The 70,866-nt window shown below is 43.5% G+C and overlaps 3 protein-coding genes and 1 non-coding gene across 8 annotated transcripts; all 4 read right to left on the reverse strand.

Annotated features, from left to right (window-relative positions):
- Window positions 1-1,425: 1,425 nt before the first annotated feature.
- On the reverse strand, window positions 1,426-11,727 carry ZNF3 (zinc finger protein 3). The gene is given in 8 exon segments (XM_049110793.1): window positions 1,426-4,159; window positions 5,832-5,958; window positions 6,254-6,345; window positions 7,374-7,410; window positions 7,412-7,512; window positions 8,654-8,751; window positions 9,969-10,090; window positions 11,407-11,727. Coding segments are annotated over 5 exon segments (1,344 nt in total). The 5' UTR covers window positions 7,430-7,512; window positions 8,654-8,751; window positions 9,969-10,090; window positions 11,407-11,727; the 3' UTR covers window positions 1,426-3,089.
- A 5,924-nt stretch (window positions 11,728-17,651) lies between these two features.
- On the reverse strand, window positions 17,652-32,430 carry ZSCAN21 (zinc finger and SCAN domain containing 21). 3 transcript variants are annotated; one of them, XM_049110792.1, is made up of 5 exons: window positions 31,724-31,789; window positions 27,092-27,264; window positions 21,131-21,619; window positions 20,317-20,506; window positions 17,652-18,950 (listed from the first exon to the last, which is right to left on the reverse strand). In XM_049110792.1, exons 3-5 carry the CDS (start codon window positions 21,518-21,520, stop codon window positions 18,118-18,120), a joined length of 1,413 nt encoding a protein of 470 aa, XP_048966749.1. In that variant the 5' UTR covers window positions 21,521-21,619; window positions 27,092-27,264; window positions 31,724-31,789; the 3' UTR covers window positions 17,652-18,117. The 3 variants fall into 3 exon arrangements, with proteins under 3 accessions (XP_048966749.1, XP_035573649.1, XP_035573650.1); XM_035717756.2 differs by lacking the exon at window positions 27,092-27,264 and having other exon boundaries at window positions 31,724-32,430; XM_035717757.1 differs by lacking the exons at window positions 27,092-27,264; window positions 31,724-31,789 and adding an exon at window positions 30,966-31,658.
- A 9,288-nt stretch (window positions 32,431-41,718) lies between these two features.
- On the reverse strand, window positions 41,719-64,743 carry ZKSCAN1 (zinc finger with KRAB and SCAN domains 1). 3 transcript variants are annotated; one of them, XM_035717772.2, is made up of 7 exons: window positions 64,582-64,740; window positions 57,229-57,325; window positions 53,759-54,274; window positions 53,355-53,508; window positions 51,285-51,376; window positions 50,900-51,026; window positions 41,719-48,675 (listed from the first exon to the last, which is right to left on the reverse strand). In XM_035717772.2, exons 3-7 carry the CDS (start codon window positions 54,182-54,184, stop codon window positions 47,783-47,785), a joined length of 1,692 nt encoding a protein of 563 aa, XP_035573665.1. In that variant the 5' UTR covers window positions 54,185-54,274; window positions 57,229-57,325; window positions 64,582-64,740; the 3' UTR covers window positions 41,719-47,782. The 3 variants fall into 3 exon arrangements, with proteins under 3 accessions (XP_035573665.1, XP_035573664.1, XP_035573666.1); XM_035717771.2 differs by lacking the exon at window positions 57,229-57,325; XM_035717773.2 differs by lacking the exons at window positions 50,900-51,026; window positions 51,285-51,376; window positions 57,229-57,325 and having other exon boundaries at window positions 64,582-64,743.
- LOC112646403 (U6 spliceosomal RNA) lies at window positions 58,213-58,316 on the reverse strand. The gene has a single exon (XR_003127632.1). It is a non-coding gene; the product is annotated as a U6 spliceosomal RNA (small nuclear RNA).
- Window positions 64,744-70,866: the final 6,123 nt, after the last annotated feature.

Here is a 70,866-nt window from a genome sequence, read left to right on the forward strand (position 1 = left end):
CTTCCATTTCCTGATCTCATTGTCATGTCTCACCTGGCAAGTTTAAGACAGGGTTAATATTAACAACCGCCTCACACACAGGTGGCTGTGAAGATTACATGATTTTAATATCTGAAAACCAGGGGGTGCCTGGGTGGCTCAGTTAAGCGCCTGCCTCAGGTTGGGTCATGATCTTGGGGTCCTGGGATCAAGCTCCACATCAGGCTCCCTGCTCAGCAGAGTCTACCCACCCACTGCTTATGCCCGTTCTCTCAATAAATAAAATCTTTAAAAAAAAAAAAAAAATCCGAAAACCACTTGGAAAAGGGCCAGGTGGAAGATATGTGTCAGCGACTATTATCATCATCGCTTGGAAATCCCACCTCCCCCATGACCTCAACTCTAACAATCTCTTTCCACTCCATGCCTACTGAACCTGCCCATGCCTCGATGGCAGTCAGATATAGAATGAGAATAACCAAAGAAAAACTCCGAAGGTCTGGACCCTGAGTTTACGGAAATTTTGTGAGGGGGCAGTTTATGAGAAAGATGTATCTGGTTTGAAACATGTAACTTGAAACTTTTAAAGGTCCAAGAGTAAGTGTCCTGCAGTCTGACAGAGACCCAACATTGGAACTTAGGAGAGACTAGTACCACAGGTGATTTAAAACTTATTTGCATAGATAATAGTTGACACCATAGGAGTATGTGGTTCCAAGGACAATGGTAAAGAAAGAGACAAACTGGTATCACAGTCCAACATTAAGGAATACTCAGGGACTGAGAAAAGAGGAATCATCATGGGAAACAGAAATAATCAGGAAAATCAGATGAACAAAATGTTACAGTAGCTTCAAAGATATTTAAAAATAAACATAATTTTCATGCAACGATCCAGATCATTCCCAGGTCTCACAGAGATGCTCTGAAGGAGGGAGTTGTGAGGTCTTTGTGGGGTGAGGGGAATTCAGCATGCGGATAGAGAAGTGGTTGATCCTTCATGTGTAGTGACTATTCACCTAATTTTACCTGCTCAGGGGTCTTTTCCAGAGCTCCACAACATGAACTGACACACAAGTGGCCATGTTCAGGCCCACCCCAAGCTATCCTGTCCGAAACCTCTTCTCCTCTAAAACATACAATGCTTTATAAGACCTTGCTCATCTCCCTCCAGAAATTTTCTCTATCCCATTAGTTCTTGCTTTACAGTTTAAATTTTAAGGCTCTATCCTCAGAAATTGATAGGTTCAATTTGAAGTTCAGGAACCTACATTACTAACAAGCACCCTAGTGATTCTAATATGGATAGTTCATGGCCTATGCTTCAAGAAACAAAGTTCTAAAAAAAAAAAAAAAAAAAAAAAAAAAAAAAAAAAAAAAAAAAAAAAAAGAAACAAAGTTCTATTTGTAGGTATGTGGTGAGTGTCAAAGAAGAGCCAAAAAGAACAAGTTTCATTATAGCTTTAAGAAATTAAAAACGTATTAGGTGATCACAATATATGCTCAGAAATTTTTCAAAGGCCAGTTCCAGATACTTCTCTATCTTCTCTGTAAGACTTTCATCTCAGCCTTCTCCATGACTGGAACCTCCTCCCACCAAGAGCCCAAAGAAGAAATCTACATATGCCCATTACAACCCAAAATCCAAGTACATGCTTGTCAGAGGCCCCACACCCAATAGTAACAGTTTTCTAGTTTTGGTTGCTGGTCTTAAGTATCATCCAACGTGTGGGTATGAGGTGGGAGTAACTGTGTACATGACCGAAGAGTCTGTGGCAGTATCTAGAGGAATATGATAGAGTCTTGACAGAGAGAGGTCATGTGTTTATGAAAGAAAAATAGTTGTCTGTAAAAAAATCTTAAAGATTAAAATTTAGATTCCAGTTATAGCCATGGTTTCCTATTTTAATTGAAATAGATTTGGCTCCTGCACAAAAACACAATGAATGTCGCCTTCTAAAAAACTATTCTGTTTAATAGTGCACTTCATTTATGCTACAGGATGAGCAGGATTGGGAAAATATAATGAAAGATCATCCCCTCAGCTGGGAAAACTCAGGAGCTCCATCCTAACCCAGCAAGAAGCCCAACAGCCAGGTCAGGTCAGACTCCCTTCCCTGGGCTTTGCTTTTCTTTGCATTCATACTTGGCGGCTGAAGTCAGAGGTGAGGTCATGAGGGGTCAGGGGCTGGGGCCAGATGTCATTGGTGATAGAGGGCAGGGCAAGCTGGCTGAGTGAGCTCCTTAAAAAGCATTCTATTCTTAGTAACTAGGGGTTTGAATTAGATCACTTTTCAACACAGGAGTGGGGAGGGATGCGGAGAAGGGGAGGATAGGAAATAGGCCAATGCTAAATCTTTCTGATCCTCTCCCTGTTAGACTGATTATCAGATGGATTTCCCAATCAGACCTATAACAATAGGGAAGGACAAGTTCTTCAACAAAACTGCTTTGCTGCTCTTGGAGATGGGCTTGCTGCCACCGTCAAAGTACAGTTATCACAGAAAACCTCGTAGGGTCCCCCCGCCAGTAAAATAACAAATCCCTCAGCACCACATTTCCATAATTAATGAAGTCATGAACAACGACAACAACCACAAACAGCACATTCCTTATCAAAACTTAAAGCTGGATTAGGAACAGCGGCTTTGAAATACAGCCCCCGTGTCCCCTTCTTAGCAAGTAGCAGGACTCAGAACATTCTTTGCACTGCCTTCTGTGCCGGCTATACTGATCCCAACTACAGGAATCCTTGGAATTTTATTCCTACTGTGCTTCCACTCCCCCACCTTGGAAAGAAAGGCTCCTCTGGTGTGAGAGAAATGGTCTAGTGCAAACTCCCTTCCAAAACGGAAGGTGACTGGGCCCAGAGCTTCCCTCTTATTCCCAGCACTCAACCTGCCACTTGCCTCCTGGTTTCACTGCTGGGGAAACTGACAGGTAGCTCATCACCAGGATGTGCCAGGATCCTTTCCCCAACTTGGCCCATTCTCTAAAGTGAAAAGTGTGAGTCGGAAGGGACACATTCTAAGATGTTCATACTTCTATAGAGTAAGGCAGGAGCTCTTCAGACTTGGAGGAAGTGAGGAAAACAGGTGTGTGGCTCTCTCTCAGGTGGACTCTCTGATATTTAATTCAGCAGTGACTCTGAGAGAACTTTTGCTCATTCCCATTACATTCAAAGGCTTTTCTCCAGTGTGAATTCTCTGATGGCGAACAAGAGCTGAGCTATACCTAAAGGCTTTCCCACACTCACTACATTCATAGGGATTCTCCCCCGTGTGGATTCTTTGATGCTGAATAAGGCCTGAGCTATAGGTAAACTTTCCTCCACATTCCATACATTCATAGGGCTTCTCTCCAGTGTGGATTCTCTGGTGCTGGTAGAGGTGTGAGCTCTGGCTAAAGGCTTTCCCACACTCATTACATTCATAGGGCTTCTCTCCAGTGTGGATTCTCTGGTGATGGATAAGAGTGGAGCTTCTGCTGAAGGCCTTCCCACATTCATTACAAGCATATGGTTTCTCTCCAGTGTGGATTCTCTGATGATGAGTAAGGGTAGAGCTCCAGCTAAAGGTTTTCCCACATTCATTACATTCATAGGGCTTCTCCCCGGTGTGGATCCTCCGATGTAGAATGAGGGCAGAGCTACAACTGAAAGTCTTCCCACAATCGTTACATTCGTAAGGTTTCTCTCCAGTGTGGATTCTCTGATGCTGAATAAGATGTGAGCTCTGGCTGAAGGCCTTCCCACATTCACTACATTCATAGGGTTTTTCCCCAGTGTGGATTCTCTGATGTTGAATAAGGTCTGAAGTTCGATTAAAGCTCTTGCTACATTCATCACACTTATGGGGTCTGTCTCCCACAGGAAGTCTCTGATGTGAAATAAGGTTAGAACTCACAGTCAAGCTATTCCCAAAATCACTGTATTTCTCACTTCTCTCTCCCCCGGGGGTTAGCTTTTCCTCATCGGTCATCTGACCAAAATCTTGTATCTTCCTATCCAATCTTTCTCCAGAGGAATTCCCCAGTTGCCTCTTGAGACTGACATCTTGTTCATAGGCTTCTTCAAACTTAAGACCCTGAGAAATATCCTTTTGGAATCTTCCCAACAGCACCCCACGTGATCCTGTATCTTCAGAAATGTCTTGATCATGCTCAGTCCTGGTCTCACCATCTGGCACAATACAAAATACAAACATCACTTGGAAGAAGGAATCAAAACCAGAGGACAGGATAATTACGAGAAGGATGTTCATGGAGCTAAAAGCACATCAGGCTGGAGATAGCTGAGGCAAGCTGAGAGAACTGTGTTGCAGAAATAATGAAAGAGAAGAGCAAGAAGCAAAATCAAAATGAAAAGAGCTGGCAGAGATAGAGAAAGAGAAGGCTGAAGATGGGAAGAGAGGAAGACAGACCGGGTGGAGGTGTAGAACCAAAATCAGAAGAGAAAGGACATGTGTTTAATGAAGTGACAAAGTCCTCACAGAGATCAGAGACTGGAAATACAAGTGGAGAGATTGTGGCTTCTAGAAGATAGAGGAGAACAAATGTAAGCAAGCAAGCAAGCAAGCAAGCAAGCAGATGGGTGACATTAAACAGCCACAGAGCAAGAAGTGACAAGGAGGAGGCTACAGTGACAACAACAGCCGCATGTGAAAAGAACACTCACATCCGTAGGCCACACACGCCAAACCCATGGTAACAAGCAAAAGACAGAGTTCAGTCCACCTCTGGGCCCCAGGCCTTGAAGGCTGGGCCAAGACGTGTGGATACTTAAACCGTCTTCTTGTCCGACTTCCCTATTTTCACTGGTCTGTGGTTTTCGAAGGTAGCTTTGGGCAGAGAGGATGAGTGAAGGGGTCTAGACAGCTGGCATTTTTAGTCTATTGATTATTTTAAAAAGTAAAGACAGGGCAATGAGTGTTAGGGACAGAAACAGCTGTTTCTCCCTCCTCTGAAGAGGTACCTCTCAGGACCTCTCTGTTCTGTTTCCTTCAAACTCAGGACCCTTGGCTTTTCTTCTGATTATAGCCCAAAGATTGTGTCAACGTTCAGAAATGGAAATCCTGCCCATGGGCAAAGACATGGGACAAGGTTTATCCTGCTCATACCAAGTGGTCCCAGAGGTCAACTCTAGACCCAGGATTTGCAGGGGCCAGAAAAGGAAATGTCTGGGGAGGATTCAACAGAAGTGAGGGAGACCCCTTAGCACTACAACGAAAATGTCCTGACAATGAGTGACAGACAAGAGATTAACAGTCCATAGACTAAAGGTTAAAGAAACCAGTTGCTCCCTAAAACAAGCTACAATTTCTACTGGAGCCACAGTTGCACTAGGTCCTGAACAAAGCAACAGGTCTCCAAACTGGTACAACAGAAAAAGGGAGGAGGAGTTCCAGAATGTGCACTCGGGCACAGAGCAGTACCGCACGCATTTAGGGATCCTGGTATGTTCATCTTTTGGAAAAAGCTCTGAATTATACATTTAAGAATCACATAGGAAAAAAAAAGCACCAGATTTGGAGCTGAAAGACCAGGGCTCAAGTCCTGCTATATGACCATACGCAAAGCACTGAACACCTCTGACTTCTCTGTCCTCAGGTAGAACACAAGAATACCAGCGACCTCCATTACTGTGTTGCTGCAAGGTTTCCATGACAGAATATACATGAAAGCTCTTTATGAGCTGCCAATTACTATATAAGCAGGAGTTACTGTCATTGTTGTTAGAATTTTCTGAGACTACCCTCATCTTTAGGTGATCATTTTGTGACTCAAGTGTCACTAGCAAACAAGAAAACAAAGGAATGCCAAAGGAGTTTTATTGAGAAAGTGTAACTCCTTACCCAGCGAGAACACATTCCCATAATTCTCCAGCATCACATCCCTATAGAGGTCCCTCTGAGCAGGCTCCAAACGCTTCCACTCCTTCCGGATGAAGTACACAGCTACATCCTCAAACGTCACCAACTCCTGAAACAATACAGTCTTGCATGCAATTTCAGGGATAAGACTGGCAGCACCAAAAACAAAACAAAACCAAAGAAAAAACAAAAAAAACCCCACACCAACAACCTGGGTTTGAGGATGCATATCTAAGAGGTTGGGAAAGGAGTTTATGGCTGAGAAAGAGAGGGGCCTGTTATTCAGCAGGAAAGGACAATGTTCCTAACAGAGGGAATCATGGTTTGGGGCAATAAATGATGTCATGGCACAAATGTTTACATGAAATGGGAAGGAAAGAAGGAAGAAGGGAACCACAGCTCACCTGGGACTTGGCCTTTAGGAGCGCAGCTGCCAACATCTCATCCCCCAGGCTGTCCTTGTCAGAAAAGGCAGGAACTTTCGAGGAAGGAAGAGCTGAAGGACAACAAAAGGGTCTGTGAGTGAAGCCATCTGCTCTCTGGCCTCCCAATCCACAGAAAACTCATGGTGTCCTAGACCCAACAATCTAGACCCACTGCCTCTTGAGATGAGATGTTCAAAGCTCTGTTGATTCTACTCTCCACCTGCCCAGGTCCCTTCCTTTCTGTCCAGTCATTGCACTCTCTGGGAAACTGGTCCAGTCCTCCCATTAGTGATCAGTACCTTCTCGTTCTTCCTCTCAAGCTTGGCCAGCAATGCAGACATTCCTGCTCACACCCCTTCCATCCCTCTCCACATCTCTGAATGCAAACTCCAGCACGAAGGTCTCTTGGGTCAGAGGAAACCAGCAGCCTCACCCAACCCCAAACGAACAATATAATGCTCATTCTCCTTTCTTCTCATCCCCAAACCAAATCTACACACTACAAATGTTTCCTGTAGTGTAATTCTTCTGTAATTCTTAAGTTAATATATCTGTCCCTTAGAGACTCTAAACCCCTAGGGACAAAAGATTGTGTGCAATCACTGGACAAAGAGATCATTGAGTGTCTTTTTTTCTGATAAGCATGCCCTTTAGGACCGCCATTGGCGCCTAAGTCAGTGGCACAGGTGATGACAGCAAAATACAAATATGATAGTGGCTTCTACTCATTTTATCCTTTTGCCTGTGACCTACAGAGTGCTTGCCCAAGAGCCTAAGTGCATGCCCCTAAAGAACAAACTAGGACTACGAAGGCGGCTGCTACCAAGTGCCTGTAATTCTGTGATCATCACAGTTTTCTTAATCCTGCATGTGGTCCCACTAGCCCTTCACAAACGCCTCAGCTATAAAGCCTACCAAGCTGTACATTCACTATTGGCTTCAGGCAGCTTTCCCACTTAGGCTGTGAGCTACTGAATGGAAAGGACGGTGTCTCAGCCACATCTGGCTTCTAGTAGTTAGCCCAGTTCCTGGTAAGCAAGAGATCCAGCATGACTGCTGAATGCCTGAGTAAAAGAAGAAATGAATCCCTATTTCTTACCACTCTCAAGCAGGGCCTGAGGTTCCTGAGATACTGCAATCAGCCTGAGTTTCCATGGGTAGGGCTAGAAGCTCTGGGTCTCTGGTCTACTATCTGCAGACTCAGCACGAAGCAGGTTTTGAATGAAAATGAGGAAGCACTGCAGAAGCAAAGTTCAAGGTTCAATGGTTTAAAAAAAATACCTCAAGGGAGCCTCCCAGGAGCTAGCTTTTCAGTTAGTACCTAAGATGAACAAAAGGAAATGTAGCAACCAGGATCAGTCTTCCAGATCCTGGTAAATACATCCACTTGCTCCCTGTGATGAGATTCCATGAGCACCACAGAAAGGGCCCCTGTTCCTAGACAATATCCCACCTGTGGCTCCCACAACATACTGATTGATATAACAACAAAAAATATGGAACGCTGGTGCCAAATAATGATACTAACAATGAATACCAAGCAACGATTCAAAGAAAAAAAAACAGAATAAAATGAAAAAAGTATATGCCCATAGATTTGCAAAATGTGTATGTATTGTATCAACTGTATCCATTATCAGCTTGGAATAGTAGATAAAGCTATTTACAGATTTTTATTTTTATTTATCTAGTTATTTTTAAGTAGGCTCCAATGTGGCATGAACTCACGACCTGAGTTGAGATCAGGAGTCAGACACTTCACCAACTGAGCCACCCAGGTGCCCCTGTTTGGACTTTTTTTTTAAAAAAAACCTCATAAACAGGGGAGCCTGGGTGGCTCAGTCAGTTAAGCATCTGCCTTCCACCAGAGGTCATGATCCCGAGTCCCAGGACCAAGCTCCACACTGGGCTCTCTGCTCAGTGAGGAGTCTTCTCCCTCTCCCTCTCTCCCAACTCGTGCAAGCTCTCGCTCTCTCTCAAAAAAAAAAAAAAAATCTATAAAAAATCTTAAAAACCTCACTCGTAAACACTAGAACTAGTAAAAAAAAAAAAAAAATACTTTCATTAGATTTCTAGCGGTCATATTAAATTTAGGTGTTATTCTTTGAAGAAAAGAGAAAACAGCACCCAAACAGCAGAGAGCAAAGGAACTTCCTATGAGTTCTTGGTCTCTCATTAAAAAACTCTGAGGAAATAACACCTGATACCCAGAACTAGAGCAAATAGCTCAGATCTACTAATTAAATAAGATAAATCCTTCCTCCCCTTTCTAAGCTGTCTGCTTCTAGTCTCAGGCAATGGCAGGATGTTCCTGAGGGATGGGGGCCCCTTCTGTGGTCCTCGTACAATGTAAAATTGCAGGGAGGTGTATGCACTCACCAGATCTAGAGGCCTGGCCCCTATGACCGAGAAGGTAGCAGCCAGCCTTCTACCTTCCTTTTCTCCTAATACATTTCCTTGGATCAGAATATAAGACCCTGAAACAGAGACCAACACTTCTTTTTTTAAAAGATAAGATTATGGGGGCACTTGGGTGGCTCTGGTTGAGTATCTGCCTTTGGCTCAGGGTGTAATCCGGGGTCTGGGGATCGAGTCCCACAACAGGCTCCCAGCAGGGAGCCTGCTTCTCTCTCTGCCTGTATCTCTGCCTCTCTCTTCTGTCTCTCATGAATAAACAAATAAATCTTTAAAAAAATATGTAAGATTACCTATTACTTCATTTTTATCCATACTGACAATCCCACTTCCCAGATGCTATGATAATCAAAAGAGGTCTGTTCTCTGCAGCTCTAGTGAATAAAATATATAATATATAAAATAAAATATAATGTCAGTTTCTAGACGGAGGTTTGGATCTCAAGAAGTTTTTACTTCATACTTGAATGCTGTGACAAGAATCAACAGACCAAGAACAGGCATGGCACCCACCAGAGCTTTCCTACCTTTAGGCAAGAGCAAAGACAAAAAACCCTGGATTTTGTCTACCTCCCTCTTCATTTATGTGCTCATATAACAAACAACTGTTGAGTGTCTCTACATTGCAAGGCGCTGCTGGAAAGAATCCGAAAGATATTTGCTTCATCATTATAGACTGCTGCATTCACATAAAGCATAAAAAGGGGAGGGGCCCTGAGAGTTGCTCAGAGTTCACAGAACTCTAGTGTTTGGGCAACAAGGCAGTACAGAATGCCTACCACCAATGCCTTTACACAGAGAAAGGCACTGAATAAGCCATGAGTCAGGTCCCATGGCAATCAAGGTTGCCACCAGCGCCCTCCTTGCTGGGTCCCTTCCACTTTGTCTCAGAGCCAGCCATCTTTTGTTCTTATCAACCAATTGCACAATTTCCAGGACTGTTTATAAGCAGACACCTCCAACAAATCAGCCCTTAGTCCAAACACCCTTTAGAAAGGAAAATCAGAGGCTCTGACTCCAGTGAAAAGAAGCACGCCTCCCTCCTCACAGCTCGGTTAACCCAAGCTAGAACTCAAAGGCATATTGTTGAGAACAAGTCCCCAGTGTCTGGATCAGCACACAATGTTTCTCAGAGAAAGAAAAATCTCCATTATGCCCCCACAACTTCTGGTCCAGGCAGGGCTCTTCCCTGTTCTGCTGCCAACACCTCTCCCTGAAGCTGCTCCCAGGGACTGACAATGATGACCTGGCAGTGAGAACGAGTCACGGAAAGATTTACCTGCTGGAATCTCTCCTTCCTTTTTTTGGAGTTAGGTCCCAGAAGACCAGAGAAGCAATTATTAGGAATTTTGAAGCCTCTGTTCAAGTTCCTGGGAATTCTAAGTTAAGCTAATGCCAGTGCTGTATGATGAAGGAAGTAAAAAAAAAAAAAAAAAAAGAATTAAAAATATTCACGTAAACTTCATCTACTCAGACAGATAAAAGGAAAAAAAAGAGAACATATAATAATCAGCACAATTGGTCTATATATACAATGAAATATTACTCAGCCATTAGAAACGACGAATACCCACCATCTGCTTCAACGTGGATGGAACTGGAGGGTATTATGCTGAGTGAAGTAAGTCAATCGGAGAAGGACAAACAGTGTATGGTTTCACTCATACGGGGAATATATAAAATAGTGAAAGGGATTATAGAGGAAAGGAGAGAAAACGAGTAGGAAAAATCAGAGAGGTTGACAGAACATGAGAGACTCCTAACTCTGGGAAACGAATAAGGGGTAGTGGAAAGGGAGGTGGGCGAGGGGATAAGATGACTGGGTGAGGGGCACTGAGGGGGGCACTTGACCGTATGAGCACTGGGTGTTATGCTATATGTTGGCAAACTGAACTCCAATAAAAATACACACACACACACATAAATAATCAGCACAGTTAAGACACAATTGGTTATCTGTGTTGCACCCCTGGAGACCTGAAAGGCAACTGAACCTCCTCCAGGTCAACTGCCCACCCAGTCTAAGAAATGCCTTCTCGGGTTTCCAATATTCTGATGGTTAACTAGCAAGAGACCCTCAACTTCAGCAGGGAGTCTGGTCCGTTGCTGCAGAGCTTCACCATCAGAGAGGTATTCGGTTGCTGAGGGAAAACCTATCCCCTTGGACCTTCACCTTACAGAGGCCTAGCGCCCTGCCCTACCGACCTTCAAGTACACAATCTTCTCCTTCCACACAGCTGTTCGCCGAACATTTGTAAACCAAACGATGTCCACTCTCCACAGACTCTGCTTGAGGATAAATACTTTTAGCTCCTCTCATTATTCCACAGATTTCGGGTTCATCATCCTGCTTATCCTCTCCTGGAGTTTACAAATGCCATTCAGAGCGTAAACATCCACCTGCAATCAATTCCACTTCAAAAGCGGATCAAATCAGGGATCTAACACAAGTGAAGGCGGGAGCCTGACACAGCTGTGCCACTCTCCGAGCGACTTGATTTACTGAGCGCCCGCGGGATGATTCCCGGATCCAAGTTTGCACGCCGCCACCCCCCGCCCCCGCCTGCCGCCGGGTCCCATTCCGGACCTAGTTCTAACTGCGAACACTTCGTAGAACTCCTCCTCCTCAGAGCCTCAGACTCGGCTAAAAGAGACTTCTGTCGCTGGCGCGAATTACTGTGTTAACACCAAATAAAAGCAGTGTTTGGGAGAATTACCAAGTTCAGGGCGCTGTCACCAGCTGTCCTAAAGAGAGGGACCCGTTTAAAGCCATACTGGAACTTTAGTGCTCGAGCTGGGCTAAGGCACAAGACCAGCACCGGAGCCCCTTGCCTCCCTTCCTGGCGGGGCCTCCCTTTGAAAGAGGGAGGTCCCCGGGGAAGCGGAGTCGGGGACCGGCTGCGGGGGAGGGAGCGGCTCCTCCCAGAGGCACCCTGCTCCGGGCGGGCCTGGGGACCCCGCGGGCCGCAGCGGCGCGGACACCACCCCTTTCCCCGACGGCCACAGCCTCCGTCTCACCGCGAGCCCCGGGGGCGGCCGGACTCACCCTGGGGGCAGGGACGGGAGATTTGAGGGGCCGGACACGGACCAGGCCCCGTTGGACCCTGTCACGGACCCACACACCGGGACAGAACAAAGAACGGAAGTTCTCTCTATTTCGCTTCCGGGTCGGTGCGTTTCACTACCCACCCCATCTCCGTAGCCCCCACGCCCACTTGTTCTCTCTAGGAACACTGGAGGTGTTCGCCTCTCGGTGATTCGCTGACTCCGGGCCTAGGCGGCGCGGCAACCCCGCCAGCCCTGGCGCTCCCGCCCGCCGCCGCGCCCCCTGTTGGCCCGACGGAGCGAAGCGCCGCGTCCCTCGGCTTCAGGGCCACGCACCCGCGCCGCAGACCCCGAGCCGACAGCGGGCGCGGCGGGGGGCCTCGGGCGAGTCTTCGAGGGCGAAGGGGAGCGCACCTTGCCCGAGCGACCCGGGTCTCCAGCCGACCTGCAGCAAAAAGAAAGACTTTTGACAGGTTCATCAATAGAAAAAAATTCACCTTTATTTGAAATTTCCAAATGAATCAAGTTTAAAAACTTGAGCTTCAAAAACCAAGTTTTGTCTGTTTCATGCAAAAATGCTCCCTTCAAATTACTAAAATCCGAAGGAAACAGTCCAGCCCATCGGAGTTCCCGCAAGTACAAAACTTGTACAAGCGATGTAAGCGATGCATCCGAATAAACCGGGTGAAGCCCGCCTCCCCCGCCAGGAGCCAAGAGTGTGAAATGCTTGAGGGGAGGAGGGGGAGGGCTTCGTCGTGGCTCGCTCACTTGTATGGCCTCACAGGAGGAGCCCTGTAGTGTGGAATCCGATCCTTCCAGATCACACAGAGCAGGAAACCTTCCTGAGTGACGAGGGCATTCCCGGCCCCCCTTCCAGTCCTGCCTCCATCGGATTCCAGCTTCCACTGCATCCAGGACGGGTGGCGCCCACAGCCAGCTCTGTCCATGCAATAGGCCTCACTCTCTGGTGACGGCAGTTTAAGGACAGTAATTTAAATAACCAATTCCAGTAAAATATGAAAAGTGCTAGGAAAAGGAGACTTTTCACAAGTGTGGCAGGCTCTGGACGGGAAGGGGATGTTACAGGCAGAACAAAGGCCCGGAGGCAGGACAGAACCAATGCACAACTAACTAAATACAACTTGAGGGTGGCCTGAGCTGGGTGGGTGCCTGACCGGTGTCCAGTCCTTCCAGACCATAGTAAGAATTTGAGCAAACACTTGGCCCAGCCAAGCCACTCAGTAAAGTCAATACCCACCTGCACCACCACCAAAACAAAACACAAAACCCTCAGACTTTTTTTTTTTTTTTTAATCTCCTCCATTCCTTTTTGCTCCAGGACAAGAAAAACAGATGAGGAAGGAGGCAGTGGCAAGGAGAGCAGGACAGGATGGAAATGATCTCCTCAAAACGGGATAGTTTGTTCTGTAAAAGGTCTCCTTAGGACGATCCAAAGGGAACAGCTCTTAAGACTTCCAGCACCTTCAGTGCAATCAACTCTATTACTCTGGGACACAGAAGTCAACTTGTGGCTCAGAGTTGGTGTTTGGCCCAGAACCTAGCCAGCTGGGTAATTCCCAGCAAGTTCTCAAAAGCCATGCTCTTAATGGTTATTCTTGGGAGTCTGTGGTCTCCGTAGTATCATGAGTCACCAAGGGGATGCTCAAGGCAGTCCAAGGTGGGAAAGAAAGTATCTAAACTTTTGTAAAGCTTTTATTTAAAAGGAAACAAATTGAGTATGAAGTAACCCTTATCAAAAGTCAGTAAAAGGGAGGACACTGGTGGCCTCACTGGGGTCTCATATCAGACTATAGTAGTCTTCAGGCAAGATACGAGCGGTGGACCTGGCAAGTAGGGATGAGGGGTGGAGAACACAAATACTCTCAGGGTCTGTGTAGATGGCTAGTTTTGAGAGAATCAATTACCAGAGCCTTAGATTTTCTATCTGCACATCTTTAAAACTGCTCCCTTGTCAAGGGTGCCCTCCTTCATGGCTGTCTTCCCTCCTGATGGAAGACAGGCTACTTACCCCCAAATCTCATAGCAATGTATTGCCCTGGGGTGCCAAAACTTTTGGGGTACCAAACAAAAGAACTCCTTTGAAATATTGCTGACAGTAAGGATTAGGTGAACAAATCCTTTGTGATTCAAGTGGTTTCCTATTACTTACCTCCAGTAAAAGGAGAGGAGGACAAAACTATCTGTTGGTAGATCATAGTGTGACTTTGCTATATAAAATCAACATAGTGGGCGCTTGGGTGGCTCAGGGGCTGATAATCTGCCTTTGGCTCAGGTCATGATCCCGGAGTCCTGGGATGGAGTCCCACATTGGGCTCCCCACAGGAAGCCTGCTTCTCCCTCTGCCTATGTCTCTGCCTCTCTGTGTCTCTCGTGAATAAAGTCTTAAAAATAAAATCAACATGACTATAACTATTCCTTTTCTCACACATCTTCTCATTATGTGAGCAGGATTTCTCAACATTTCTCAACATTTACGTGTTCAGATTTTCTGCTGATAGAATTATGCATGCAGCTCCCACCTGAGGTGATAAGTCTTATGGCATCTACACTTTTTTTCTCCTGCTAATTCTCTGATTTGACAGGATCCTAAGAAATTTAACTTTAGTGATTTTGGGACCTTGAGATATTCCATTATTTCATAGAAGTAAAACCATAAAGCTCTTAAGGAGACTTAAATTTGTATTTGGATATTTTATGCAGCTTTGTCCAACTCAAGGTCAAAACTTAAGTCTTTTTAGTGCTATTTCCTTTGACTCAGAAAATACTTCACCGATGTATTTAAATTATTAATTTCATTCAATATTGTAAAGTAGTCCATAATACCATGTTTGAATAACAAGATGCAATAAAATCACTTCTCATTCTGAAAGAGCTTCCAATGACCATTCTTTTAGAATATACCAATTTTTTTTTTTTTTTTTTTTTAGATTTTATTTGACAGCACAAGCAGGTGGAGCAGCAGGCATAGGTAGAGGGAGAAGTAGGCTCCCTACTGAGCAAGGAGCCTGATGTGGATGTGGGCCTCAATCCCAGGACCCTGGGACCATGACCTGAGCCAAAGGCAGATGCTTAACCAACTGAGCCACCTGGGTGCCCCTATACCAACTGTTTTTTTTTTGTTGTTTTTTTTTTTGTACCAACTTTTCTATCTTTGTTAATCATTGTAGACTCTGGCTCTTTTTTTTTTTTTTAGACTCTGGGCTCTTTAGACGAAATATATGACAATCAACCTCAGCCAATATTCTTTGTCACAACTCTGGCCAATGTGAGCTCATTTCAGATTGGTCCCTGTGTCATTTCAAAATAACCTCATTAAATCTGAAAGCCTTTTAGCACAGCAAAATTGCCAGGCTCACCTTATATCTTTTCTGAATATAAAATTGGCTATTTTTCTAAGAAACACTGGTGCCACATAGCAAGGGAAAAAGAAAAATATGCATATTAGGTTTCATATTATTTCTGGGCACTTGCTCTTAGGACAGAAATAAAAAAAGGTAGTTGTTAAAATTTTGATTGTAAGGAAATAATATTGATATGCCAATACAGTTTTACTTAAATTCTCAATTCTACAAGTATACTTCTGTATCCTCTATTGGTAAGTCTTCATAAAAAAATTTTTTTTTCAAAGTAAGCTCTACCCACAATGTGGGGCTCAGACTCATGACCCTGAGATCAAGAGTCACATGGTCTACTGACTGACCCATCCAGGAGCCTCCATTTCAAACTAAGTAATTATAATGGCTTATTTTCCCTGACATTTAGAGTAAATAGTTCTCAAAGCAACAACCGATTGAGCCACCCAGGTGTTCCTGAAATGAGATATTTTCTATTAGCTTAATATAAGCTTAAAGTTTGTCTTTTTTTTTTTTTTTAAGATTTTATTCATTTATTCATGAGACCCAGAGAGAGAGAGAGGCAGAGACACAGGCAGAGGGAGAAGCAGGCTCCATGCAAGGAGCCCGACATGGGACTCAATCCTGAGACTCCAGGATCACACCCTGGGCAAAAGGCAGGCAGGTGCTAAACCACTGAGCCACCCAGGGATCCCCTTTAGGTCTTTAATGTTATATATTTTAAGGTGTATTAAAATTTATATGGTAAATTTTGTTGTGTATTCTACAATTTAAAAAGTTGAGAAAAGGATGCCTCAGTGGCTCAGTGGTTAAGATCTGCCTTTGGCTCAGGTCCTGATCCTGGAGTCCTGAGGTCTTGGGATCGAGTTCCACGTCAGGCTTCCCTGCCAGAAGCCTGCTTCTCCCTCTGCCTGTCTCTGCCTCTTTGTGTCTCATGAATAAATAAAATCTTTTAAAAAAAATAAATTTGAGGGCAGCCCAGGTGGCTCAGTGGTTTAGCACCGCCTTCCGCCCAGGGCGTGATCCTGGAGACCTGGGATTGAGTCCCGTATCGGGCTCCCTCCCTCACTGCTTCTCCCTCTGCCTGTGCCTGTCTCTCTCTGTGTCTCTCATGATTAAATAGAATCTCTAAAATAAATAAATAAATTAATTAATTAGAATTTCAGATAGACACATCTCCAGACCAAGCCTCAAAGCCTCAAAGCTCCCTGGGAACAATTTCTTCCCAGTCTACCAGGGGTTCTCAACCACTCTCCTGGAGCCAAGCAGGCACTGCCTCCCAACCACAGGTGGGCATTGGGATTGGAGCAGAGCTCAAGTACACCAGTTTCTCCCATTTCTTGTTGTTCTCTGAAGGTCCCCAGATTTGCACTAGTTGCCTACAGAAGCCACCTGCTCCACAAGGCACCCATTATTGGTTTTTTTCCGTGCCCTCCCTTCATGATCCCTCATACTTGGCTTGAGTCCTCTCCTTAAACTATCTGCCCTCAAGCCCTTGTCCCAGGAGTGCTTTAGGGGAAATCCAAGCTGTTAACCATCGGTACTGGAAGTGGCCCTAGAAACTGAGCCCTCAGGATGGGACTCTCACTGGTCAGATGGCTATTAAGAGCCTGGTAATGAGTGCAGTAGTGACAGCTCCTGGCATGCTCTACCATGGCAATTATGAAGATTCTCATTAGTTATGGCAGGAGATGAGGTGCAGGTAGAAGGGGAAGCATTAGCTTCTGTAATAGTCCTAGAACTTGAAACATTATTGGGATAGTGGCAATTATAGGACTGCAGTTTGTCTCTCAAGCTTTGAAGAAAGAAAAGTATAGGGTTAGTTCAGCCAACTATCATTTCAGGGCATGTTGTGAAAGCCAAAGTCTCCCACAAGAAGGATTAAAGAGATCCCCATCTCCTGCAGCAAGAGCAGACTGGCCTGAAAACCAGAATAGGGTTTATTGTGAGGGTGGCAGAACTGCAGAGACCGCTAAAGGCAAAGCCCTTGCCGAATCATTTGTGCCAAAATTCTGGGCCCTGATTGGGAAAGATTCAGATCGTGATGGATGGGACACCTGGGCAGGTGTGCTTGAGTACCTCAGGCCCCAAATCCTCCAGAACCCTCTGGCCTAACATACACATCTCCCTCCCCTCTTGCTGTAGGAGAACAGACTCTTCTTGCTTGGAGATCATGTGAACATCTCACCTGACTACAGTCAGTGAACAGACAGGATGGACTTAAAGGAATCACGTTGGATATTATTGAGTTGCGGAATTTAGAAGGAGGTTTTGGAGTCAGATTTTCAGACTCTGGCAGAGATAGGATATACACAACCAAAACGTATATGAAGCTGACAAATGTCCCCAGTGATGAAAAAAAATGTGTTCAGTATGCATGGGGGAAAAAAAAGCACAACGTAGACCAAGATGCAGCTACTCTATATGCTCTATCCTGATTTCCCAAAACTCACCTTTGTAGCACTGAAAGTTCTAATTACCCCAAATCCAAATTTCCCAAAACCTGAAATCAGCAGGAATAGTTTCTTCTCTTGAGAATAAAGTTCAGTAACCAACATACCATTTATTTTAACAGTCCCAAGGCATTACAAGATGTTATGTTTATTCCAAATCAGATTAAATTGCATTCTACATGGCTCAATTCTTTACAAATCATACTTTTCAATATATGTTAAAACAGTTCAATAGTTTCAGTGTTTCTTCCTTAATTATACTGGATATACTCAGTTTAACTATACAAAAGGCAATGCTGGCCTGACTTACGGGACTCAAAGTGTGGTGAGGGGACCTGGCCGCAGCAAGCTGGCCAGTGAGGAGTGCTCCAACATCCTCCAGCACTTCTTTGTCATTGTGCTACCACTGAGCACCCACTCCTCAGGCACTCCTTGACGTTGAATGAAACAATATCTACGACTAGAGTTTATATCTCAATTACTGGGCTTTTCCCTAGCATCCATAGGCTAAAGTTTAAAAAAACAACAAAAACCATCCAGAGAGCATACCTCACAGTTAAAGCACCTCGCCCTCTCCAGTGTGGACTCTCTGGTGTTTGGAAAGATTTGATTTACTACAGAAGGTTTTCCCACAATTATTACACCAATAGGGCTTCTCCCCAGTATGGATTCTATGATGTTTATTAAAATTTGAGCTGTGATTAAAGGCTTTCCCACACTCCTTACATTTATATGGCTTTTCTCCAGTGTGGAGCCTCTGGTGAGAGCTAAGGCCTGCGTGCTGACTAAAGCTCTTCCCACACTCATTACACTGGTAAGGTTTCTCCCCAGTATGTATCCGATAGTGTCGGATGAGGCTGCCTTTACCACTGAAAGCTTTTCCACAATCTTTACACTGATATGGCGCCTCTTCAGTGTGCATGCGCTGATGTTTGAGGAGGTCTGAGCTCTGACCAAAGGCTTTCCCACACTTACAGTCATAGGGCCGGTCCACCAGGTGTGTTCTGTAATGAAGGGTGAGGTTTGAACTGTGGCTGAAAGCTTTCCCACACTTGGTGCATACGTACGGTTTCTCCCCAGTGTGGGTTCTCCGGTGTTTAGTAAGATTTGAGCTATTACTAAAGGCTTTTCCACACTCAGCACATATGTAACGCCTCTCTCCTGGGGCAGGTTTAGCAGGAATCAATTCTCTGCCTTTCTTAGAACCTTTGTCTAGGAGAGGAGTTTTTGTTCCTCTTTCCTTTTCAAGGTTTACCCACTGCCTTTCTAATCTGGCCTCACATTTACTAGCAATAATCATGGGAATAACATCCCTTTTGAATTCTTGACATTCTTCAGAACTTTTCTGCTTATCTGTTGATTCTTCATTCTGGGTGTTCGATTTACGATCTGAAACAAGGAGAACGAAAACAGGTCAGTTGTTTTGTGTTCTGAGAAGAAACTGTTGAAGGAGAAATAGAAACATCACATGATGTGGATGGTGACCAAGTATCACTCAGTGAGAGGTCACAATATCACACTGATACAAAGAAGTCACCACTAGCTCTAGTTTACAGTTCAGGCTTTGACACGAGCCCCCCAGCTGCAGGTATTATGATATGACAAGTACATAGCTTTCTCTCCCAGAAGAAGAATTTCATATAAAGAGGGCAGGAAGAAACAAGCAAGAAATATTACTGCATGGTCAAAGCTGATTAAGAAAATAAAAACGGTAATTAACAGAGACAAGGCCAATGGCAAGCTCATAAAATCTACATTCTCCCAGAAGTGGAATATAAAAGCAACAAAAGAGGACATTCAGTCCACGTATGACCATTCTAGTCCCAGATCATTTTTAATTTAGACAAGATCGGGTGTATTCAGGGTGGTATGGCCATAGAGCAGACCATTTTTAATTTAAATCTAAGTGCTCACCTCCCAGGAGGGTGTGATTCCCAGCACATAACCTACAGTGGCTATGCCTCACCACTCTTAGTTCTAAAGTTGATTCTGCTAGAACCAGACTGAAGCAATATATCTTTTTTTAGAGCACTGCAATGGACAGCCACACTTACAAGTCCATCTAACCTGTTTACATACATGGAAAAGGGGAGTAAGAGAAATCCACACCCAACCAGGGGCTCCCTGAGACCTGGTGGCTTGTGAGTACAGAAGCCTCAGCCAACAAGGTTACTTTCCTCTCAGCCCCTTTCCTGGTCCCTGGCGCTCTCCTTCCACTTGCCATCTCTTTTCCTCCTGCCACCAGCAGCAGCTAAAAGCCCCTTCCACTCTGGGTGATAAGCAATCACTTGGTCTCATGTACAGACTTTTTTTCAAGCTGCCATGTATTACATGTGGGAAATAAGTAACTCAGTAAATAAGCTAAAAATTTTAAATAACCTTACGAGGGAGAAGTTGAAAAGAATTTACCAGGGACCATTTTTACATAATCCAATGCTTTTAACAGGTTCTTCATTCAGTCATTAACAAATGACTAAGCATCATCTCTCACTGGTTCATTCAACTTCTCACACCCCTGTGAACAATACCTTTTTTCAACTCCGACCAACCCTTTTAAGAGTATGTCATGTCCCCAAGCTAGGACTCTGGCTGAAACATACCTAGGGAGGACAGGCACTGAGGCACTCATTCTGCACAGGCAGCCGGACCAGGCAAGTCAGTCTAGGACTGCTGCCTCACAACCAGTAGTTAGAATTATTCTGTTTCTTCCACCACAAAGGCCTGGGGCATCAAGCACACACATGACAGTCCCTACCTTGACTCTTCCTCAGCTCTGGGGTGAAATTCTGCTCTTCCCCAGTCTCCTGGATGTATAAGGGCTCCCAACCTTCACATTTATGACTGGTCACCACAGACTGGGGCTGTGTGCTGCTTGGAAACTTGACTGTTCCTGAAGAGGACTTCTTCTCCCACATCTGTTGCTGTTCACTTGGAGGAGATGAGACCTAGAGACAACCAGGAAGGGCAGGGTTTGTGCACAGCTCACCTCAGAACTACAGGTGACCCCTGAACACGGGTCTGAATGACACAGGTTCACTTACACACACATTTTTTTCGATACATATAGTAAATGTATTTTCTCTTCTTTATGATTTTCTTAATGTTTTCCTTTCTCTAGCTTACTTTATTATAAGAATGTGGTATATAATACATCTACCATACAAAATAAGGGTTAGTTGACTATTTATGTTATTAGTAAAGCTTCTAGTCAACAGTAGGCTCTTCAGAAGTTAAGCTTTGGGGGAATCAAAAGTTATATTGGGATTTTCAAATGCACGTGTCCTGGGGGTAGGGGATTGACACCTCTAACCCGTGTTGTTCAAAGGTCAACTGCTGAATGAAAGAAAACCTCAGGAGAGCTAATGTACAAGCGCTAGAAAAAGGAAACACATCCATATCATTCATTTCCCATGGCTAAAGATCTTCTACTGAACAGTAGAAGAAAAATAGCAGGAAACATGATGTAAGCAGAAACTTCCATTCAGCTACTCCCATTGGATGGATAAACCTAGTCCTGCCCAGAGTGCTGTATTCCCAGTCTCATACCATAAAAGGTCTTCCCAGCCTACCTGCTGTCCTGGCTCATCCAGTTCTTGCTCCAGATCTTCTAAGAGAGTGACAGCCTCTTCAGCGCTCTCTGGGCAGTGCTCCTGTACCCAAGCCTGGAGCTCCTGGGGCAGGATGGTCAGGAACTGCTCCAGCACCAGCAGCTCCAGGATCTGCTCCTTGGTGTGGATCTCGGGCCTCAGCCACTCGCAGCAGAGCACCCGGAGCTGGCTCAGGGCCTCCCGGGGTCCAGGTGTGTCATGATACCCAAACTGCCTGAAGCGCTGGCGGAACACCTCGAGGCTAGGAAGGCACTTCCCTTCCTCTTCTTCCTCATCTTTAACCACCACAGGGCCTCTCACCTGTGGAGGCCGAGGGCCCCGAACTGCAGCCATGCTCAAAACCTTGGTCATCACACAGATTCCAGAAATAGCCTCACTAAAGATGGGACTCTGTGGAGCAGGAATACTGGTTCCTTTGGGTTTCTGGTTCTTTAGGGCTACACGTTAAACCTAAGAAAATATGGTTACCATGAATTACAAAAAGGCTTTTTTAGGTCTTTACAGCCACACCTTTAGCACAAGAAACTGGAAATTATGGCCATCATAATGTAAAATTACTGTTCAAAATCATTCAGGAGTCAGCTCAGGATATATCCTAATTTTATTTTGTCTCCACTCTAATAAAAAGTGCACAATGGCATAAATTTTAAAATTATATTTAAATTAACTTTGCTCCAAAAACTGTTTCAGAATCTTACACTCCTGAGATCTCAACAGGATATCTACAGGCCAAATGCAGCCTATCTAAATCAAGGGTACATGGCTGGCTCAGTCAGTAGATCATGTGACTCTTGATCTCAGGTTCGTGAGTTCAACCCCCACATCAAATACTCTACTTAAAAAGTTTGCTAGTTAAATGATGGAGCTAGTTAGCATAACCAGGAATCATGTTAAAGGGTTGGAATTAACTAGAATATTTTAAAATAATTGAGTATAATTAATGATCTAATTAAAAAAATTTTTTTCAAAGATCTCATTTATTTATTTGAGAGAGAGAGAATATGAACATGCAAGGGGTAGGGGAGAGAGACAAGCGGACTCTACATTGAGCGTGGAGCTCCTCGCAGGGTCAATCCCATGACCCTGAGATCATAACCTGAGCTGAAACCAAGTCAGACACTTAACTGACTGAGCCACTCAGGTGCCCCAAATGATGCAATTTTGAGTAGGGAATATGCAAGTTTTTAGATGTCTTTCACCTTTAGGTTTCATAGAAAGACAAGTGGGAGATCAGTGATTAGATTAAGAGTACTCTTAAAAAGGTCATCTGCCAAAAAAGTGAAGTCTGTTCACTCAACATTTACTTGAACACCTGCCATGGGCTTGGAGCTGGGAGTGTAATGATGAACAAGCCAGATGCATTCCCACCCCCACAGAGCTTTCAAGTTTGTGGGAGAGATGGAAAATAAATGAGTAAAGAGACATCAGAATCAGACTATAATTATCAGCAGTCATTAAAAATACTCTGAAAGAAACCTGCATAAATTAATCTTCCATGCTTGGGACTGGCTTTCCTGAGCATGTTTCCAAACTGTGGCAGCACTTGTTATCTCACATAGATGTTCCATTCTGGACGTGGATAACAGAGCAGGAGAACTCTACCAGTCTCAACAAAGAGCCAAACAGACAAAATCCTCTGTGGGTTTTTGTTACATGAAATTATGTTGATAACAAGGGCAGAGACCATAAGAAGGATGCACAAATAGCTTACAGAAGATGAGGAAATAGGAGTCACAGATAATCCAAATCTAAGGCATTTAAAAACTTGAGTATGCTCATGGCTAACATGCACGTCATTCTCCACAGATCTGGCTTTTATCACCTGAATATTAAGTCTCACATGCAGACCCACAATTACAGCAAAGAAAAAAAGATACAACACAGTGATATTGCTGAGTTATAGATTATTTCAGTTTTTTAAATTCTTTTTTTCATTTCCCAGATTTTCTATAATGGGTATTACTACTTTTATATCAGAAAATCAGGGTGCCTGGGTGGCTCAGTCAGCTAAGCATCTGCCTTTGGCTCAGGCCATGATCTTAGGGTCCTGGGATTGAGCCCTGAATTGGGCTCCCTGCTCTGTGGGGAGCCTGCTTCTCTCTCTCCTGCTCCCCCAGCTTGTGCTCTCTGTCAAATAAATAAATTTAATTTTAAATTTTAAATTAAAAAAATTTTTTTAATAATAAATAATTTTTAAAAAATTTAAAAAGAAAGAAAATAAGAATATCTTTAAAGACAAACAAAACAGGGATTCCTGGATGGCTCAGCGGTTGAGCATCTACCTGCATCTACCTTCAGCTCAGGGCATGATCCCATTGCCAGGATCAAGTCCTGCACTGTGCTCCCTGCAAGAAGTCTGCTTCTCTCTGTGCCAATGTCTCTGTCTCTCATGAGCAAATAAATAAAATCTTAAAAAAAAAAAAAAAAAAAAAAGGACAAGCAAAATAGGTTTTACTAATGCCAGAACTTCATGGCCTTCAAAAACAAAATAAAAAACCCGCAAGAAAACAAAAAAGCAATTCCAGACCACAGAGAGCCCCCTACCTGCTGCCACAAATGTACATCTATGTTACAGCTTTTTTTTTTTTTTTAAGGATTGTATTTATCCATGAGACAGAAAGAGCGAGCGAGAGAGGGAGAGAGGCAGAGACACAGGCAGAGGGAGGAGCAGGCTTCATGTAGGGAGCCCCACGCGGGACTCGATCCCAGGTCTCCAGGGTCACGCCCTGGGCTGAAGGCGGCGCTAACCCTTGAGCCACCCAGGGATCCCCTGTTACAGCTTTTATACTGTTATTTAGTTTCACTATTTAGTAAACACACATTTAAAACATACTATTTTTATTTTTTAAATGATCACTAAAACATACATTTTATATGAATGCTCTCCTTCAGTTATTTCTGTGATGAATCCTGGTAATTTTTAAAAAATATGAAATGGAATTCTAGTACTAGAACCTCAATACGTAACCTTTTATGAGAAATGCAATAATTACCAGCTGCTAATTAGTTCAGAATTCTAGGAATGTCAGTATTTGGGACTCCTCCCTACTGAACCTCAATTCTGAAGCATCCTATGAGACGGCAATAGGTGTCCCGAAGGGTGGACCAGAATGAGCGCCACCTATTCCTTAAGGCTGCCCTGCACATCAATACACTGGTGGAGCTCCCAAGTTCAGGATAACTTGAAAAGAGCCAAGAAAAGAGCAAATCACCTCGTTTTCTCAAATAAAGGCACTAGCACTCAAGGCTTAAATAATCTCAAAATAACAGATATAGTAGTGCCAGGCCAGTCATTTGAAATGACTTTAAGTAGGATCTCAGCAGTGTTGAAACGTTTTTTCGTAACTGGTTTGAAAATTTCACACTCCATCCAGAGAAGGGCATCCCTATAACAGCAAAGACACTGGAATGTTTGGGCTGCTCAGTTTCTGGGATCAAGCCTGGGAAACTCAGCAAGACCCAAGAAGTTTGGTAACACAGGGGGCATTCAACAGGGAGTGACCTTTCTTTCATGTGAATCTATTACCAGAAGAGTATATCCAAACTCACAGATCATGTAACTGCCTCTGCAAAACATGTGCACAGTCACAATTAAAGAAAAAAGTTGGGGCATTTGGCTGGCTCAGTTGGTAGAGTGTGTGACTCTTGATCTTGGGGTTGTTGTGTTTGACCCTCACATTGGGTGGAGATTATTCAAAAACAAGCAAACAAAAAAGCTTACAAAGAAAATTTTCCCTCAGATGTCCACAATTCAAATTCATGTCTTTGTAAGATCACAAATGAGCGGAGGGCCAGGTGCTTGGATGCCTTCCTCTTTGCTGTATTCATTCTCCTCGGAGATTCCATCTAGTCCTATGGCTTTAATTACCACCTATATACTCCCAACTGCCCATTTATCTCCAGCCTGGACCTCTCTTCCGAACTCTAGACCTATACGAACAACTACTACTTGATGTTGCCACCAGTATGTCCAATTGCACCTCAAGTTTAACATGTCCAAAACTGTAGTCCCCATCATTCCCCCCACAGCTATTCATCTCAGTTAATGGCAACTCCATCATTGTTTTCTTGGACCAAAAAACCTGTTTATCCTGACTCCTCCTTCACATTCTACATATAATTCATAAGTAAATCCTGTGAGATCCAATGTTCAACCAATTCTCACTACTCCAACACTGTCATCTCAGCCCATCACCTCTTGCCCAGTGTATTGTAAAGAGCCTCTTAAGTGCTTCTGTCCTTGGCCCTCAATCTATTGCCAACAAGCAGCCAGAGTGATCCTGTTAAAATATGTCAGACCACATCATTCCTCTGCTCAAACCTTTCAGGGTGGTGTGTCAGAGTTACCACAATGGCTGACAAGACCTCACAAGGTCTCAGCCCTATTGCCTCTGATTTCATCTCCTACCTCTCTCTTGTTCATTACAACCCAACCATACTGTGTCCTGAACATCGAGGCATGCTTCCCACCTCAGAGCATTTGCTGTTCCCTCTGCCTAATGCTTCCTCCAGATTATATATCTGTACTCCTATGTTCTCCTCACCAAGGCAAACCTGCCCATTGTTTTAAACCGCATATAACCCTCCCTTACCCCAGAATTCCTTCTGCTCCTAATCTACTCTTTTCCTGCATCATCACTTATCTCTATATACTTTACCTTTTTAATTAAAAATTTTTAAATTAAATTTTTTTTCAGTAATCTCTACACCTAACATGGGGCTCAAACCCACAACCCAAAGATCAAGAGTCTCATGCTCTTCAACTGAGCCATCCAGGCGCCCCTAACTTTTTTTTTAAACCTTCTTGAATATATCAACTCTTAAGGGCAGGGATTTTCATCTATTTTCTTCACTGCTATTTCTAAATATCTACAATATGCCTGGTATTTTGCAGATATTAAATATCGGTGGAGGGGATCCCTGGGTGGCTCAGCGGTTTAGCGCCTGCCTTTGGCCCAGGGTGCGATCCTGGAGTCCCAGGATCAAGTCCCACGTCGGGCTCCTGGCATGGAGCCTGCTTCTCCCTCCTCCTGTGTCTCTGCCTCTCTCTCTCTCTCTGTGTCTATCATAAATAAATAAATAAATAAATAAATAAATAAATAAATAAATAAATAAATAAATAAATTTTTTTTTAAGTGTTAAATATCTGTGGAAAGAATGAGATATATGGACCTTTGGGGCTACTCAATAAAAACTGTAAAATCAGGCTTTAAAAAATAGTAAAAATTTAAGCTAAAAAATATGGCAGCATAAACTCATGCTTAGTTTACTACAGGTGGATACAGAATTAGGTAAGTGTGTGCACATGAATTAGTATATAGACATTTATTTCCTAGCTCTGTCTGCTGTGAAGGTTTAGAAGCAATGACATCCCACAATCAGCACACCCAGAGCCCCGATCTCGGTTTCTAAATATCATTCTCCAGTAAAAATTACTAGAAAATGGAGAAATAGTTGATTCTAGATTGGGGAGCTTATAAAATGAGCCTGGAGCAAGCTGTAGTGACAGAAAGTTAAAAAACAAAGCAATGGGCGTGTCATAGGGATACAAAAACCAACTTGGAAAAGAAAAAGCCACAGCTACAACGATCATAGTTAAAACTTATCTGTGAGTCCACACTATGTTTAAAAAAGGGGGGGAGGGGAACCTGAATAAACAGAGAAGAGACAAATCTCCCACTCAGAATTATGCCAATTTATTTATGTAGATATTCTTCTGTCAAGAAGGCGGATTTCACTTCTTACTCCTGGACACTGGGCTGCACTTAGGGACTTGCTGCCACAAGGAGACAATGGAAACGAGCTGAAGGGAAGCACTACCATGCAGACACCTGACAAACACTAGCTGAGCTGGGTCACCAAGGGGTTGACATAACATCACTAGGGGTTATGTTAATGATAATGACAACAAAGGTACAATACCTCTGTGGCCCTTCTCCACACCCAGATTGAGGGACATTCTATAAAATACCTGACCTGTACTTCTCAAAACTATCAAGGTCATCAAAAACCAACAACGCCTGAGAAACTGTCATTGACCAGGGCACACTAAGTAGACTTGAAGACGTATATCATGTGGTACCCTAGATGGGATCCTGGAACAGAAAAAAGGATATTAGGGGAAAACTACTACAATTTAAATAAATTGTGGAGCTTAGTTAATAGTAACATACCAATGTTGGTTCCTTGGATGTGGCAAATGTACACAGTAAGGTAAGCAGTTAACAGTAACTGGAGAAGAGGTATATGGGAATTCTGTACTATCTTTGAGCTGTTCTAGAAATCTAAACTATTCTAAAATAAAACATTCAAGGGGCACCTGGCTGGCTCAGTCAGCAGAGCATGTGACTCCTGATTTCTGGGCTATGAGTTTAAACCCCACATTGGATATAGAAATTACTTAAAATCTTTAGGGGGATCCCTGGGTGGCTCAGTGGGTTAGCACCTGCCTTAAACCCAGGGCGTGATCCTGGAGTCCTGGGATCAAGTCCCATGTCGAGCTCCCTGCATGGAGCCTGCTTCTCCCTCTTCCTGTGTCTCTGCCTCTCTCTGGGTTTCTCATGAATAAATAAATAAAATCTTAAAAAAATAAAATAAAATATAAAATAAATAAAATAAAATAAATAAAATCTTTAGGGGTACCTGGGTGGCTCAGTCAGTTAGATGGCCAACTCTTAATTTTGGCTAGAGTCATGATCTCAGGGTTGTGTGATTAAGCCCCACATCAGGTTCCTCACTCAGCAAAGAGTTTGCTTGAGATGCACTGCCTCTACCTCTGCCCCTGCTTATGTGCTCTCTCTCTCTAAAATAAATAGGGGTGATGAGAACAGAGGGCTAGCTAAGGACAAAGCATAAGCTGACATCCCACAAATGACCCCCGCCCCCCCATATCCAGGGTGATATGTGTGTGATGTTCCTCAGGAAGTTCCTAATGTTGGGAATCCCTGGGTGACTCAGCAGTTTAGCACCTGCCTGCAGCCCAGGGCGTGATCCTGGGAACCCTGGATGGAGTCCCATGTCGGGCTCCCTGCATGTCGGGCTCCCTGCATGGAGCCTGCTTCTCCCTCTGCCTGTGTCTCTGCCTCTCTCTCTCTCTCTCATGAATAAATAAATAAAATCTTAAAAAAAAAAAAAAAAAAAGGAAGTCCCTAATGTCTTAATGTTAATACCTAGCTAGAGGGAAAAACAACATTTAACGTGACAGTGGCAAGGCCTCCAGTATCTTGAAGGTCCTCTTTAGCATATGAAAATCCTTTTTAAATCTCCCTTTTCCTTACTTCCCCTAACTTTGCAGGTATATAATCAGCCACCTCTCACTAGCCTGGGACAGCAGCTCTTCCAGCCCAAGGGTCCTGTCTCCTGCTTTAACAAAACCGCCATTTTGCATCAAAGACATCTCAAGAATTCTTTCTTAGTCATTGGCTCTGGACCTCACTACACCAACCCTCACCTATATTCCAAAACTACAATAGGGGAAGCTGGGTGGCTCAGTTGGTTAAGCATCTGACTTTGGCTCAGGTCATGATCCCAGGATCATGGGATCCAGCCCTGCATTGGGCTCCCTGCCCAGTGGGAAGCCTGCTTCTCCTCCTCCCATTCTCCTTGCTTGTATTCTCTGTCAAATAAATAACATCTTAAATAAGTCTTTAAAAAATAAAATAAAATCTTTTAAAAATAATGAAATGAAATAGAAAAAAATTAAAAATATGGGGCAGTGGGGGGAGGAAGCAGCTTCGATAAATGGTATTCTATTACGGAGTGGTAGTAATGACAAATATATTAGCTGTTAACTTCAACACTTACGATGTTGAAGCACATCATTCTTAGAGTTAATTAGACATTTTTTAAAAAGTTATGAAGCCTTTTTCTTTTACAATTTTTTTAAAGGTGTCTGCTTTGTCTCTAGGAGCAATAATTAATTTCTGACTCTCAACCAACAATAACCAGAATATTGGCCTAATGAAATAAAGTTTATAGCAGATCTACTGCAAACATAACACAATGCTTACTTTTACTCTTATCAAACACTTTTAACTAGTTGACAACATTATGACAAATTCTTCTTCCTTTGAAATCATACAGGCCATTTTCCAGTTTGGCAACTCCAACTCCAAGACTCAAAGGCTACCAGCAGAGGTTTATTAACTTATTTTTTATTTTTTAAAAAATGGGGGGGGGGGACCTGGAAGCTCAGTTAGAAGAGCATGTGACTCTTGATCTTGGGGTTGTGAGTTTGAGCCCCACTTTCAGCATAGAGCTTACCTTAAAAATAAAAATGCAACAGGAGAAAATCAAATTTAGCTTTGTATGTACAAGGAATCCACACAGACATGAAAGTATGAAGGCAGTCAGGCAACATGGAGGCTTATAGATCAACCTAAGCTAAGGAGAGGGGTCTGAGGATACTAAGATAAGGAAGAACATTAGCAGGAAGGTGAGAGGAGAAGTTTGCAAAACAAAGGGTGCCTTATTGTGTAGGTTTTTAGGTAAAGAAGAATCTCATTAACAGCTGTCTTTCTGGCATAGGCAGGCACTTGAGGGGGGAAAGTGTAGAGCTTTTCCTGAATCTGCTGGGATTCAACTGCTTTTAACTCAAAATGCTATTCATGCTAAAGTACCCCATCTTGGGGCAGCCCGCCTTCAGCCCTGGAAGTTCCTTCTTTTGAAAAACTAGTTTCACACATTAAAAGTTGAATACCTGCAGAGGTTTCGAATAAAAATCTGCACATATCACCCGGCTGTTTACAACCATTTTATTAATTTCTCTGTTTGGCAGATGAAAGTCACAACCTGGCCTCTGCCTCCTCAAACTGTCTCATCACTGTCGTGCTCATTCCCTATGCCCTATCAATGCTCAATTCTCAGGGCAGATTTCTATATGTCTTTCAAATCTCAGCTTAATAATAAATCCACAAAAAGATACTTAACCTTAGTTATAATAAAAGACGTGAAAATTAAAGCTACAATGAAATGCTTCCATCTCTCAGGCTGGCATAGATTTTTTTTTTAAATTTGATAATGCTCTGTCTTGATTTTTGTCCCCTGAGCAAAGCCAATTATTTCACATTTGGTCATGTTAAAATTGCCCAAAGGTTTACTTAGGGATCCCCTCCAGATCTTGGCTTCTGAATTTTTCTTTTCTTTTTTTAACTTATTGATTGGTTGACTAACTGACCATAACCTCTATGCCCAATGTGGGGCTTCAACTCATGACCACGAGATCAAGAGTTGCATGCTCTACTGACTGAACCAGCCAGGTGTCAAGGCTTCTGAATTTTTATTATTCATTTATTTTTTTATTTATTAAAAATATTTTATTTATTTATTCATGGAGGACACACAGAGAGGCAGAGACACAGACAGAAGGAGAAGCAGTCTTCCTGCAAGGGGCCAGACGTGGGACTCGATCCTGGGCCGGAGGCGGCGCTAAACCGCTGAGCCACCCAGGCTGCCCAGCTTCTGAATTTTTAATAAAGTATTTATAAAATAAAAAGCAAGTGGATAGAAAACACGAGTCTTTTATTACTAAGTCACATTGTTTTCACAGTGAACTACTTTCTTTAGGCTATCTAGAATGTTTAGCACAAGAGGCTCATACCTTCATGGTCAACTATAACCAGAAGAGAATTGTTCCTGTTCCCAGTTGTTCCGTTTCCGCCCCCCTCCCCCACCCCGCCTTTTATGCCAATTTCCCAAGACCTATACTCTTTTATAAAAGTGCCTCAGGTCCATTATGGAACAAAATGAGGCATAAATAAACCAAATTATCAGATTCTAACAACTGAATGGTACTTACCAACTAATGCTAGAACGCCTTTAACACACTCATTGTGTCCCTGAAAACTCATAAGCAGGCATATTTGTTAACTGAAGCACAGAATTCTACTGTACAGTACTTTCTTCATAGTAGCCTTCTAATCCCTGAAAACAATTGCTTTTTGACTCGTAACACTCTTCTTCATAGTTCTTTCAATTATTCCTTATATAACATAGGTATCCAAGGACATCACCTATCAGATCACCTTTCTCTCGACAAACTATTTATAAATGCTAATGTAAAAATGCGTTTCCAAACTCGAGCAGATGCCTGCTGTACATGTGTCTTCTAATCTGAACAAAGCCCAAAGGTACTATTCCCTCTCCAGGATCAGCCGCTACCCGGGACTTTAATGAAGCTCCGCAAGGTCCCCAAGCCCCTCAGGCGTGTTCTCATCAATTAGCTCAGAGTTCGGACTTTCCTTTTCAGAGCAACGGTAAGAGAAACGGCAACCTGGGTCCGACGAACAGACGACGCGGCTCGGGGAGAACACAGAAAAACTGCTCTGGACCGAGAACGAGGCAGTTTCATTTGTGGAGCCCCAGGGGCGAGAATGAAAAGGCTTTCCCGGGAGCGCTTCCACTCCCTGGGGCTGGGCAAGAGCACGGGGCTCCTCCCAGGAACTGCGGGGGTTCCCCAGGGGCCACAGCTGCCCAACCCACTTCTCCTTCCCCGAACCTTTTTGGCATAGGCTCCCTCTCCCGCCCGCCACGCGAACCAGGAATCGAGACGCTCACCTGATTCGAAACCGCTCGAAGCGCTCAGACACCTCTATGCACCCCGCGGCCGGCGCGGACGGAAGTACGTCAGAGCCCCGCCCCCGCGGGAGGTGCACCGGGCCTGTAGCGGCCCCTCTAGGAACCCGGGAAGTCGTCTCTGCATCTCGGTGTCTCAGGCTCGTCGGGGGTCGAGGCTCCCTGGGGACCCGCGGAGTCACTTCACTGCGGGAACTGGGAATCTAGTGCTACCCCTGCCCCCAACTTTTTTTTTCTTTTTTTTTTTAACCAAGGAAGTGCCGACCGTTTGAAAGCTTTGGCAGTTCTCCCACCCGATCGCCGTCGTCCGGGTCCAGAGAGAGGGACCGCCCGTGGACTTTGGAGCCCGGTTCATCTGTGACCTGGGCCCGTCCCTTCGTGAGAACTTGATCCACGTTTGTGGACGCAGAGCCCCACGCTTGGCCCACGAAGCCGAAGACTGAGTCGATCGCTCTCAGACTTGAGGCACGGTGGCATCAATCTGAACAGAATTCTGGGCACACGTTTCAGAGGCTGCTTTCTAAGTGCTCCTGATGCAGTGGGGCTTGTTGAAGAAGTTTCTGCCTACCTTTTTCTGCAGCTGCTCTTGCTCAGCTGCAGTGTTTCTTTCCCTAGCCGCCAATGAGTTTGTTTTTGCCTGATCTCCCTCAAAAGGCACATGAAGGACAGCAACATGCCTGTACACAAAATTCCCTGCCTAAATGCACCATAACTTTATAGAAACATGACATCATTCCCCCTTATTTTCTTAGAATGATTTAAAAAACAAATTTTTAAAAAATTTCAAAGACGAGTGGCACCTAGGTGGGTCAATGATTGAGTGTCTGCCTTTGGCTTGGCCTTGATTCCGGGGTCCTGGGATCCCCACAGGGAGCCTGCTTCTCCCAATGCCTATGTCTCTGCCTCTCTCTCCGTGTGTCTCTCATGAATAAATAAATAAACGCTTAAAAATTGTTTTTCAAAAACAAAAGTAGAAGGGATGACAGTGATCTTCCACGTACCAACTGGCCAGTTTCAACAGTCATCACATGGTCAGTTTTGTTTCATTCATTCATTTCCCCGTGCATGGTCAAACATAGGGTAGGTGGGTAGGTTTCTTGGTGCCACCTGTTAAGAGGCACCAAAAGCCAGTGCTAGCCCAGAAATGAGCAAATTACTCATTGAGCAAATGAGCAAATTCAGGGTGTGAGGCCTGAACACCATACCATTCCACTGGAGAAAACCTGAATTTTTCTTTACTTTAGGTAGGAGAGGAGAAGGGAAGAATGAGGGAGTTGTCAAAGTCGAAGAATGAGGGAGTAGTTGAAGTCGACTTCGAAAGTAGTCGAAGTTTTCAAATATATCAAGAGTTGTCATTTCCAAAAGAAATTTGTTGTATAGGACCCCGGAATTCAGGACTAAGACCAATGAATGGGAATGCTAGAAAAGTTCAATATAACGAAGGACTTTCTGATAGAGTTGCTCAAAATGGCCACTTCTGGGATCATCTGTTGCTGTTTCGAAGAGGTGGGAGAGCCCTGGGGATGGGGAAGACAGGAGTATTGCAGAGCGCATTTTGGGGGTAGATGACCTTTAACACCTTCATACAGCTTGCCCCATACTCCTGTTAGTTTTTCCTTGACTTCCAAACCTTTCATAGGACTCCTTCACTGTTATCATTCCTTCCATATACCTCCTTAGAGCACTTACTACGAGCAAAGTACTGTTAAGCACTTGGTTTTACTTCTTTATTGCTGCGTAAAAAAACCTCAGAACGTAGTGGCTTAACAAGATAGCCAACATTTCTCATATTATCTCACAATTCTGTGGTTTGGCTGGGTTCTCCTGCTTCCTGTGGTGTCACCTAAGGAGCTGGGATGGCTGGCAGTTGGTGTTGGCCCACAAACTGGAAGCTCAGTGGGAATGGTGGCCTGGGGGTTCAGTGCTCCTCCCTGTGAGTGTCTGCATGGCTGCTTGGGCTTCCTCATGATATGACTGGCTTCCCCAAGAGGAGTATTTTAATAGGTGAAGATAGAACTTACATTTAGTGCTTAGTCTTGGAAGCTACACAGCATCATTTCATCATGATTAGATTGTTAAAATAGGCCACTAGGCCAGATTCAAGGGGAAGAAGAAAAAGACTATTTCTTGGTAACATTACAAAAGAGTATGTGGGATGGGAAATAACATGACTATCTCTGGAAACCATGTACTACATACATTTATCTTCATGATATTAATCCTATGAAATAATATAGTCCTGAGAATACTTAGCCTGTGAAATAATAAAATCTCTGCTTTACAGATCAGGAAACTCTAAGTACCAGCTCAGAAAAGTAAGTGCTGTGACCAGTATCATACAAGTGATCTGTGGGAAAGTCAAGATCCAAACTTGGCTCTTTCTCCAAAGACTATGTTTTTAGGTACTCTGTTGCCTCTGAGTTAGACTGGAGGAAGAAGAGATGGTTGAAGGGAACAGAATCACTAGGGAAAATCAGGAAACCTGCACAATCCCATGAGCCACGTATATTGATGCCTTGGTAGTGCTCTACCCAGCCTCTTAGTCAAAAGGATCTTTGCCTTGCCACGCAATCAGTGAGCTGTGTTGGGGCTTGAAGGAAATCCTTCCAATTCCAAGCTTGTTGCTCTTTCTAAAGAAAAGACAGGGCATCTGGATGGCTTAGTTAGCATCATACTCTTGATTTTGGCTCAGGTCATGATCTCAGGGTCATACTCTGCACTCAGCAGGGAATCTGCTTGAGATTCTCTCTCCTTTTCCCTCTGACCCTCCCCCTGCTTATGCACTCTCTTTAAACAAACAAATAAATAAATAAAATCTTTTTTAAAAAAGCAAAAGGGCCCAGAGCTGGAAAATATTAATGCCAAAATACACCTTAAGGATAACCTGGTTAAGCTCTTGTTTTCTGATGAAGAAACCAATGCCTGGAGAAGTCAGATCCAAGGCACACTAGTGAGCTAGTTAGTAGTGGAGCTGAGAGTAGAATCCAGATTCTCTAATTCAATCCTGTATCCTTACTATATCTCAACATTTTTATTTTTAAATTATTATTATTATTTTTAAAGATTGTATTTATTTGACAGAGAGAGAGAGAGAGAGAGAGAGCAAGCAAACACAAGCAGAAGTAGCAGAGGGTGAGGGAGAAGCAGGCTTCCTGCTCAGCAGAGAGCTCGATCCCAGGACCCTGGGATCATAACCTGAGCCAAAGACAGATACTTAATCGACTCAGCCACCCAGGAGCCCCTCAACAGATTTTTTTAAATAGCGTTAGGAAGATCAATATGCTATCTATCCAAATCATCCTATATTACAGCAAGTTAACTTAGGATGAGTTATTTTTTCTTCCATTAATATAACTATGACAACATGGTACAACCACAAGAGAGCAAAGGGAAAAGTTAGCTACCTTGCCTGGTGGCTCACCGTGATGTGTCACCTGCATTTCTTCTGCAGAGCAGTTTTGATTTCCAAGAACCTTATACTTTTCCAGTGAATTCATTCAACAAACACCAAGAATGTACCAGGCATTCTGTTAAAAGCACAAGGAAGAGGGGCACCTTGTTGCTCAGTCGGTTGAATGTCTGACTCTTGATTTCAGCTCAGGTCATTGATCTCAGGGTCATGCGGTGGAGCCTCAGCATGGAGCCTGATTAAGATTCTCTCTCTCCTTTTCACTCATGCTAGAAAGAAAGAAAGAAAGAAAGAAAGAAAGAAAGAAAGAAAGAAAGAAAGAAAGAAAGAAAGAAAGAGAAAGAAAGAGAGAAAGAAAGAAAGAGAGAGAGAAAAGAAGCACAAGGGAAAAATAAAAAACACACAAAGTTCTTGGCAGATAGGTATAATTGCAGATGTGGTCAATGAGAATAGAGCAGAGGCCAACAAACGGTGACTGAATGTGTCATCTTGGTTGACCACATCTTGGTTGACCACAGTCTAACCTCTTGTAACAGACATTCCTATGACAACCTTTGCTTCTAACCACTTACATGGCAGAGAGCTTACTGATTTAGAGAATAGCTCCCTCCTTTTAGAGAGTTTGAATTACTGAAAGTTCTATAAATTAAAGAAAAAATCTGAGGTGCCCGGCTGGCTCAGTGGGTGGAGCGTGGAACTCCTCCTGATCTCAGGGTTGTAGGTTCAAGCCCCATGTTGGGTACAGAGATCACTTAGAAATAAAAAGTAATAGGGGCGCCTGGGTGGCTCAATCAGTTAAAGAGTCTGACTCTTGGTTTCACCTCGGTAGTGATTTCAGGATTGTGAGATTCACTCGGCAGTGTCAGGCTCCACACTCAGTGCAGAGCCTGCTAGTTTCCCCCTTTCCCTCTGACCCTCCTCTCACTTACTTGCTCTCTAAAATAAATAAATAAATATTTTTAAAAATACATAATAATAATAAATTGCAGCAAAAATCTGTTTTCCTACAATTTCAACTCATTGACCCTGGTCTTTATCAGTCCTTTTCTCTCACACAATGTAGTTGTTCTTGTCAATCCTTCAAAATATTTAAAAACTATCATGCCCCAGAGATCACCTACAGCAGTTCCACGATCTTGTCTGAAAGTTGCTGCTGGATCTTGGACTGTAAGTCCCTGCCTTGGCAGCAAATATACTGAATCTTGGACTGTAAAATGTCTGAACTGACCGAGGGCCTTTGAAGGGTCCACGGTTCCTAAATGACCACCATATTCCCCCGTCTTTCTTTCTCTATACTACCCAGTTGTCTTTTGTTTTGAAAGATTATTTGGCTTGAAAGAGAAAAACGTTCTCCTCTTCTTTGTGGGAGAAGTTTGGAAGGGGAAAAGCTATGAGTGATTACTGTAGCCTCTGGCTTCCTCTTTCCCCTTTCAGCAGCCTGGTGGTCAGGTTTCTCCCTCAAATCGTGGTTTTCTAGATCTTGCTCATTCTCACCTTGCTTATCTTTGCTGCTGTCACTACGCTTGGCCAGTAGAGGGTGATCATACCTTGATTTCTTCTAGAACAGGGCTAGGCAAACTTCGCACCCATTACAACACAGCTGTGAAGACTTGCCTTTTTATTTCCCAGGAGGAGTCTGCATGAACAGCATGTTGGGGAGTTGCAAAGACATTCAGCTGAAGAAAATGAAAGGGGGAACTTGGCTAGCTCAGGTGCAATGCTTGATCTTGGGACTGTAAATTCGAGCCTTACATTGGGTGTATAGATTACTTAAAAAAATAAAATATTAGGGATGCCTGGGTCGCTCAGCAGTTGAGCTTCTGCCTTTGGCTTAGGGTGGGATCCCAGGGTCTGGGAATCAAGTCCCACATCGGGCTCCATGCAGGGAGCCTGCCTTTCCCTTTGCCTGTATCTCTGTCTCTCTCTGTGTCTCTCATGAATAAATAAAAATCTTAAAATATTAAAAAAAGAAAGAAAAAAGAAAATGGAAGAGAATAAAAGCAGAGTGATGTAGTTAGACAACCCTGCAGCTTACAGCTGGAGCCCTGTGGCAAATAGAGCCTTGGGAGATTTAGATCTGCAACTTGATTATTTGGAAAATGGGCAAAACACTACCTTCTCTGACAACTTTAAGAAATTTCTGTACCCAGCTCAAACTCACAACCCTGAGATCAAAAGTCTCACATACTCTACTGACTGAGCCAGCTAGACGCCCCACCTTGTCTGACAACTTTAAAGCATTTGGATCGCTTGAAAGTGAATGAGCTCTGTAAAGGACTATACCAACAGTAAGAGATTCATAATCTTCAACACTCTTGGCTACAATATTATTTCTGACCTTTTCTCTGGTTTAATGTTATCTCCCCATGTCTCCTCCCCCAAGGATAGATGTGGCTCCACCTATCACAGATTCTTTTTTCCATTCTGCCCTCTTTGGAGAGAGCCACTTGCCTTCTTAATAAGAGAGGGTAGGGGCACCTGGGTGGCTCAGTTAAGTGTCTGACTCCTGATTTTGGCTCCTGTCATGGTCTCAGGGTCCTGATGTTGAGCCCCACCTCGAGGCCCTAGATGACGGTCATGCTCTTTGGGGAATCTGCTTGAGATTTTTTCTCTCTCCCATTTCCTCTGCCCCTCCTCTCCTCCCGTGTGTGCACTCTCTCTCAAATAAATAAATCTTTAAAAATAAATAAAAATCTCAGAATAGAAGATTACAAAGGGCATCCCTCCCTCAACCAAAGTCTCCTCCTGCGCAGGCCCTCTGGAGGTCCCCCAGCCATACCTGATGTGCCTGAATTGACGCTGCTCTGGCTGGCTCCGCATCAAGGTTCTTTCTGCTTCCAATGGCTTCCACAAAGTGCTACTCCTGGTCCTGCAGCTTGTGTCCTGCTCCACCCCAGGGGCCAACATTTGCCTTATTACAGGGAGTGATTGATGAATTGTATGCTTATCCCAACTTGTCAACAGAAGGCAGTCTAGTGCCTTGAGGATGGGGTGCTTTTTTCTAATTTGTCCAAGTGCTGGTGCAGTGAGGTAGAGCGACTTCGCTTATCTGCCTGACCCATTGCTGTTACTGCTTTCCTTTTCTTATTCTTAGCACATGGCTGGACAATAATGTTTGTTGAAAAGGATCTTTGGCTCTGTGTCTTGGAGTCATGTGGAACAAATGGAATCCTTCCTTAGATATTTGGTGCAGAGGCCAAGTTCCCAGTGGGTTTTCTCTTCCCCAAGGAAAACACTTTATTGGACATATGTGGTGGTTTTGCTTTTATTATCCTGCACATGGACTGTTTCTCTTCTAAGATGTGGAATCCAGAACCAAATGTAGGGCACGTGATGACGATAAGCCAGGTAGGGAAGAGTCAGACTACCACCTCCTAGGTTCAAAGAAGAGAGTGGAGGCCATGCTTTAGACTTGGGGGCAGTGGTGACAAGTAGCAGAGGGACATGGGTTGTTTGGGACGAGCAAGGCTCCTTAAGCCTGTCAGCAATCTCTCTTATTCCAGGGGTAATCTGGCTCCTTGGAGGATTTGGGATTGCAAAGGCATGTGAATCTGAATCTGAAGGAGAGGGGTAACTTAAGAAAACCCCAGAGACTGTGAAATTTTGTACCTAACATTTGGGACTGAAACGGTGCCCAGAGCCAGGTTCCCCAGTTTCACAAAGACCTAATTTCAAGGTTATGTGTATTTTAGGGACTTGTGGGATGGAGAACATGGCAGCACGTTTCGCTTAAAAAAGTGACTTTGGGACACCTGGGTGGCTCAGTGGTTGAGCATCTGCCTTTGGCTCAGGGCGTGATCCCAGGGTCCAGGATCAAGTCCCACATCGGGCTCCCTGCATGGAGCCTGCTTCTCCCTCTGCCTGTCTCTTGTCTCTCATGAATAAATAAATAAAATCTTTAAAAAAAAAGTGAGACTTTATGAGGGGTAAACAAACATTCAGGAAAGATCGAGGGGGCCCTGGAGAAAGCAATAACAGGTAGTATTTTTCGCACACTTAGGTGTGCATGCTTTACATGTAACTAAGACACAGCAGGTTGGTGGTGGATGAAGGATTCGATACTAGGCAAACTGGTTCCATCTGATGCCCTCGGACGGTTAACCATTGCACTAGGCTGCTCCATAAGCATAGTTGTGGGATCATGTAAGTGACTTATCAAGGATGGAGAATTGAGCTCATAGAGGAGAACAAGGGACATTGAAGTAGCACTAGAGTCACACACTTGGTTTTAAAATCCAGCTCTGGGAGCGCCTGAGTCCGTGGAGCGTGTGACTCTTGATATCGGGGTTGTGAATTCAAGCCCCACAATGGGTGTAGAGATTACTTAAAAATAATAAAAACCCTTAAAAACTAAAAACAATAAAATCCAACTCTGCCACTTGTTAGGTGAGCCGCCTCACTTTCTGGGCCCGTTTCCACACTTGTAAAATGAGGCAATAGTCTTTGCAAAGTTGATGTGTGGATTAAGAGAAAATTCATGGTTATTATTCATGAATAAAAGGGCAGCCTAATACAAGCCACTGCCAAGAGTTTCAAAGAAATGGCCAAATGTTCTAAAAAAGGGAGGAGGGATCCCTGGGTGGCGCAGCGGTTTAGTGCCTGCCTTTGGCCCAGGGCGCAATCCTGGAGACCCGGGATTGAATCCCACGTCGGGCTCCCGGTACATGGAGCCTGCTTCTCCCTCCGCCTATATCTCTGCCTCTCTCTCTCTGTGTGTGACTATCATAAATAAATCATAAAAAATTTTTTAAAAAAAGGGAGAAGGAAGACAAGAGAAAATGCTGTCAAGAACACTGGTCATCTTTTGTGGCACCATTTAAGCAGTTGAGAGAAGAGTTAAACTCCAGGAGCTTTAACAGGGAGACGTGCAGCAGACATGGGAAGTGGTCATGGTCCAGTTGGTTGGGGAATTTGTTAGCCAAAAGGAAAGGACAAAGTCAAATCAAAGATTGTTTTGTTCCTTAATCTACTGGCATGTGCTTATTGGAACATAGAACAGGTGTTGCAGGGTGAGGAGGAACATGGAGGCACCAGAGAGCAAGGCCAGGGGCTTGAGGGAGCAGGAGGGACCAGACAGTGAAGCATGTCCCAGTGGCCTCTGGCCCCTGGGGAAGAACACTGATGGGCAGCTGACAGTGACATGAAGCCATGATTAGCATGGGGGTTTGGAGAGTAGGAGACACTCGAACTGGGAACCCAAGACTACGGAAGCGAAAGGACTTGTCCAGCGGGGCAAGGGGAGAAGGCCATATCTGCACGTTTCCATTTGGCAGCTGTGACAAAGACCCAGGAATAGAGGTAGTGGAGGCAGCCACCAGGTTTGACCTGGACAGCACTGAGTGAAGAGGGAAGCTCTCTGGAAGAAACCCTGACCCTTGACTCTTGTGGCTCCTCTCTGCCCTTCAGGTTGCTGTAAGGTTCTAGTTACTTCTGGCCAAGGCTGGTATTACCAGCTCAGGGCTGGAATCTGCCTCAGAGCCTATCCTCCAAAGCAATAACCAAGTTCAGTAACATATTGGATCTTTCCCCATTTCTGCCTATACTGTCCCTCATTTTGATTCTCTGGAATCACTTCCTAAAATAATCACAAGCACACAAGCCCTCACTTCAGGTTCTGCTCTTGGGGCTGGGGGGGTGGTGGCAGGAAAAGGTGAAACTTCTCTTGAATCGGGATTTCATTATGATCAATGCAGAAAAATATTTTTCTTTTTCTCACATGTACCACCTGTTACTTACTTCATGTAAGTTTAAAAAAACAAAACAAAAAAAAAAAAAAAACTTATTTATTCAACTAGTGCCCTGGAAAGCAAGCAGGGCAGGAGTTAGTATTCCTTAAGGACCCTGAAACCAAAGCAGATAGAACACTTGGTGTCTCAATTCTGGTTTCTAAACAGGGTGAATAAATCAATTATTTAAACAAGACAAAGTAAAAAAAAAAATCAAGTGGAGTTTGCTTCATTATATTATGCAACAAAACCAGGTTATTGGGTGAGAGGTCACAGTGTGAAGTTTGAACCATCAGATCACATGTTGCACCGTTAGGAGGTTTCTTTTTTTTTTTTTTTTTAATTTTTATTTATTTATGATAGTCACAGAGAGAGAGAGAGAGAGAGAGAGAGAGAGAGAGGCAGAGACATAGGCAGAGGGAGAAGCAGGCTCCATGCACCGGGAGCCCGACGTGGGATTCGATCCTGGGTCTCCAGGATTGCACCCTGGGCCAAAGGCAGGCGCCAAACCGCTGCGCCACCCAGGGATCCCTGGAGGTTTCTTTTTTCCTGAGTTTCATAAATCTGTCAAAGGTTGTACTTTAATGGTTCTATCTTACAGAAAATCATGTTTTGGGGGATCACTGAAAGCTACTGTACTCCACGGTTTTTCATCTGGTTGTCCTCCTTCTGGGAAGCTACCCAGAACTCAAAGCTGCTGTGAAGAAGGGCACATTCATCTGGGTGAAGATGGCATGTAGGACGCAGTTTGAGTTTTTAACTTTGACGTTCTACTTTTTTGCCTCATCCACAACGTGTGTATTTATACAACCAAGAATGAGAAAAAACAAACACCGCCAACATTGCCACCTAGAGGTGATAATTTATTGTTTTACCATGACCCAGAAGAGAAACGACATAGAGATATTTATTACAATTCCCCACAATTTCCTTCCCCATCTGCTCTAACATTTGTCAGACATCACCGGCCTCCTAAAATTGACCATTGACTACAAATGCATGTAACTGTTATTTGGCTGCCATTTCTCATGGAAATTTTAGTCCTCCATCAAGTTTTCACATTATTTCCAAGAGAGGAGTTCCTTAGCTTTAAAAAAACCCCACTTTTCCTTTAAGATTCCATTATTTATTCAAAGAAGCCTTCCTAGAAAGGTTAATGAGGATTTGAAATGAACAAATTCAATTTAAAAATCACTTATTGAACATCTACTAAGCATCTGGACTCTTCTAAGACTAGTGAAATGAAAGGCCAGGTTTCAATAACAATAACTTAATTCTGCGGGTATACAAAGACAAGTTTCTTCTTTTGGTCTAATTTATTCTAATCTAAGGAACTAGGGACTGACAAAACAGGAAAGGTTTGTCTTATCCAGTCTACAGATAAACAAGACATTGCCTGAGTTAGCTCTCTATATAGATTTAGGCTTATCATGTTGACCTGGTTGTAATAATCTATATTTAACTACAAGTTAATAAAAATACATGTTCATTTTAAAATAATTGCTGATTTTGCTTGCAGTGCCCCCCCTCTTACCCTTAAACTCTTATTATTTTTAGATCAAGATTTTCCTGCACAACCACCATCTGCTGCCTTCCCCCCCACCCCCATCTATTTGTTTTCACAGAAGAACCCCTGCTACTAGCAGAAGCAGCTCTAAGCCTAACATGCTTTGTCCTTGCTAGGGCAGAAAGAAACCTTACCTAAACTGTTCAGAGGTTGAGGTGAGGGGAAAAACAAGTGAGCACTGACCAACACACCTGAGTCGGGGCAATTTGCAGCTGCCTAGTCCCTTCCCTGGACTGAAGGAACTTTAAAACCCAAATCTGAAACTGGAATGAAAATCCGAGTTTTTATGCCACCTTTCAATCACTCACAGGTCTCATTTTTTTCTTACTATCTTAAAACATTTAGCCTCACTGCTTAATGAGTGCTTGCTAAAGGGAAAAAGTTTAACTTTAGGACCAATTAGCTTTGCTAATAATTTCTGTGTAACTTGAAGTGAGCCATGATTCTTTAACTAAATGGAGGGGAGAAATCTTAACGACTTTTTTTTTTAAGCTGTTAAAATAATATTGTTTAGAAGTCAACCTAGTGCCTCTCCTTAACTTCCACTGTTTCAGGATAAAGAGAAAAACATGAAGTTTATGGTATCCACTGTTAAACAGAACCAGACAATGTGAAATGAAATTCTCACATTAAGACATTCTGTCAGATAAGATGTCCAAAATATTTCCCCAACTTTTGTTTGACCTGCAGAATCGGAGATGGCTTAGCCTCCCTATAACTTCAGGTTTGTTTTACAAAGCTTTGAAAAGTAAAACAGATACTTTCATCTTCAGATAGAATAAAAAATTAATCTGAGTAGCAAAATAAGTAACTGCTTTTAAATGTACAGTAGTGTGTCCATTCTAAAAACAAAACCTAAACCTATGTTAGGAAAACTTTTCAAATAATGTTTTTTATTGAATCCTCCAGTAGTAGTTGAAATAAAAATGTACTCTAACTTCTACGAAAAGATCTATTTATACCACTTAAATTCCTCTTCTCTGATTCTACATTTCACTTTGCAACCTGCAGACCTTCATTTGGTTTCCCAAGTGGGGAACCCAGCCCCTTCATAAATATTTCTCAGAAGTTGCTCAGAGTGGGACTCACAAAAATATAGCTCCTCTGGCAAGTATTGCTGCCACCATTTGACTACATTTTAATACTGTTACTCCAATTCACATAACAAATCTTCCATGAGGATGGTAGGATAAACCTGGTTAGCTAGCTTCAGGATGAGGACTTCAGGGTGACCAGACCCCAGAATAAAAGGTGATCAACTCTAGGATAAAAAGGAGGAAAAAAATTCCTTCACAACTATGAATCTTCACAAGCCTTCCAATGGCAGGGAAAGAACAATCCCAGGAAGTGAGTGCGGGGCAGGGAAGGTACACAGGAGCACAGTCAAAGGGAATGCTGCAAAAACGGTTCTCCAGCCGTATTAGAAAAACTTACTGCTGTGTAAGAAACTGGATGCATCTGTGCCTATTTTCAAGGAAAGGGTCCATCATGGTGCTTTGCTATCCCAAATTTCCTAAGCATGAAGATCAGAGTTAGTGGGGGAAGCAGGACTGGTTTCCACAATCTGGTCACCAGGTTAAGTGGTCCCGCTGGCTTCTCCAGGGCACCTCACCAACTCTCAATTCATGTAGATGGCCCTCTCTCGCCCCACCACTACAAGCTCAGACCTATTTTCTTGGCATGGCAGGTAAGGGTCCACTTTCTGGCTTTGAAAACGTTCAGGAAGATGCAAATGTTTCTAGAAACGGTTCCATTTTAGAGTCCTATTAACCTCTCTCTCCTAATCTCCTCTCCTGACTTGGTAAGCCAACTATGAAGGTTTTCTCTCATTTCCCCTGCTCCTCAGCACTGTAAACTGACTTTTTGTCTATACCCACATCAACTTCTTTAACTACTCATTCCAAAACTTTGCTCTTTTGGAGTATGTGTTCTGTCAAATAGATTAAAATACATTTTTTATAGGGAATATACAGAACGACAACCTGGGGTAGAGGTACAAACATGGGACACTGATGTTGTGGTCTTACAAAATATATAGAAGTTACCGAGCAGGAACAATTTTTGCCTTCTTTTTAGCATTTCCCCACATTTTCCCCTTCTTTTGTGGATCCTCTGGAGTTAAGATTGAGCTTCCTCTGCAGTGTTTCTGAAATTCATTACATGATTGGAACACACTGACGGAATTCATTTTCTGTCCAAAGCAATGAGTGGTCTACATGAAAGTTTTCCTCACATACAATATTAATAAAGTTTATTTACAGTGTGAGCTTTCTGATGCTAAGGGCTGAGATGTGATGGAAGGCTTTGCCATATTTATCGCATTCATGAGGTTCCTTTCTGGAATGAATTCTCTGATGTATGTAAGATGTCAATTGTCACACATGTCAGACATGGCGAGCTCTCTGTACATATTTAGCAGTTTCACTTTTATGTCTTTAATAGAATACTAAGTGTCTTACATATCAAAGATGCCTCACAGATGCCTCTGATTCTCAGGCTGTAGCCTTGCCTGCCAGGCCAGAGCAGAAACAAATTCCCCACAATCTGAAGAATTTTACTTCTCTTCTTGGCAGGTATATTTAAGGTATATTCCTAAAAACCCTTAAAAAACTTCCATTAGGTCAACTAGCATGCTAATGGTTAACTACAGAGTACTCAACTTAAAGGCTTCAGCTGGTCAAGAACTTCTGAATGTCCAGACACTAATGAGCTGTGGTAATAAGCCTTTCTGACCATGACCCAATTACACTCTGCACTGGGCAGCCGATAAATGGACACGACGTGAATGGTTTTAATCAACAGTCATAGCCTCTTTTCTTCAGAAAACACATTTTCAAATGGCTGCTTGAAGAAATGCGTCTGCTAAAGATCTGAAGGCAACCACTGTGACCATCCCATGGTCAACGTGGGACAAAGATGCAAAGCGCAGGTTGCAATGAACTTTCCTTTTCAAAAAACGCAAATGGTGGCTGCATTGTCAGCATGTGATTGTGGCTAAAGAAAGGTGAATGTGGAACCAACCAAAGTTCATTGCCTCTTCAGAACAGTTGGTGCGTTGATCTGTGCCTGGGCCAAGTGCCCCAGGGCTCCCAGGGCTTCCCAGGGGCAAGTCTCTGCTGACAAGCACCAGCAATTTTGTGTGAAGCCTCCATTGTGGCTTTTTGAAGAAAACATTAAAAAAGCACTTCTACTTTCATTTAGTATAAAAAAGCTACTTAGGTATATATACTCTTCTTGAATATCTCCTCTGTCATTCTTAAACTGGATGGATGGAAATATCCTGGTCACCAATGGGCCTCCTTTAAGTTTCTGCAGGCCAACACTGATGGAACGGCTTGGAAGCTCCAGGAGAGTTGTAGTTGGTCCCAGTTAGAAAGAGAGGCCAAAGAATCACTGCTGCACAGAATTTGTTTGGTCTGGAACTGAAGCCACAGCTGCCCCCACCTCACTGGTTCCCCATAAAGCCATACTGTCTTGTAGGCTTAAGCTGTCAGTCAGCAAACAACTGATGAAGGATAGTTTTAGTTGTTTCTTGATGGAAAAACTCATGTGGGGTTCTCCCATTAGGGGGAGAGTCTTTGGGTCTCTTTCTAAGTTTCTGCAGGGCTGTCCACCATCATTTGCATGCTCTCATGAACAAAGACCTCTCTACCCAAGTCCCTAAGGACTGCCTATGTTGCCCATGATAGCTGGGTCTCCCATGTGTGTATCTGAAAACCATCTGTCATTAGCTTCTAGGCTGTCGATTGCTTCGATGGAAAAGATCCGTTTCATAGCCTCCCCTCAGTCTTCAGGGGATGAGAAACAGAAAAAATTGTACAGTTCAACCATGATACAGTCACATCTCAGCTTGTTGGTGAACTTCTCAGAGCAACAAACATGTTGGGTAACTGCCAGCTAATGGTATCAAATGCCTTTATCAAGTTTCTGGAAAGTGTGGGGGGAAAATGCCCTTTACAACTTTCCTTTTTTTGAAATGCAACAAAAATCACATCTGTGCTGTACTTTTAGTTATAAGTGATTCAGAAAGTGCCTAAATGATCATGTTGTCCTTCAGCTAACTGAAGAGAATTCTGGCGAAGATCTTTTGCCCCAGAAAGAGGTCAAGACACGGCCTTAGTAAATATTCCTATTTTTCTTAAGATAATGACGAGAGAGTTGTTTCTGACATTCCATGGTATTTACTCACAAATCTGTGTCTAGGAAGAGTCTATGCAGGCAGCGAGCCAGTGCCTTTCTTTTATAGTCAGGATAAAAAGAGCATCAGACCCTAGAGCTGTTAGCATGACTTGGACTCCAAAGGTCCTCTTCAAAAGCTGGGCCAGGCTACCTACTTCTGGTACTCATGATTCACACAGGGTTTTATCATAAGCGTGTAAGTACTGTCAGAAGTCAGGTATAACAAGTGCCTCTTAGGTGTTCAGCACTGTCTCCAGTGCTATCTGGGATAAAATAGATCCCTTGACAATTGAAGCATCTCTTTGGGGAGGGAGGGGCCATGATGAAAACTTTCAAACGCGAAACAATGGAGGATTAAAAGACAGTCTACAATCAGTCAAGTGCTAAAACTTGTGGAGAAATGCATTTCAGAGTGCGAATAGTGCTTTTGGGATTTGGAGTAGGGAGAGAAGGGCTTTGAATCATTGTTGCCATTTCAGTAGAATTTATCTCAGCGATGAGGATAGAACCATCTACATTTGTTGCGTCCTTTGGAACTGTAGACTGGTGCACATACCCTCTTTCAGGAAGAGCTAGAAATCTTTGGTTTGATACCCATCAGCACAGTCCTAGATTTCTATAGCTTTGGCAGGCTACCAGTGATCATATATATAACTTATCATATATATAACTAGTTTGAGCAGCAAGTCCCAATGCAGTTTAACTGTTCCTTGTTTTTGAGAAATAAGGTATAACAAGTTGTTGGCCAAGTAGGGCTTGTTTGTGGCAAGCAGCTTTAAACCCCAGTATCACTTTTGCAGAGCCAATCTTAATCTTTCAATCCTATATTGTGGTTGCTGAGTCTGAGAGCGCCTTAATAGGTATCCTCATTACTGAAAAGCTTGACATTTGACATTATGTGTGCTTTTATCTTGCATGGAAATATCGTGTGGATTCTCCATATGACTAGCTTTTCCCTGCAGGGGCCGTGTGGAAGGATTACATGCCCACAGACAATGCAAAGGCGGAACGCTGCTGATGGAACTACAAGGATCCTGAAGTGTGATTTTTTTCCTTTGAATCTGTTAAGGCCCTCTTTTTTTTCCCCTCCGTGGGCACACATATCTCTGAAGTAATTTTGGAAACAAAAGGAGGAAATGGCTAGCTGACAAATTCTTGCTCTACACACAGCTTTTCAGGAATGCACCAAATGCATCAAGGGAGGCAGGGCTGTACTCAGAGGCTCGTTCTCTGGTATGGATCCTGTGATGCAGAGTGAGGGTCGAGCTCCGGGTGAAGGCCTTACCACACTTAGTGCACTTATAGGGCTTTTCTCGGGTGTGGATTCTCCGATGCAAAATAAGATATGAGTTTCGGTTGAAAGCTTTTCCGCATTCACTACATTCATAGGGTTTCTCCCCTGTGTGGATCCTCTGATGTTTTGTCAGGTCTGAGCTCTGGCTGAAGGCCTTCCCACACTCATTACATTCATAGGGTTTCTCTCCAGAGTGGATCCGCTGATGGAGAATGAGATTTGAACTGTGACTGAAGGCTTTGCCACACTCATTACATTCGTGAGGTTTCTCTCCTGTGTGGATTCTCTGATGCAGGACCAGGTTGGAGTTAAGACTGAAGGCTTTCCCACACTCGCTACATTCATAGGGCTTTTCTCCAGTGTGGATGATTTTATGGCGAATAAGGCTTGAGCTCCTTGTGAAGCATTTACCACATTCATCACATCTATGGGACTTTGCTCCCGTCGGAGCTTCTTCAGGGGTGTTAAAGTTTGAACTCAGGCTGAAGCTTCTTCCCAAACCTTTGCCCTTCTCCCTTGGGCCTCTCTCTCCTGTGGCGGGCTTTTTTTCCTTGGTTGTAGCTGGCCCCGAATCTCTTTTTTCTCTTCCGGTTTTTTCCTCAGGGTTTCTCTGCTGCCTCTCTACTGTTCTGCTCTGCTGTTCACGTTTTTCTCCAAAATCTTTTTGGAATCTTCCTGTCATCTCCCCACGTGGCGCTGAGTCTTCTGCGATTTCAGCCTTTGAGGTTGACTCCTCATTCTCATTCCTGTTTTCACAACCTGACACAATAGAAAATAAAAATGCCACCATTTTCTTTTGAATATGTGGGTTAATCAAGTGACACTGTTTTCCTGGAAGCTTCTACATGCCTGCAAACTGACCTCACAGGATTAATTGAGATAAAATCAGAGGACAGAGGGAAAGAATGGGGACAACAGGGAGTTGAGCTGGGGAAGGAGAGGGTGGGCCGAGTAGAGGACAGCTCCACTGGGGGGGCAAGGGGGAGGACAGAGCAGAGGAAGCAGAACTGGTTAGGGATGGAAGGGATGAGGGATGAAGAATGAAGGAACGTTAAGGGGGTCACAATTCACAGTTCTACAATTTGGTCACCCAATAATTAATATGGAGGAATAGACATTTAAAAAAATCCATGTTCCATTTCTAATATTAAGCATGAGTTTGAATGAAGAAAATGGACAGGTCTTGCCTAGAAACAGTAAGGGTACCAGCCCACAAAGGAAGGCATGTAAACAGTTAATAAAGGAAGAGTGAATACTTCAATTCTGTGAGATTTTTAACAAGTCCATGGTTAACGGACAACACAAGAGCTCTGGACTTGGCAGGTAGACAGATCTTCAGATACATGAGATTTTCTCCTCCAGTAAGAGCAGCCCGGAGCTGACAGTGCTCAAGTATCCGGGGTGAGGGCAAAGAAGTTGGTTGGGGCATTAGTAAACATAACTAAAACCTTCACTGACAGACCACTGAGAATACCCAAGAACAGAAAAGACACTGAAAACAATCCTGGACATGTTCCACAAAGGAGATGATGTTAAAAAAAAAAAAATTACGAATGCAAAGATGATCCTCTCATTTGGCAACCAGCACATGAAAACATTGGAATATATCTTTATTACAATCTGCTAGAGTCTGTGCATCATTATTTTTAAGTAGAGAGTGAAAATTGTTCAATGAACATGCACTATTTTATAGATGTTTACATTCATCTGGGAAAAAACCCAAGATGTTGCAACCCTATTATTTATTTGGCCTTAAGCACCCTTTCCAAGGGGGGTTTGCGCTATCCCAAAGAGGCCCCTGAATGCAACCACAGAAAGAAAAGTATCTAAGCCCTGGCTTTAGTGATGAAATCGCATAAATACCGACCCTTCCTAAGGAAGAGGAAATTGGTCCACTTCTTTTGAATTCCAATCCAAAGTCCTTGGTAATTGGGATAGTTCCCAGACTGTATCTGATTTTTGTTTGCTTTTTGAAGTTATCCTGGGGTAGGTAATACTTAGCTCATAAACACAGATCAGTTACTTGGCTTAATTTTCAGACCGTGGTCCAAAGAGCAAATACCAAGAAACACTCACCCAGTTAGGTCTACGGTTCAAAATAAAAGCTGAAGCTTCTTCAGGAATATTCTTTCTTCAGTTCCCTTCACCCACCTACCTTCTGCCCTCCCCAGGCAGAAGTCTCACTGTGGACTTCCCATGACACAACTATGTGAGAACTGCTTTGCAGGACTGTCTTCCAGGGATTGAGGGAAGAGGACAAATGGGAATGTTTGTCAATTGTGTCACCTTGTCTGAACTGGCTGATGCCTCTTAGAGCTTGTTTTTGTTCTTAACTGCACTGCTACTCTATGGAAGCAGACCTCTCCATAGAAGAGCACCACTGTAGTCGGAAACAGGTAATCCTAATTGTAAGGGAGGCACAAGCCATGAATTACACAAAGTTATTGTGGAGCAGCACTCCCAGGATGGAAGATGGCAGAAAGCCCATGGAAGGATGCCTAGTAAGTCCAGGAATGCAGTCCTGGGTTAGGATCAGATTGATGATTAGGTCTCACCTGGACCTTTATAATAAGAAAAACAGATTCCATCCCCTTGACAGAGGCACCTACATTACAGCCCACAGAGGCTGGAGAAGAATCTTAAGTATCAAAGTGGTTCAAGAGGTGAGAACTCAGAACATGAGAGGACTTCTGATTTCAAATAGCAAAAACTACATAAAGTTAAAAAATCCACTTGGAATCAGGGAATCACAGTATCAGGTGCTGGGGGTTAAATGAACACAAATGGGCTCCTTCCTCTACCTGGCCTGAAGAGAGGGGGCTCAGTAGTCTTTCAATCCTTGTCAACTCTCAACCGAACACATCAGAGATCCCACAACTAACCAAAAAACAACAACAACAACAACAACAACAAAAAAAAACCAAAAAAAAAAAAAACACCCACCACAAAACAATCTTAGACAATGATGCTGCATCAGTCTTACCCTGGGAAAACACGTTCCCATAATTCTCCTGCCTGTTGTCCCTATTGAGATTCTTCCGAGCCAGGTTCTGACATCCCCATTCCTCCAGGATGAGGGACACGGCCATGTCCTCAATCTTCACCATTGCCTGAAATAATATGAGATCCCCACACTCAGTTCCCCCAAAGCTTAGGGACAATCCCATCACCCAAACCTGGAGTCAGGGATAGAGTTGGAAAGAATAGGTGACCATGCCAGGCTCTGGCTCTGGCGGATGCGGAGGGTGGGAGTGGGGCTACTCTGTGGGGAGGGGCATCAAAACTGCGTCCTGGGTGGAGAGAGCTAAAAGAGCTCCAGGAAGAGAGGCAGCCAGGGTCTCAGGAGGGCAGAGGGGCCCACAGCTCACCTGGGAATCTGCCGTGAATAGTGCAGATGCCATCGCTTGGTCTCTGGGACTCCCCTCGTGATGAGGGGCAGGAACGTGTGTGGCAGGGAGAGCTGAGGGAGGAGAAAGGAGCTATGAGTAAAATCAGCTCTGCTCTGGAACCCCCGTCCAAGAAGGACCCCAGGGCACTCTCTTTCCTGCACCTGTGTGTTTGATATTCAGTGTTTAACTATAGAATAACTATAGGTAACTACAGAGAATCTAACGAAGGAAAAGTAACGATCTCTGCTTTCCCGAGACGTTTAGGCAGGAGTCACAAGGAGTCATAAAAAAGGTCTTAAAAATCACCTGGTTCAATCTCTTTAAAGAGGGGGAAACCAAATCCCAAGAGAGTAAATGACTTGCCTAATAGCACACAGCTAAGAATGGCAGAGCCAACCCGGCTTCTTATTCTCAGCTATGGAAGTAGGTAACTTTCAGTCCATGATTCAAGTTTGGCTCACAATTGAATTTTCTCCAGTTCAAGGAATAGTACCAGAGCATCACAATCTCATTTAGTTGTGGAAAATACAAACGTTAACAACGTTTAGGAGTAATATCTTGTAACGCAAGGTACAAAGGGGGTCTTTTCTGGCCATTTTTTATGCTTCCCGTTTTCTCCCTCACTTAGCCAGTTTTTTTGAGAAGATGTATACAAGGTTCAAATATCACCAAGACATTTACTAGTACACAGAAGTATGGGTTGACACCTGATCTAACATAAGACCTCTATCACACGATCACACAAACTGCAATATGTAAGAACAACTATACAAGTTTTTAAACCACAAAATTAAAATCTTCCCTTGCCAAGTAATATTAGATTTGGAAATGTTGCTAGATAAACAGACGATGTTGCCCTAGCTGCAAAGAATAAGAGCAATGAATTTGAAACTGAATTACTAAACCATGTGTAACTATTTCAGACCATACAGTTATAAGCTAAAGCAAAATGTACAAAAAGATCAAGTATCCAGCATTTTAAACTTCCAAGAACTAGGAAAGACTCTGGAAAAGGAGTAGTGCCAAGAGGGATCTGAGAATAAAAGCATACAGCTGAATTCCAAGGAGAACTATTTACAAGTATCAACTGTTTGTGACAGGGTCTCTAAAACTGCTACTCTGGCAAAGGGAAACTCTAATCTGGCACTTAAAACTAAAAATATCCTCTTCAATTTTCTGATTTCCCCCTTGTGGAGGGAGTGTGGAGAGACCTCACAAGCCCTGCATAGGAGATGATTGGGACTGGATGGACAGTAGTGGATGCACTGATTTGCAGATTCCTCCAGAATGCATGGAAGAGAATGTTTTCTGAAGCTCTAATATTCCTGGCCTTAAATGTCATCACAAATTAACACATTGGTTAAGAAACGTGCCTTTATCAACTCTTCTTCAACAACTGGACTTTTAATATGTTGTTTTTAATGATATTCTATGCACCTACTTTGATTTTTAAATTGGATTAAAGATATTGTTAATATTTACCTCAAAGGAAAAAAAATTAAACGGACTTTTATGTAGATGACCCTGAAATGATTTTTCCCGTTTCTCAAATAAAAAAAAATTTTTTTCCATCCTTTTCCCACTGTTTGAAATTTCTGAAAACTAGAAAAAAAAGGTTATACAATACTTTTATACATTTTAAATAAAATAAATTTTAAAAATGATCCTTTTTTAAAGGCAATTTATGACATTAACCAGAGTGTTTCAAAACCCAGGCTGGAAATATATAACTTCTTCCTAGTACTTTCCTGTAAAAAAAATAAATAAATAAAATCTGCTGCACATCCAAAATGCTAACAATTCCAAGAATAATGTAATGTCCTCCCAAATTAATTTCATTTACCTTCTCAGTAACATCAACTCCTGAGGTTGGCCTATAAGTTAGATTTTCCACAATATTTAATTAATAATGACAGTAGTGTGTAATGATAAAAAAGAAGCATGCTTTTTTTTTCTTTCTTTTTTTTAATTACAGACCCTCAGCAACACAGAGAGTGCACTCCCATCTTGAATAGTTTGCTTTTCCCCACATGAAACTTTGCTTCTTACCGCGTGACTGTAAGAGACGAGGTTTCCGAGATGAATGCTTGAAATGGGACTGGGTGGCCTCATGATGAAGGTCAAAGCTCGAGGACTCCTGCACTGGATCCAGAGGCACCATCCCCCTTGCGAGCATCTCAGGTCCATGAACTTGACCTGGGACCTGAGGACAAATAGAGTGGGCTTGCAGGTAAATCATTTTTTCAATTGGACTTTAAACAAACAAAAAGATGGTAAGTAGACCAGTGGATGTAGGGGAAGGAGTCCAGAACGCCTTTTAGAATCTGAGCAGAGCAGAAAGAGTAACCAGTATAAATACTACTGGTGCCAGCTCTAAATTGTAACTTGCTGTTTGCTCCAGGCTTAAAGCCCATGTGATGCTTACACACAATAGGTTTCACACTTCTTCTTACCTGCTGTCCTGATAAATCAAGCTCCAAATCTTCTAGAAGGGTCACAGCCTCCTCCCCACTATCGGGACGGTATTCCTGCAGCCAGACTTGGAGCTCCTTGGGCAGGATGGAAAGGAACTGCTCCAGTACCAGCAGCTCCAGGATCTGCTCCTTGGTGTTGATCTCTGGTCGTAGCCACTGGTGACAGAGTTCTTTCAGTCTACTCAGAGCCTCTCGAGGCCCAAAAGTGTTCTGGTAACAGAAGTGCCTGAAACGCTGGCGGAAAATCTCTGGGTCAGGAGGAGGTGTCTCCTGTAGGCTGGAATCCTGCCCCCACATATGGTCTTCCTCGTCTTCCTCCTCTACCTTCACGATCACAATCCCGTCCTTCTCCGGGGCAGCCTGGGGGGACAGGCCTGTGGCTTCCCTCGACTCCGCAGTCATCATTCAGGCTTAGGCAGTGGGCTTGATCCAAACAGGGTCTGTGCTCTCCTTCCTGTCCTAGGAGATGTTTGTGGATATGTTTCGGTACTGTTCCTGATGCAGGAAACAAGATTATTAGAGTTTTTATGAAAAGTGACCTGTGTTACCCCTTCACATAAGGCTGCAAAGGCACTGAACACAACCTTCGAATGGCAAAAGAAAAAGCCTCCAGGGGTGTACTGTTTTCACTGTCACTTTACATATTAGGTTTGCATGGGGATCCCTGGGTGGCTCAGCAGTTTAGCCCCTGTCTTTGGCCCAGGGCGTGATCCTGCAGTCTCGGGATCGAGTCTGGCATCGGACTCCCTGCATGGAGCCTGCTTCTCCCCCTGCCTGTCTCTGCCATTCTCTCTCTCTCTCTCTCTATCATGAATAAATAAATAAAATCTAAAGAAAAAAAAAAAAGAATTGGGTTTGTCTTTAAAAAAAAAAAGAAAGAAAGAAGGTTTGCAGAGGTGTGCCTGGCTACTTGATCAATAGAGCAAGTGACACTCTCGATCTTGGGGTTGTGAGTTTGAGCCCCATATTAGGTGTAGATTGCTTAAAAGTAAAATCTTATGGGGTGTCTCAGTTAAGCATCTGACTTAGGCTGAGGTCACGATCTCAGCGTCTTGGGATCTAGCCCTGAGTGGGGCTCCCAGCTCAGCAGGGAGTCTGCTTACCCTTTTCTCTCTGCCCCTCACCCTGCTTGTGCTGTCTCTGTCTCTCAAATAAACACATAAAATCATCAAAAAAAAAAAAAAAAAAAAGGCTCGCAGAGAAAAATCTCCAATAAGCCAATTCCATCCTCAGGGTGTCTGCTTGAATCTGAATACCTAATCTCCAGGAGGACAGCAGGTTAGGTTAGGACACCATGCTTCTATAGCACTCAGCCCAGTGAAAGCACAGTGTTATTTAACAGGGTGCCAGGCAGTACATGCATTATTTTATTGCCTTCCACAATAGCCCTAGCAAGGAGGCACAACCGCTAGTACCATTTTACAGATGGCATGTTGCAAATTGACATCACACCCTCCCCTTGTTAAGTGCTGAACTGTCACATGTCACGGCACATCCCAAGGGAAAAGTGGGGGCCTCCCTCCCTCACACAGAGAGCTGCCAAAGTACCCTCATTTCACTTGCTCACTTTTAGGTATTGTGATATTTCTCGGTTTATCTGAGACCAGTTATGTGGAATAATGGATTATTTTATCTAGCTTGAATGAATCTTGCCTTCATAAAAGAGACAAGTATAGGAGCCAGGCATGAAGGAGGTCAATTGTAAGACTTCCAGGTCTACAATAAATAAGCCATAAGAATATAATGTACAACGTGGTGACTAGCATTAAGAATACTGTATTGCACATTTGAAAGTTGCTAAGCCATCTTAAAAATTCTCATCGCAAGAAAAAGAAAATTTGTTAACTGGTGACAGATTTTTTTTTTTTAAGATTTATTTATTTATTTTATATATATATATTTTATTTTTTTTAAATTTATTTATTTATGATAGTCACAGAGAGAGAGAGAGGCAGAGACACAGGCAGAGGGAGAAGCAGGCTCCATGCACCGGGTGCCCGATGTGGGACTCGATCCCGGGTCTCCAGGATCGCGCCCTGGGCCAAAGGCAGGCGCCAAACCGCTGCGCCACCCAGGGATCCCCTTAAGATTTATTTATTCGAGACACACACAGAGAGGCAGAGACACAGGCTAACAGAGAAGCAGGCTCCCTGCGGAGAACTTGATGCAAGACTCGATCCCAGGACCCTGGGATCACCATCTGAGCCAAGGCAGACACAACCACTGAGCCACCTAGGTGCCCCTGTGGTGACAGACATTAACTAGATTTACTGTGGTGATCATTTTGTCCAAATAGCGAATCACTATGTTGTATACCTGAAACTAACATATTGTTACTCAATTCTAGTTCAAAAGAAAAGAAAAAGCCAAGCAGCTTAGACCCTGGCAGAGAAACTACAATTTGGAGAATTACTAATGGTGCAAATACACATGCAAAAACAAATGGCATAGATAAAGTTCTATCTAAAGCAAGGTCTTACCCAGATTAGTAGGTAAAAACCAATGTCAATCTAAATCAAAGAGGTCAACCAATAAGTGACAAAATAGCTGTTTTGTTTTTTTTTTTTTTTAAGATTTTATTTACTTATTCATGAGAGACACACAGAGAGAGAGAGAGAGAGGTGCAGAGACACAGGCAGAGGGAGAAGCAGGTTCCATGCAAGGAGCCTGATGAGGGACTCGATCCTGGGTCTCCAGGATCACACCCCGGGCTGCAGGCGGCGCTAAACTGCTGCGCCACCGGGGCTGCCCCCAAAATAGTTGTTTTTTAAAAAAATAGTGCAGAAAAATTATTATGAGAACAGTTGTATGCTGGGAAACAGTCTCCACTGTTATATAATTTTAACTGTTAAAAACTGATATTAAGTATCCTGGAAAAATTTTATCATCTACATGTTAAAAAAAACCTGTAAGTATTTTCTACTGCTTAAGATTTTCCAAATGAAGTTTTGTGGGTCTTGTAAGTCTGTTTTTTAAAAATACAAAATACCTTTTGATTAGCTTTTTTAAAACTAATAGGCTATATTAGTAGGCTCTACGCACAACATGGGGCTTGAACTCACAACCCATAAAATCATGCTCTACTGACTGAGCCAGCCAAGCATCTCACCTTTTGGTTAGTTTTTAAAAACAGGTGATTTAAGGGTATAGAAACAGATGATTTAAGGGTATAGAAAATTTAAGGGTATAGAAAAACTAGTGTACTAGCTGAATTTCAGTAACAAAAATTTAACATGGAAGATAGGAACAATCATGAGTTACTAAGCAGAGTTGACAATGTGTTTCTTCTACCTGAATTGACAAATCTTTGTGAGGGATCTTTTTCAATTCAAAAGCATCAAATTCAAGTTTCAGAGACAGAGCAACCAGCTACTGTACCATCCAAAGCCAGGGATTTTATTTATATTTTATAAGATTTTATTTATTTGGGAATAAGAGCACACACGCACATGAGCTGGAGAGGCAGAGGGAGAAGGAGAAGCAGACTCCTGGTGACTGAGCAGGAAGCCAGATGCAGGCTCGATCCCAGGACCCTGAGATCATGACCTGAGCCAAAACAAAGGCAGATGATTAACCAAAGGAAACACTTAAGCTCCCTTAAAGGCAGGAATTTTTAAACTAACAAAAAGCAGTTTTAATTACATGGTTCTCATTAAAAGAGTGTTAGTAATTCTGGTGGAAAAGGGATCACATACATTTAAAGCACAAAAATTATTTTTCAAAAGCATAATTTAATGTATTTTTTTGTTTTATTATACAAAACCCTTGGGTAGCGGGTGGTTCAGTAGTTTAGCACCGCCGTTGGCCCAGGGTGTGATCCTTGGAGACCCAGGGATCGAATCCCACATCAGACTCCCTGCATGGAGCCTGCTTCTCCCTCTGTCTCTGTGTGTGTGTCTCTCTCTCTTTCTGTGTCTCTCATGAATAAATAAATAAAATCTTTAAAAAAATACCCTGGGATAATAGTACACATACCCAATTTTTATAAATAATTTTTACAGATGGGAATATGTATCCAAAAAAAAGGCTTGGGAGGGACACCTGGGTGGCTCAGCGGCTGAGTGCCTGCCTTCGGCCCAGGGCATTATCCTGGAGTCCCGGGATGGAGTCCCATGTTGGGCTCCCTGCATGGAGCCTGCTTCTCTCTCTGCCTGTGTCTCTGCCTCTCTCTCTCTCTCTCTCGAATAAATAAATAAAATCTTTAAAAAAAAAAGGCTTGGGAGATGACTGTTTTGAGTTTTTTTTTTTTTAATTTTTATTTATTTATGATAGTCACACACAGAGAGAGAGAGAGGCAGAGACATAGGCAGAGGGAGAAGCAGGCTCCATGTACCGGGAGCCCGACGTGGGATTCGATCCCAGGTCTCCGGGATTGCGCCCTGGGCCAAAGGCAGGCGCCAAACCGCTGCGCCACCCAGGGATCCCTGGTTTTGGTTTTAATGGAATCCTTTACAAATTTGCATGTCATCCTTGTGCAGGGCCATGCTAATCTTTTCTGTATCAGTGATTTTAGTGTATGTGCTGCCGAAGCAAGCACTGGAGACAACTGTTTTAATGGCGAAGACTATGATTTTAAATTGAGATTTATCACAGGATTAGTTTTTCTAGCTTACTTTCTTTGTCCTTAAAAAATCCAATGCAAACCCATTCTCCAGCCTTTCCTGTTGATTTCCTACAGACCCATTTTGAAGCCACCTTCTTTGCTGCAGTAAATATATGTGTTTTTCAACTTCAGAGCAGCTTTAGTGAAGTCCTTACAGCTCCAATTATTCAATTTCCTAAACATCTCTCTAGATCTACAATGTGCAGAGCGTCCTCCTAGACTAAGGGGAATACAAAGATGAGAAGCCTGATTCCTATTTTTACACAAATAATTATAGTACAAAGCAGAATGTGCCAACCGTTCTAAGAAGCTTTCAGCATCAGCGCTAGAGGAGCTAGAGAAGTAAATGATGTGTCTACAAGGCGGCTTCTAGCAAAAGGCACCCCTGGAGCTGGGGTATCAGAATAGCCAAGACCTCCAAAGGAAAGCTTCCTCCAGCAGAAGAGGGAGTGAGGTGGCAGTCTGAGAAATCACTCCTTTGGCTAGCTTCTTCCCAACTGGAGGCTAAATAATTCCTATGAGCCTTAAGTTTTTTAAATTGCATTGTTTGTTTGTTTTTAAGATTTTATTTATTTGAAAGAGAAAGAGAGAGAGGACAGAGAGCATGCCCAAGCAGGGGAGAGGGTGAAGCAGGCTCCCCACTGAGCAGGGAGTCCGATGCAGGGCTCAAACACAGAATTCCGGGATCAAGACCTGAGCCTGAGCCTGAGCCTGAGCCACCAACTGAGCCACCCAGGTGCCCCCTTTAATTGCATTCTGAAAAGTCAAAAGGAAGATCACCTTTTCCTGCTGCGCCTCCCACAATTACTTTCCACCACCCTTAATTCAGGCTCCAGATCTCCCACCTAAACTTGTGACAGGGTCCTGCAGTTTCTCCAGCTGCCATCTCTCCCCAGTCCAATTAGAGCAACAAACTGAGGTCAGTGCAGTATTGCCCAAGAATACTTCTGGCCATTCCTTCCTTCCCCTCAATTAGCATCAGTGAATCCTTGGTATCTGCCAGTTGAGTGCCTACTCTACTTTTCCAGTCTTATCTCCCACTACGTTTCTTAGTAATGATCCCCCATATTTCAGTCTATGTGGCCATTCATGTTCCCTACACACAGGATGTAACTGTCAATCTTCAAGCCTTTGCTGTGAACAATTTCCCACCATATCAACTTTGTTGATCAAATTTTTACTTACTCTTCAGGATGTAAAAGGTCTCCTCATATTCCAAGTTAACTAAGAGATCTTTCTCTTTTGAACATCCTCAATCTTTCTTTGTTCCTGTTTATGCTACATATATTCTCCTTACATTATCCTTATTTGGCTTGCAGTTCCTATCACCTCCCAACTAAATTCTAAGCTCCTCAAAGACAGTCTTCTTTGAACTTATCAACTAGAGAGCCTGGCAGCTTAATTCCATTAAACTCAGAAGAAATAAGAACTACTCAAAATATCACCACTCTCCCTGCCACTTATTTCCTTTTAGTGGTAATTAGCGATCAGATATTCTACAAATACCTCAATCACTAAGGCCCCAAGTCTCACCTTCCTGGATTCCTCTCTCCTTATATGGATTCAGTCTCCAAGCACCAGGGAGAATCAAATTTGGCTTTCTCTCTTCACTCCCCTCCCCGCTACTTCATGTCCTATGTTACTCTCAGGTTATTTTTACAAAAACTCTGTGGCTTTCCAGGCACCACCCTGTAGTACCTGGTTCCAGTTTCCCCTCAAGCTTCACTGTCCATCATTGATTTGTTCTACTTTCCTGTGAGTCTTTTCTATCCACAAAATGAGTATCTCCTAAATATGCCTTGGATCCTGATCACCATCCCTTTCTCACCTCACAGTCTATGTCTGGGATCTCCTCTCCTAGTCTTCTCTGCCCTCCCCCCACCCTTTTTTTGAGATTTTATTTATTTATTCATGAGAGACACACACACAGAGAGAGGCAGAGACACAGGCAGAGGGAGAAGCAGGCTCCATGCAGGGAGCCTGATGCGGGACTCAATCCAGGGTCTCCAGGATCAAGCCCTGGGTTGAAGGCGGGGCTAAACCACTGAGCCACCCGGGCTGCCCTTCTCTGCCCTTTCAAATCCTACTTATCCTTCAGAGCTTAGCTAAAATGCCTCGCACCCCTCATCGCTGTTCAAGAACATTCACTCAGATGCACGGAAAGCACCATCTAAGTCTTTCATGTAACAATCTTAGCAGGTAGTAGCTACAATTCTCATCTCCCTTTACAATGACAAAATTAAGGTTCACTGACCTTAAAATAACACACCCAAGGTCACATGGCAATTAAATGCTAGAGCCAGGATTTGAAATTCAGTCTGTGGGTCCCCTCAATTCAAGCCATAGCCATCATACTGAGCTCATTCTGTCCCACACATGGATTAAGGAAGAGCTTCTGTGGACATAAAGATTCTTTTTAAGAGGAGGGCCTAGGAAAGTGCCTGTGAAGGATGACCACCCGGGAATGGGCCTTATCTGCCATCCGCTATTTTCACCAGAGAGCCGTGTGGCTAAGGAGACACAGCAGGAGATCCAAGTAGGAATCATCTCAAATCTAACCAGGGGGGACCATCCAACAGTCCATTAACTGAGCAGGACTGGTGAAGAAACTAGCTTAGCATCAGAAATCTCTATTTTTATGAAAATTTTATCGTGTCTCGGCTATACTAAGGAAAATACGGGAAGGAAAGGAATTTTGATCTGTATCCTGCATAGGCAAGAGTTTTAGAGTGGGATACTTTCGGGGGCACCTTGCTGGCTTAGTCGCGGGAGCATGCAACTCTTGATATTGCGGTTGTGAGAGTTCAAGCCCCACAATAGGTGCAGAGCTTGCTTGCAAAAAAAGAGTGGGATACTTCTTAGGTCAGTAGGACTCCATACGAAGAGACTGAGGAGGAAGTAAGATCCAAAAGGACAGAGATGAGAGCACAGGCACATCCTCTCTTCCCCCATCCCTCAACATTTCTGCTCCTTTGGTAAAGAGAAAAGTCACAACAGCAATGGAAGGGCTGGGTTTTATTTTAGGTTTCTCAGATGATCTCAGCAAACAATCTTTTCTCCTCTCTCTAAAGTTCTGGCCCAAATGCTCTCTACCAATCATCTGCCATGGAAGTTCTTACAATATTTCTTTCTCTGTGATTTAGTTTTTCATGCCTTCTTCCTCAACTGGACTGCTAAGGGTATGCTTTATTTCTTTTTTTTTTTTTTTAAGTTTTATTTATTTATGATAGTCACAGAAAGAGAGAGAGAGAGAGGCAGAGACATAGGCAGAGGGAGAAGCAGGCTCCATGCACCAGGAGCCTGACGTGGGATTTGATCCCGGGTCTCCAGGATCGTGCCCTGGGCCAAAGGCAGGCGCCAAACCGCCGCGCCACCCAGGGATCCCTGTTTCTTTTTTCTTAAAGTGAGCGCTATGCCCAAAGTGGGGCTCAAACCCACCACCCTGAGATCAAGAGTCCCCCACTCCACCAACTGAGCCAGCCAGGCACCCCAGGGTATGCTCCTTTGCACCTCTTAGACCACTTAGTATGATTCCTTGCAAATATTAGTTGTTAAGAAATACTTGATTAAATTTACAGTGTTATCTATTTTTTTTCCCCCCACTTATACAGCACTCAATACTGCCCTCAAATTAGCTCCAGGGGCTACCTGGGGTATCTCAATAAGCTGTACCACCACTTTCCGGTCAATAATTTTAGGCAGGTCAATCTCTCTCTCTGCATTTGTGCAAATGGGGAGAAAAAACATTTTCCTCACAGAGTTATTGTGAGGATTACATGAATTAACATATATAAGACAATTAAAACGGTGTCTGGCATTTAGTAGGCACTAGAAAGGTGCTTTAATTTTTTTTAAAAAACGGTAAGAGAACTGTGCTTTACAATTTTCAGCCTGCTTAAAAGACTAAGCAACCGGAGAATTCCTGTAATCCTGAAAGCAGCATAGGTTGGAATACCTACATTCTCATCTCCCACAAATAAGTTACACATCCCCAAGTGAGTCATTCAACCTCTCTGGCCCTTATCTGTCACATGGGGGAGGGAAGTAAAAAACTACCTCTGGGGTCCTTTCTGGGCTGAAAAACATTCTGACACCCTATCCGATTTAGATAAGATTACCCCCAGCAACTGGTTCTCAGCGAGGATAAATACCAACGATTTTCTTACAAAAAGGGCTTGTAGTTACCAGCTCAATTTATTCCAAAGGCTATTTTCCAAACAGGCCAGTATCTTTTCCAGGGCATAGTCTTGAAAGCTTATTATTTATCCTTTAATTTTTATTTATTTATTCATGAGAAAGAGAGAGAGAGAGAGAGAGAGACACAGGCAGAGTGAGAAGCAGGCTCCATGCAGGGAGCCCGACGTGGGACTCGATCCCGGGTCTCCAGGATCAAGCCCTGGGCCAAAGGCGGCGCTAAACCGCTGAGCCACCGAGGCTGCCCTAGTCTTGAAAGTTTAAACAAACCGCACCCCCTTCCTGATTTTTTAACAGAGCTTTAATTTTTTTTTTAAAGATTTTATTTATTCATTTGAGAAGAGAATGTGAGAGAGCACAAGCAGGGGGAGCAGCAGAGGGAGAGGGAGAAGCAGGTTCCCTACTGAGCAGGGAGCCCAACACAGGGGCTCGATCCCAGGACTCCAGGATCATGACCAGAGCCCAAGGCAGATGCTTAACCAACTAAGCCACCCAGGTGCCCCCCAGTTTTTTTAAATACGAAAAAGCTTCCTTTGAAAGACAGCTAGCTACCCAAAGACCACCCAAAACTACCTCAAAATGAAAAGGTAAAGTTTAACATACCACTCACCTGTACTTAGGTGTAATATAAAGATAGAAAAAAAATGAAACGTTCAGATCAAGTAGAGAATCAGCAAAAGACTATCTGTATTACGTAGCCAGCTTCCCTGTTTGTACTTTCACACTGGTGAAAACTGCCTGATCTTGCACAGTAACTCAGAGACAATACAAACTTGGAGATACATTCTGGGGCAAATTATCATTATGGTTCCCTATGTAAGGTAAGCTATTTCTCCACAGTTGGCCAGCATATATACTAACAGTACTTCGTTTATCTGGTTACAATGAATTCCTCACAATTGGATTCAACAAGTATTTACTAACCACCTCCAATCGGCCTAGCACTGGCCTGTACAATAAATGCTTTCTTTGGTCCCAGGCCATGTAACAGCACTCTCTATAATGAAAGTATCTTATTGTGTATTGGAGGCCCTGCAGGAAAGGGAGGGGAGGGGCCCTCCCTAGTGTCAGGCTAAACTGTAGCTGGATTTCTTAATTACCTTGACTAAATCAAATCATTTCAAAGCTGGAAGGGCCTTTTGAGAAAATCGAGTTCATTTTAAAGATGACAAAACTGAGAGCTGGAGAAGAGTCCCGTATCATCCAAGGTCACTCAGTCTCCTAATGGCCTGGTGCAATTTCCAAAAACTCCCTTCACTCTTCATCCACTCTAAGACAAGCAGAGTAACGACCCAGAACTGGGGGTGGGGGAGAATCCACCTAATCTTCCGGAAAGATCATTTTTAAAGTCTTCAAAATATTCCGCAAGGCGGAAAGACACAGTGGGATGTCTAAAACCTCTACTAGATCCGAATCACGTCTTTACCCACTCTAAGCTTCAAATACTCTTTAATCACCGCTTGGGGGTGGGGGTGGGGGTGGGGCGAGAAGCAGGTGATTTGGAAACACGTAAGCGGCACCTCGAAACGTGTCCACTACTCGGCCTTCCGCATTTTTCACCTCGAGGTCCTGAAGGACCTCGGAAAGAAAAAAAAAAAAATCTCACTGGAATCAAAGCAAATGGCGACGAAAGGAGGGCAGTAAAATCAGACAGGGGTCGGCTCGCTCACGAACCCGGTTCTCAGAAACGTCAAACGACGATGACGACACTGCAGGCGAGGGCTCCGGAAGGGGCCCGCAGACGGCTTGTCCCCAGGGCTCCGTGCACCCCCGGCCACCAGATCCTCGCCCCCTCCCCGCCTGCATCCGGGGGCGGGTCGGGACGTCTCCCAGGGGACGGCGCTTCCAACCGCCGGGCCTGGGGACGGACAGGGGCTTGGGGCTCTCTCCACACTCCGCCCGGACCGCCAGGAGGGGACCCCGGGGCCGCAGCTGCAGAGCCCACCCTCACGCACACACCCTGCGGCCCCGCCCGCCCTCCCCAGAGGACGGCCCCAGGTCTCACCGTGAGCCCCGAGAGCGGCCTGGGGGCGCTGGGCGAGAAAGGGGAGCTGACTCTGGGGCTCAGGCCGGCCGAAGGGCGCTGCACACGAACCTAGGCCCTCCCGACGCCTCGACACAGACACAACGAGTCACAAAGGCCGGAAGTGTGTCAGCACCTCGCCTTCCGGGACTAGGCTGCGCTTCCGGGTCCCCTCTAGGAGCGCTGGAGGATTTTGCATCTCGGTGCCGGGATAGCTGGACCTGGCTGGCGTTCTGGATGCTCAAGCTTCCAGCCTCCACGTTACCGCTCCGGGCTTTTGCGCCGGGAGTTAATGCGGCGGACGGGCGGGAGGCGGGGTTCAAGCGTCCCAGACACAAACAGGCTGCCCGGCTCACACAGCAATCCATAGGATAATTCGATTTCTCCTGTCCTTTCCATCCAGTAATTATAGTGATTATCAAGCAATAATGATTCTTAGTAATTGCATGTCTGTGGCAGAGCAACGGACACAAGGGTGTGTAAACAGGAAGATCAAAATGAAGCCAGAGGTGGCTGGTTTCACAAAACTGCCCTGGTAGCTTCTCTCTGGTCCTAGAGATGTCGGCCAATTGAGTGCGCGGTGTTTCCAAATCTTCGGCCTGGGGACAAAGGACGGATTTCCACAACCAAAGTCGTTATAGGAGTCTAGTTTTGCCCGTGTGGCGTATGCTATTATAACAGTTTGAACGTTTTCAGAGTAATTACAGACACTTTTGCCCTCAGGGTGCTTTCACAACCTACAACAATTCTGGCTTTCACTTTTACCTGGGAAAGTCAACCTTGCTCCACTTTCTTTGCAAGGGTGACCTGGCTTTAATGGTTGTAACTTTGCTCTATGTTCCAAGTCAAGTTCATGAGAGAGACTGAACTTAGTAGTGGTTGCATGACTCCTATTACTTAAAACAACAACAACAAAAACCTTGAAAACTAAAAAGCAATTACAATATCATTAAATGAAAATTGCAAAGTGGAGAAAAATAATCACTTGTAATCCCTCCACCCTAACCAAGTCTGTGATGGCTTTCACTTATCCCTTTCCTCTCCACTTTCATATATATGCCATATCTTGTTTATTTATTATTTTAAACATAGTTCAAAACTAGTTGTATTGGATAGGTGGCTGGTATGCCCGAAATACCTGCCACATTTATGTTGTGTGACCACTTTTCAGACCAGATTTGGGCATGTGATGCAAGCACAGCTTACATATATCCTGACCTGCGTAACTACAGAGGTGGCCTGGCTTGAGAACTCTAATGGAACAGTAAGGAACTAAACCATTGGATTCTCTTTCTTTGGGAGTTTCAATGGGAGAGACACATTTAAACAGTCCAAAAGCAGGGCAAGTGGCGCTGGCTGGCTCAGTCTGTAGAGCACTCAACTCTTGATCTCAGGGTCATGAGTTCAAGCCCCACATTGGGTGTGGAGATTACTAAAAACAAAAAATAAATAATCTTTTAAAAATGCTGTGAGTGTAGCACACCTTAAAATAGAAGGCAGGGCAAGCAGAAATCAGTAAGTGGAAGCCATTAGGTGATAGAAGTATGAAAGTCACGAGTAAACAGAGGCTAGAGGAGAGAAAGAAACTGAACTTTGGAAACAAAGACAATGAGGGGCTGGTGCACCCCATGGCAGAGCTCACAGACAGGTGGCATCTAGTACTTGGAACCCACAGCAGAATGAGGTGACAACCTGAGTAACCCTCAGGCCCCACATAACGTTCTATGCTTGGACTGTTTGACTTTGCCACAGATGTCAGTGCATACATACAATGAATTCCTTGCCAACAAAAGCGCCAAACTTTGTTTCTCACCACCTGGAAAATCCCAATCTGATTGATGTGAAATCATGTGTACTGTTTTAAAAAAAATCTTTTTAATTAAGTAATCTCTATGCCCAATATGGGCCTTGAACTCGTAACTACAAGATCAAGAGTCACATGCTCTACTGACTGAGCCAGCCAGGCACCCTTCACATGCACTATTTAAAAACACTTGATAGGGACGCCTGGGTGGCTCAGGGGTTGAGCGTCTGCCTTTGGCCCAGCACGTGATCCTGGAGTCCCAGGATCAAGTCCAATGTTGGGCTCCCTGCATGGAGCCTGCTTCTTCCTCTGCCGTGTCTCTGCCTCTCTCTCTATCTCTCATGAATAAATAAATAAAATCTTAAAAAAAATAAAAACACTCGATAGAACTGGAGAGTATTATGCTTAGTGAAGTAAGTCAATCGGAAAAGGACAAACATATGGTCTCAATTCATTCTGGGAATATAAAATGAAAGGGATTATAGGGGAAAGGAGAGAAAATGAGTGGGAAATATCAGTGAAGGTGACAGAACATGAGAGACTCCTAACTCTGGGAAACGAACAAGGGATGGTGGAAGGGAGGTAGGCGGGGGAATGGGGTGATTGGGTGACGGGCACTGAGCGGGGCACTTGACGGGATGAGCACTGGGTGATATGCTATATGTTGGTAAATCGAAATCCAATAAAAAATACAAAAAAAATTAAAAAAATAAAAACACTCAATATCATACCATTAACATATCACATTTTGCTACACAAAACAGATAATTATCATTTAAATAGCTAGGTAGTATTCCATCGAACAACTGTACCATTCATTATTTAAGAATTCTTCTATTTCTAGGGGTGCTTGACTGGCTATTGGCTCAGTCTGTGGAGTGTGCGACTCTTGATCTCTGGGTTGCGGGTTCAAGCCCCACGCTGAGTGAAGCAGTTACTTAAAAAAAAAAAAAGCCTCCATTTCTAGACACGTAGAATACTTGCAAAGTTTTGCCAGTTGAAGAAATATTTAAATTAAGATTTTTTTGCAAATGTCTTTTGGATTATTTAATTAGGATTCTTACAAGTGGGTTAGTAGATATGAACTTTAAAAATTTATTTATTACCACATTTTTCCCCCAAAGAGGTTTAATTCTTATCTTTGTTTTGCAGCAAAGTTACTTACAGCAGAAGGATGGCAAATGTCCTTCTGTTGACCATGCTTACTTAATTTATTGGGTCACATAAGAGTTATAGTAGAATTTATTTCTTTATTCAATATAACCATTTATCACCTATTATGTATCAGGGAGTATGCTTGATTTTGGAGGATACAAAAGTGACGCTGAGCTAGTCTTCAAGAATTTTTCAAGAAGTCTGATAGGGGACACTAGACCAAAGCATGGGTCACCAAAATACAAAGTTAAAGGGTGCATAAACCCAAAGCCACATAAACACACTTCTCTGGCCTGGTTGCAGGTTTCCGAGGGCAGAATGAAGGGTTCTGTGGTGTCTGTCTTCTGCAGGGTACTCTCTGCTAGTAGAAAAGGGGTTTGTCTCAAGCCTGCTCCACAGTCAGCTGTGTTGCCACTTCTCCTCCTGCCTCAAAGTGCCACTGCCTATCGTTGTCTACTCTGGGATCTCTGGTTTGGAATGGCATCTTCTTCAGTTTCCAGACCTATGAAAGGTCCATGACACATAAAATTGTTGTGCACAGTAGGTTTAATCCCTCAATTTCTGAATAAATAAGGGAGATTATAAAAATGCCATCTGGAATCAACTCAAGGTGAATATTTAACATTTTCAGCCCTCTCAACCATCAGGAGTTTATCCTGGGCCAGCTTTCCAATGCTTATCCTCACTTGAAGACCTCTGCTTTGTCCAGAACCTTCCCCTCATCCCCTTTCTTCTAGGATCTTAACAGTCCCTTGGAAATTTTATTCCATTAAGTGTTGACTACTCTTCATGTATATACAATCTGCCCCACCCCCACCCCACTCCCAAATTCCCACAGATGCTTTTGATAGATGCTACTCAAATACTGGTTGATGCTGTGGGGGATGTATGTTTCACTGAAAGAAACCTTCCAGAAGCATCTGTCAGGTGTGTGTGGTGAGGGGAGGGGTGGAGGCAGGTTGGTGAATCTTATTCAACAACATCCTTCCTCTTTCCCAAAGATACAGAGAACATTTCCTGGAAACCACAAAGGATTGAGATGTAAAGATGTAAGGGAGACTAGGCTGTCTTTGGCCTTGTATGCCCTTTTAAAAGCAAGGAAAATCTCATAATTCTGCCCCATTCCATCCCAGCAGACTTTCACAACTCTTCAGCTATAAGAGCATCACATATCCATGCCAAGAACAATCAGAGCATAGAGGATGGGATTACCATGATTGGCCAAGACTTACGATGATTCATAATCTGGAATATAGAATATGTGAGCTGTATGGAAGTTGAGAGCCTGAGTAAAAGCAGCCAGCAGGGAAAAAATAGGACAGCTGAGCTCCTTGGGGCAGAAGGGGCAGAGATTTTAGTACTGACCAGCAGATTCGGTACTGCTGGAAAAGAAACTGAAATATCTAGGGCACTCTTCTCTGCAATACTGCTAATTCCATTGGATGACTTCAGAAACTGGTGAAATCCTCTTCAGCTTCACCAGGTACCAGGCATAATGTACTTATTCCAGGCAAAAAAAATTAGAGTCAAAAAGAGCTGAGTTCAGATCTCAGCTCCACCATTAACAGGTTATGTTTGGGGGCTTTTTTTTTTTTAAGATTTATTTTTTTAAAGATTTATTTATTTATTCATGAAAGACAGAAGCAGAGACACAGGCAGAGGGAGAAGCAGGCTTCTCACAGGGAGCCTGATGCAGGACTTGATCACAGATCCCAGGATCACACCCTGAACTGAAGGCAGATGCTCAACTGCTGAGCCACCCAGATGTCCGTTTTTAAGATTTATTAATTATTTATTATTATTATTATTATTATTATTATTTTAGAGAGAGAGAGAGCATGGGGGAAGGGGCAGAAGGAGAGAAAGATTCTCAAGCAGACTCTGCACTGAGCGGGGAGCCTGACATGTGGCTCAGTCTCATAATCCTGAGATCAAACCAAGAGCCAGATGCTTAAACGATCAAACCACTCAGATGTTCCATGTTTGAGGCTTTTTAATAATCTCTCTAAGCTTTCCATTTTTTCCATTTTATAAAATGATGATAGTGAATAACTTATAATTATAATAATTGATAATTATTGATAATAACTGGTAGCTGATAATGGTGATGCTGACCTCATAATGCCTCTGTGGGAATTAAATGATTAAATATGCATAAAGTGCATAGCAAAGCACTTGGCACATGGTGAATGCTCAATTAACAGTTATTGTTCTTTTTACCATCATCTTGACTAGAAAAAGAAATTATGGCATTTACATTAGGATAGGGGAAAGAAACAATAACCAAAGATGATGCTTTTGCAGCAGCACTATGGCAAAAGCAACACATCTTTGCACATGGTCATTAAAGGCATCTCTGGTTATTTCCTAAGGATAGATTTCAAGAAATGAGATTGCTGGCCCCACAAATAGGGAGTCTACATGAAATTGTGCTGGTGCCCCCAGGGTTCTACACCTATCAGGGAACAAGCTCAGCTAATGAGATCAGGTGACATCCACACACTAGTTTCCAGTCGAGTTTTGAAAGAACTCAAAGTATCACTAAATGTAATGATTTACTATTACAAAGAAACACTGTACTTTTGGCTTGGCAGGTTGCCCTGAACAAATAAAAGTTTCTGAAGGGCACTCCAGAAACTGTGGGCTCCTGAGGCTGACTCCTGTGCAAACTGGTGTGGGTTAATACAGAAAGCATGCATCCCCGAATGTGCTGCCAACATTAGGCACTAGGACTCTTGGGGGGTGTTCCCTCAAGTGTCTAGTGATTTCTTGTGAGTTCCTCAGGGTGAGCGCTGGGTTTATAGTGAGAATCTGTTTGATTCAGTCTTGTGCCCAGAAACTTTAATATGTTGGGGTCACTATAAACTAAATTGAGCTAGAGGGCTGCCTGGCTGGCTCATTGGTGGAGAATGCAACTCTTGATCTCAGGGTTGTGAGTTCGAGCCCCATGTTGGGTGTGTAGATTACTTTTTAAAAAGTTTTTATTTATTCATGACAGAGAGAGAGAGGCAGAGACATAGGCAGATGGAGAAGCAGGCTCCAAACAGGGAGCCGGATGCAGGACTCAATCCCAGGACTCCGGAATCACGCCCTGGGCCAAAGGCAAACGCCAAACTACTGAGCCACCCAGGCGTCCCTGGGTGTGTAGATTACTTAAAAATAAACTATTTTTACAAAAGATTTTATTTATTTGAGAGAGAGGGAGAGAGAGAGAGAACGAGTAGGGGGAGTGGTAGAAGGAAAGGGACCAGCTGACACCCGCTGAGCATGGAGCCCAACACAGAGTTCCATCCTAAGATCCTGAGATC

This window comes from Canis lupus, chromosome 6 (assembly GCF_003254725.2).
Source record: "Canis lupus dingo isolate Sandy chromosome 6, ASM325472v2, whole genome shotgun sequence".
Lineage (NCBI taxonomy): Eukaryota > Metazoa > Chordata > Mammalia > Carnivora > Canidae > Canis > Canis lupus.

Coding starts and splice junctions, on each gene's coding strand:
- ZKSCAN1 (XM_035717771.2), bottom strand. CDS start 54,184: ATGATGACTGCGGAGTCGAGGGAAGCCACAGGCCTGTCCCCCCAGGCT. Junction 51,377..53,354: donor TCGTCTCTTACAGTCACGCG/GTAAGAAGCAAA, acceptor CTCCTCCCTCAG/CTCTCCCTGCCACACACGTT. Junction 48,676..50,899: donor TGGGAACGTGTTTTCCCAGG/GTAAGACTGATG, acceptor CTATTGTGTCAG/GTTGTGAAAACAGGAATGAG.
- ZSCAN21 (XM_035717756.2), bottom strand. CDS start 21,520: ATGACCAAGGTTTTGAGCATGGCTGCAGTTCGGGGCCCTCGGCCTCCA. Junction 20,507..21,130: donor TGGATGAGCCAGGACAGCAG/GTAGGCTGGGAA, acceptor GGTTGTCTCTAG/GTCTCATCTCCTCCAAGTGA. Junction 18,951..20,316: donor AGAGCTGAGGAAGAGTCAAG/GTAGGGACTGTC, acceptor TCCTTGTTTCAG/ATCGTAAATCGAACACCCAG.